This window comes from Homo sapiens, chromosome 12 (genome assembly GCF_000001405.40).
Source record: "Homo sapiens chromosome 12, GRCh38.p14 Primary Assembly".
NCBI lineage: Eukaryota > Metazoa > Chordata > Mammalia > Primates > Hominidae > Homo > Homo sapiens.
Window position 1 is genome coordinate 54,803,322 of NC_000012.12, and position 72,089 is coordinate 54,875,410.

Here is a 72,089-nt window from a genome sequence, read left to right on the forward strand (position 1 = left end):
TCTTCCACGGTAATCTGGGTGCCTAGTGTATTGTCGGTGTTCCATTTCTGTGTAAACGTCAGGCCTTACTCAGTCCATCTGTACTTGGTTTCCAGACTGCCCATCACTTTGGTGGCCACAGTGTTGGCAGAGTCTGAGCTTGTAAATTCCAATCCATTCTCAGATTTTGTTTTCAAATCAAGCTTTATTAAGCCAAATCCATAACCTTTGGTGAAGACATCCCTGGCAGATTTGCCAAGATTGGCATACGTGAGTGGCACAGCCATCTTCTGCTCAGAGGCGGTGGCGGCAGGCTCCGCAGCGGCTACCAATTGTAGATACTTCTGTTATTCAGAGTGGAACATTTAAGGATACATTTCCTTTCTCTAATCTGTATCAGAATATATATATATTCATTAATGGTATAATCTCAAAACATTAATAATATACCAAACTACATCATCCCTACCATGGATGGGCATAGAGGGGAAAAGCAGCAAGTTAATGAAAAAAGAAGACAGAAAACCTGTTAAATGATTACATTATCAAACTAATAATGCTTCATAGGCCACCTATTATGATGACAATTTCCATATAGATTCAATAATGCTATATAGAATAACTGATATTGATGTTTTTCAATTAGTTTTCTGACTTGAATTTGTGTTTTGTTTTTTATGTATTCTCATTCTTTTAAATCTTTCCATTACTGTGAAATGTGTCTCACATAAAGAAAAGTGTCATGAATATAAATTTATAGCTCAGTGTGTCTGTGGTGTTCAAACTGATTATTAAATGGGAGAGTACCAGCACACGAAACATCTCACTGATTTTTTTTTGTTTTTTTTTGTACATTTATATTCATATTAATAGCAGCTTTATTCATGATTGCCAAAACTTGGATGCAACCAAGATGTTCTTCAGTAAGTAGATAAATAAACTGTGGTACATCTAAACAATGGAACACTATTCAGTGCTAAAAAAAGAAACAATCTATCAAGCCCTGATAAGATGTGGGGGAAACTTTTAAACTGGGGTACATGTTCAGGTTTTTTATATAGGTAAATTACATATCATGAGGGTTTGGTGTACAGGTTATTTCATCACCCAGGTAATAAGCATGATACTCAATAGGTAGTTTTTCAATCCTCACCCTCTTCCCACCCTCCACCCTCAAGTAGGCCCCAGTGTCTATTTTTCCCTTTTTTGTGTCCATGTGTACTCAGTGTTCAGCTCCCACTTTTAAGTGAGAACATGTGGTATTTGGTTTTTTGTTCCCGTGTTATTTTGCTTAGGATAATGCCCTCCAGCTCCATCCATGGTCTGGCAAAGGACATGATCTCATTCTTTTTATGGCTGCATATTTTTCTCTGGTATATATGTACCACATTTTCTTTATGCACTCTACCATTGATGGGGATTTAGGTTGATTCCATGTCTTTGCTACTGTGAATAGTGCTGTGATGAATGTACATGTGCATGTGTCTTTATGGAAGAACAATTTATATTCCTTTGGGTATATAACCAATAATAAGATTGCTGGGTCAAATGGTAATTCTGTTTTAAGTTCTTTGAGGAGTCACCACACTGTTTTCCACAGTAGTTGAACTAATTTACACTGTCAGCAGCACTGTGTAAGTGTTCCCTTTTCTCTGCAACCTCACCAGTATCTGTTATATTTAGACTTTTTAATATTAGCCATTCTTGCTGGTGTGAGATGGTATCTCATGGTGGTTTTGATTGCATTTCTCTAATGATTAGTGATGTTGAGCATGTTTTCATATGCTTGTTTGTCACATGTATGTCTGCTTTTAAAAAGTGTCTGTTTATGTCCTTCCTTTGCCCACTTTTAAATGGGTTTATTTGTTTTTTGCTTGTAAGTTTAAGTTCCTTATAAGTTCTGGATATTGAACCTTTGTTGGATGCTTAGTTTGAACGTATTTTCTACCATTCTGTAGGTTGTTTGTTTACTCAATTGATAGCTTCTTTTGATGTGCAGAAGCTCTGAGATTTAATTAGATCCAATTTGTCAGTTTTTGTTTTTGCTGCAATTGCTTTTGGTGTCTACGTCATGAAATCTTTGCCAGGGCTGATGTCCAGAATGGTATTTCCTAGGTTATCTTCCAAGGTTTTTATAGTTTTAGGTTGTACATTTAAGTCTTTAATCGATCTGGAGTTGATTTTTGTATGTGATGTAAACTAGGGGTCCAGTTTCAATCTTCCGCATATGGCTAGACATTTACTGCAGCACAGTTTATTGAATGAGGAGTTGTTTATCCATTGCTTGTTTTTGTCAGCTTTGTCAAAGATCAGATGGTTATAGGTGTGCGACCTCATTTCTCGGTTCTTTATTCTGTTCCGTTGGCCTATGTGTCTGTTTTTGTACCAGTACTGTGCTGTTTTGGTTACTGTAGCCCTGTATTATCGCTTGAAGTCCGGTAGCATGATGCCTCCTGCTTTGTTCTGTTTGGTTAGGATTGCTTTGGCTATTTGGACTCTTTTTTTGGCTCCATATGAATTTTAAAGTAGTATTTTCTAGTTCTGTGAAGAATGTCATTGGCAATTTGATAGGAATAGTTTTGAATCTGTAAATTGCTTTGGGTGGTATGGCCATTTTAATGATATTGGTTCTTCCTATCTGTGAGCATGCAATGTTTTTCTATTTGTTTGTGTCATCTCTGATTTATCTGAACAGTGTTTTGTAATTCTAACTGTAGAGATCTTTCATCTCCTTGGTTAGCTGTATTCTTAGGTATTGTATTCTTTTTCTGGCAATTGTGAATGAGATTGCATTTCTGATTTGGCTGTTGGCTTGGATGTTGTTGATGTATAGGAATGCTACTGATTTTTAGACATTGATTTTGTATCCTGAAACTGTGCTGAAGTTGTTTATCAGATCAAGGAGCTTTTGGGCAGAGACTATGGGGTTTTCCAGATGAAGAATCATGTAATCTGCAAACAGGTATAGTTTGACTTTCTATCTTCCCATTTGGATGCTTTTTCTTTCTTTCTTTTGCCTGATTGTTCTCACCAGGACTTCCAATACTATACTGAATGTGAGTGGTGAGAGAGGACATCCTTCTCTTGTGCCAGTTTTCAAGGGAAAGGCTTCCAGCTTTTACCCATTCAGTATGATGTTGGTTGTGGCTTTGTCAGAAAAGGCTCTTATATTTTGAAGTATTTTCCTTCAATGTCTAGTTTATTGAGGGTTTTTAACATGAAGGGATGTTGAATTTTATCAAAAGACTTTTTTTTGCATCTATTGAGATAATCATGCTTTTTATTTTATTATTTGTTTATTCTAATTTTAATTTTAATTAATTAATTTAGTTTTAAATTATACTTTATGTTCTGGGATACAAGTGCAGAATGCGCAGGTTTGTTACATAGGTATACACGTGCCATGGTGGTTTGTTGCACCCATCAAACCGTCACCTACATTAGGTATTTCTCCTAAGGCTATCCCTCCCCTAGCACCCCAGGCCCTGACAGGTCCTGGTGTGTGATATTCCCCTCCCTGTGCCTGTGTGTTCTCATTGTTGAACTCCCACTTATGAGTGAGAACATGCAGTGTTTTGTTTTCTGTTCTTGTGTTAATTTGCTGAGAATGATGGTTTCCAGTCTCATCCATGTCCCCGCAAAGAACTTGACCTCATCCTTTTTTGTGGCTGCATAGTATTCCATGGTGTATATGTGCCACATTTTCTTTATCCAGTCTATCATTGATGGGGATTTGGGTTGGTTCCAAGTCTTTGCTATTGTGAATAGTGTTGCAATAAACATACGTTGTGCATGTGTCTTTATACTAGAATGATTTACAATCCTTTGGGTATATACCCAGTAATGGGATTGCTGGGTCAAATGGTATTTTTGGTTTTAGATCCTTGAGGAATTGCCACACTGTATTCCACAATGGTTGAACTAATTTACACTCCCATCAAGAGTATAAAAGTGTTCCTATTTCTCCACATTCTCTCCAGCATCTGTTGTTTCCTGTCTTTTTAATAATTGCCATTCTAACTGGTGTGAGATGCTATCTCATTGTGGTTTTGATTTCCATTTCTCTAATGACCAATGATGATGAGCTTTTTTCATACGTTTGTTGGCCACATAAATGTCTTCTTTTGAAAAGTGTCTGTTTATATCCTTTGCCCACTTTTGGATGGGGTTGTTTTTTTCTTGTAAATTTATTTAAGTTCTTTGTAGATCCTGGATATTAGCCCTTTGTCAGATGGATAGATTGCAGAAATTTTCTCACATTTTGTAGGTTACCTGTTCACTGTGATGATAGTTTCTTTTGCTGTGCAGAAGCTCTTTCGTTTAATTAGATCCCATTTGTCAATTTGGGCTTTTGTTGCCGTTGCTTTTGGTGTTTTAGTCATGAAGTCTTTGCCCATGCCTATATCCTGAATGGTATTGCCAAGGTTTTCTTCTAGGGTTTTTATGGTTTGGGGTTTTACATTTAAGTCTTTAATCCATCTTGAGTTAATTTTTGTATAAGGTGTAAGGAAGGGGTCCAGTTTCAATTTTCTGCATATGGCTAGCTAGTTTTCTCAACACCGTTTATTAAATAGGGAATCCTTTCCCCATTGCTTGTTTGTTTGTTTATTTTGAGATGGAGTCTCACTCTATCCCCCAGGCTGGAGTGCAGTGGTGCGATCTCAGCTTACTGCAAGTTCCGCCTCCTTGGTTCATGCCATTCTCCTGCCTCAACCTCCCGAGTAGCTGGGACTACAGGTGCCTGCCACCATGCCTGGCTAATTTTTTGTATTTTTAGTAGAGACGGGGTTTCACCATGTTAGCCAGGATGGTCTCAATCTCCTGACATTGTGATCTGCCCACCTTGGCCTCCCAAAGTGCTGGGATTACAGGCATGAGCCACCGTGCTCGGCCCACCATTGCTTGTTTTTGACAGGTTTGTCAAAGATTGGATGGCTGTAGATGTGTGGTGTTATTTCTGAGGCCTCTGTTCTGTTCCATTGGTCTATATGTCTGTTTTGGTACCAGTACCATGCTGTCTTGGTTTCTGTAGGCTTGATAGTTTCTTTTGATAGTATAGTTTGAAGTCAGGTAGCTGATGCCTCCAGCTTTGTTCTTTTTGCATAGGATTGTCTTGGCTATGTGGTCTCTTTCTTGGTTCCATATGAAATTTAAAATAGTTTTTTTCTAATTCTGTGAAGAAAGTCAATGGTAGCTTGATGAGGATAGCATTGAATCTATAAATTACTTTGAAAAGTGTGGCCATTTTCATGATATTGATTCTTCCTATCCATGAGGATGGAATGTTTTTCCTTTTGTTTGTGTTCTCTCTTATTTCCTTGAGCAGTGGATTGTAGTTCTCCTTGAAGAGGTCCTTCACATTCCTTGTAAGTTGTTTTCTTGGGTATTTTATTCTCTTTGTAGCAATTGTGAATGGGAGTTCACTCATGATTTGGTTCTATGTTTGTCTATTATTGGTGTATAGAAATGCTTTTGATTTTTGCACATTGATTTTATATCCTGACACTTTGCTGTAGTTTCTTATCAGCTTAAGGAGATTTTGGGCTGAGACAATGGGGTTTTCTAAATATACAATCATGTCATCTGCAAACAGAGACAATTTGACTTCCTCTCTTCCTATTTGAATATCCTATATTTTTTTCTCTTGCCTGATTGCCCTGGCCAGAACTTCCAATACTATGTTGAACAAGAGTGATGAGAGAGGGAATCCTTGTCTTGTGCTGGTTTTCAAAAGGAATGCTTCCAGCTTTTGCCCATTCAGTAGGATATGGGCTACGTTTGTCATAAATAGCTCTTATAATTTTGAGATACGTTCCATCAATACCTAGTTTATTGAGAGTTTTTAGCATGAAGGGCTGTTGAATTTTGTCAAAGGCATTTTCTGCATCTATTGATATAATCATGTGGTTCTTGTCATTGGTTCCGTTTATTTGATGGATTACATTTATTGATTTGCGTATGTTGAACCAGCCTTGCATCCCAGGGATGAAGCTGACTTGGTCATAGGGGATAAGCTTTTTGATTTGCTGCTGGATTTGGTTTGCCAGTATTTCACTCAGGATTTTTGCACTGATGTTCATCAGGGATATTGGTCATAAATTTTCTTTTTTTTTGTTGCGTCTCTGCCAGGTTTTGGTATCAGAAGGATGCTGGCTTCATAAAATGAGTTAGGGAGGATTCCCTGTTTTTTCTATTGTTTGGAATAGTTTCAGAAGGAATGGCACCAGCTCCTCTCTGTACCTCTGGTAGAATTTGGCTGGAAATCCATCCGGTCCTGGACTTATTTTTCTTGGTAGGCTATTAATTACTGCCTCAACTTCAGAACTTGTTATTGGTCTATTCAGGGATTCGACTTCTTCCTGGTTTAGACTTGGGAGGGTGTATGTTTCCAGGAATTTATCCATTTCTTCTAGATTTTCCAGTTTATTTGCATAGAGGTGTTTATAGTAATCTCTGATGGTGGTTTGTATTTCTGTGGGATTAGTGGTGATATCCCGTTTATCATTTTTTATTGCATCTATTTGATTCTTCTGTTTTTCCTTCTTTATTAGTCTTGCTAGCAGTCTATCTATTTTGTTGGTCTCTTCAAAAAACTAGCTCCTGGATTCATTGATTTTTTTGAAGGGTTTTTCATGTCTCTATCTTCTTCAGTTCTGCTCTGATCTTAGTTATTTCTTGCCTTCTGCTAGCTTTTGAATTTGTTTGCTCTTGCTTCTCTAGTTCTTTTAATTGTGATGTTAGGGTGTTGATTTTAAATCTTTCCTGCTTTCTCTTGTGGGCATTTAGTGCTATAAATTTTCCTCTACGCACTGCTTTAAATGTGTCCCAGAGATTCTGGCATGTTGTGTCTTTGTTCTCATTGGTTTCAAAGAACTTCTTGATTTCTGCCTTAATTTTATTATTTACCCAGTAGTCATTCAGGAGCAGGTTGTTCAGTTTCCATGTAGTTGTGCGGTTTTTAATGAGTTTCTTAATCCTGAGTTCTAATTTGATGGCACTGTGGTCTGAGAGACTGTTTGTTATGATTTCCATTCTTTTGCATTTGCTAAGTGTTTTACTTCCAATTATGTGGTCAATTTTAGAATAAGTGTGATGTGGTGCTGAGAAGAATGTATATTCTGTTGATTTGGGGTGGAAATTTATGTAGATGTCTATTAGGTCTGGTTTGTCCAGAGCTGAGTTCAAGTCCTGAATGTCCTTGTGAATTTTCTATCTCGTTGATCTGTCTAATATTGACAGTGGGGCATTAAAGTCTCCCACTGTTATTCTGTGAGCGTCTAAGTCTGTTTGTAGATCTCTAAGAACTTGGTTTATGAATCTGGGTGCTCCTGTATTGGGTGCATATACATTTAGGATAGTTAGTTCTTCTTGTTGCATTGATCCCTTTACCATCATTAATGGCCTTCTTTGTCTCTTTTGATCTTTGTTGGTTTAAAGTCTGTTTTATAAAAGACTAGGATTGCAACCCCTGCTTTTTTTTGCTTTCCATTGCTTGGTAAATCTTCCTCCCTCCCTTTATTGTGAGTCTATGTGTGTCTTTGCACATGAGATTGGTCTCCTGAATACAGCACACCGATGGGTCTTGATTGTTTATCCAATTTGCCCGTCTGTGTCTTTTAATTGGGGTATTAAGCCCATTTACATTTAAGGGCTTACACATAATACTGTTATGTGTAAATTTGACCCTGTCATTATGATGCTAGCGGGTTATTTTGCCTGTTAGTTGATGCAGTTTATTCATAGTGTCAATGGCCTTTACAATTTGGCATGTTTTTGCAGTGGCTGGTAGAGGTTGTTCCTTTCCACATTTAGTGCTTTCTTTAGGAGCTCTTATAAGGCAGGCCTGATGGTGACAAAATCTCTCAGCATTTGCTTGTCTGTAAAGGATTTTATTTCTCCTTTGCTTATGAAGCTTAGTTTGGCTGGATATGAAATTCTGGGTTGAAAATTCTTCTCTTTAAGAATGTTGAATATTGGCCCCTACTCTCTTCTAGCTTATAGGGCTTCTGCAGAGAGATCTGCTGTTAGTCTGATGAGCTTCCTTTGTGGGTAACCCACCTCTTCTCTCTGGCTGCCCTTAAAACTTTTTCCTTCATTTCAACCCTGGTGAATCTGATGATTATGTGTCTTTGGGTTGCTCTTCTTGAGGAGTATCTTTGTGGTGTTCTCTGTATTTCCTGAATTTGAATGTTGGCCTGTCTTTCTAAGTTGGAGAAGTTCTCCTGGATAATATCCTGAAGTTTGTTTTCCAACCTGGTTCCATTCTCCCCATCACTTTCAGGTACACCAATCAAATGTAGATGTGGTCTTTTCACACTGTCCCATATTTCTTGGAGTCTTTCTTTGTCCTTTTCATTACTTTTTCTCTTACGTTGTCTTCTTGCTTTATTTCATTAAGTTGATCTTCAATCTCTAATATCCTTTCTTCTGCTTGATCGATTTGGCTATTGATACTTGTGTATGCTTCACAAAGTTCTCATGCTGTGCTTTCCAGCTGCATCAAGTCATTTATGTTCTTCTGCATACTGGTTATTCTAGTTAGCAATTCATCTAACCTTTTTTCAAGGTTCTTAGCTTCCTTGCATTGGGTTGGAACAGGCTTCTTTAGCTCAGAGGAATTTGTTATTACCCACCTTCTGAAGCCTACTTCTGTCAATTCGTCAAGTCCATTTTCCGTTTAATTTTGTTCCCTTGGTGACGAGGAGCTGTGATCCTTTGAAGAAGAGGCTTTCTGGTTTTTGGAATTTTCAACATTTTTACACTGGTTTCTCCCCATATTCATGGATTTATCTACCCTTGGTCTTTGATGTTGGTGACCTTCAGACAGGGTCTCTGATTGGACGTCCTTTTTGTGATGTTGATTCTATTCATTTCTGTTTGTTAGCTTTCCTTCTACTAGTCAGGCCTCTCTGCTGCAGGTCTGCTGGAGTTTGCTGGAGGTCCACTCTAGACCCTGTTTGCCTGGGTACCACCAGCAGAGGCTGCAGAAGAGCAAATATTTCTGCCTGTTCTTTCCTCTGGAAGCTTCATCCCAGAGGGGCATCTGCCAGATGTCAGCCAGAGCTCTCCTGTATGAGGTGTCTGTCAACCCCTGCTGGGAGGTGTCTCCCAGTCAGGATACACTGGGGTCAGGGACCCACTAGAGGAGGCAGTCTGACCCTTAGCAGAGCTTGAACATTGTGCTGGGAGGTCTGATGCTCTCTTCAGAGCCATCAGGCAGGGATATTTAAGATGGGGGTTTTATCTATAAGTCCCTGATGGGGGCTGCTTTCTTTTTTTTATTATTATATTTTAAGTTTTAGGGTACAAGTGCACACCGTGCAGGTTAGTTACATATGTATACATGTGCCATGTTGGTGTGCTGCACCAAGGAACCCGTCGTTTAACATTAGGTATATCTCCAGATGCTATCCCTCCCCGCTCCCGCCACCCCACAACAGGCCCCGGTGTGTGATGTTCCCCTTCCTGTGTCCATGTGTTCTCATTGTTCAATTCCCACCTGTGAGTGAGAACATGTGGTGTTTGGTTTTTTGTCCTTGTGATAGTTTGCTGAGAATGATGATTTCCAGCTTCATCCATGTCCCTACAAACGACATGAACTCATCATTTTTTATGGCTGCATAGTACTCCATGGTGTATATGTGCCACATTTTCATAATCTAGTCTATCATTGTTGGACATTTGGGTTGGTTCCAAGTCTTTGCTATTGTGAATACTGCCACAATAAACATACGTGTGCATGTGTCTTTATAGTAGCATGATTTATAATCCTTTGGATATATACCCAGTAATGGGATGACTAGGTCAAATGGTATTTTTAGTTCTAGATCCCTGAGGAATCGCCACACTGACTTCCACAATGGTTGAACTAGTTTACAGTCCCACCAACAGTGTAAAAGTCTTCCTATTTCTCCACATCCTCTCCAGCACCTATCGTTTCCTGACTTTTTAATGATCGCCATTCTAACTGGTGTGAGATGGTATCTCATTGTGGTTTTGATATGCATTTCTCTGATGGCCAGTGATAATGAGCATTTTTTCATGTGTCTGTTGGCTGCATAAATGTCTTCTTTTGAGAAGTGTCTGTTCATATGCTTTGCCCACTTTTTGATGGGGTTGTTTGTTTTTTCTTGTAAATTTGTTGGAGTCCATTGTAGATTCTGGATATTAGCCCCTTGTCAGATGAGTAGATTGCAAAAATTTTCTCCCATTCTGTATGTTGCCTGTTCACTCTGATGGTAGTTTCTTTTGTTGTGCAGAAGCTCTTTAGTTTAATTAGATCCCGTTTGTCAATTTTGGCTTTTGTTGCCATTGCTTTTGGTGTTTTAGACATGAAGTCCTTGCCCATGCCTATGTCCTGAATGATATTGCCTAGGTTCTCTTCTCAGGCTTTTATGGTTTTAGGTCTAACATTTAAGTCTTTAATCCATCTTGAATAAATTTTTGAATAAGGTGTAACGAAGGGATCCAATTTCAGCTTTCTACATATGGCTAGCCAGTTTTCCCAGCACCATTTATTAAACAGGGAATCCTTTCCCTATTTCTAGTTTGTGTCAGGTTTGTCAAAGATCAGATGGTTGTAGATATGCGGTATTATTTCTGAGGGCTCTGTTCTGTTCCATTGATCTATATCTCTGTTTTGGTACCAGTACCATGCTGTTTTGGTTGCTGTAGCCTTGTAGTATAGTTTGAAGTCAGGTAGCGTGATGCCTCCAGCTTTGTTCTTTTGGCTTAGGATTGACTTGGCAATGTGGGCTCTTTTTTGCTTCCATATGAACTTTAAAGTAGTTTTTTCCAGTTCTGTGAAGAAAGTCATTGGTAGCTTGATGGGGATGGCATTGAATCTGTAAATTACCTTGGGCACTATGGCCATTTTCATGATACTGATTCTTCTTACCCATGAGGATGGAATGTTCTTCCATTTGTTTGTATCCTCTTTTATTTCACTGAGCAGTGGTTTGTAGTTCTCCTTGAAGAGGTCCTTCACGTCTCTTGTAAGTTGGATTCCTAGATATTTTATTCTCTTTGAAGCAATTGTGAATGGAAGTTAACTCATGATTTGGTTCTCTGTTTGTCTGTTATTGGTGTATAAGAATGCTTGTGATTTTTGCGCATTGATTTTGTATCCTGAGACTTTGCTGAAGTTGCCTATCAGCTTAAGGAGATTTTGGGCTGAGACAATGGTTTTTCTAGATATACAATCATGTCATCCGCAAACAGGGAGAATTTGACTTCCTCTTTTCCTAATTGAATGTCCTTTATTTCCTTCTCCTGCCTGATTGCCCTGGCCAGAACTTCCAACACTATGTTGAATAGGAGTGGTGAGAGACGGCATCCCTGTCTTGTGCCAGTTTTCAGAGGGAATGCTTCCAGTTTTTGCCCATTCGGTATGATATTGGCTGTGGGTTTGTCATTGATAGCTCTTATTATTTTGAGATACATCCCATCAATACCTAATTTATTGAGAGTTTTTAGCATGAAGGGTTGTTGAATTTTGTCAAAGGCCTTTTCTGCATCTATTGAGATAATCATGTGGTTTTTGTCTTTGGTTCTGTTTATATGCTGGATTATGTTTATTGATTTGCGTATGTTGAACCAGCCTTGCATCCCAGGGATGAAGCCCACTTGATCATGTTGGATAAGCTTTTTGATGTGCTGCTGGATTTGGTTTGCCAGTATTTTATTGAGAATTTTTGCATCAATGTTCACCAGGGATATTGGTCTAAAATTCTCTTTTTTTGTTTTGTCTCTGCCAGGCTTTGGTATCAGGATGATGCTGGCCTCATAAAATGAGTTAGGGAGGATTCCCTGTTTTTCTGTTGATTGGAATAATTTCAGAAGGAATGGTACCAGCTCCTCCTCGTACCTCTGGGAGAATTCGGCTGTGAATCCATCTGTTCCTGGACTTTTTTTGGTTGGTAATCTATTAATTATTGCCTCAATTTCAGAGTCTGTTATTGGTGTATTCAGAGATTCAACTTCTTCCTGGTTTAGTCTTAGGAGGGTGTATGTGTCGAGGAATTTATCCATTTCTTCTAGATTTTCTAGTTTATTTGCATAGAGGTGTTTATAGTATTCTCTGATGGTAGTTTGTATTTCTGTGGGATCGGTGGTGATATCCCATTTTATCATTTTTTATTGCGTCTATTTGATTCTTCTCTCTTTTCTTCTTTATTAGTCTTGCTAGTGGTCTATCAATTTTGTTGATCTTTTCAAAAGCCAGCTCCTGGATTCATTCATTTTTTGAAGGGTTTTTTTGTGTCTCTATTTCCTTCAGTTCTGCTCTGATGTTAGTTATTTCTTGCCTTCTGCTAGCTTTTGAATGTGTTTCCTCTTGCTTCTCTAGTTCTTTTAATTGTGATGTTAGGGCGTCAATTTTAGATCTTTCCTGCTTTCTCTTGTGGGCATTTAGTGCTATAAATTTCCCTGTACACACTGCTTTGAATGTGTCCCAGAGATTCTGGTATGTTGTGCCTTTGTTCTCATTGGTTTCAAAGAACATCTTTATTTCTGCCTTCATTTTCTTATATACCCAGTAGTCATTCAGGAGCAGGTTGTTCTGTTTCCAAGTAGCTGAGCGGTTTTGAGTGAGTTTCTTAATCCTGAGTTCTAGTTTGATTGTGCTGTGGTCTGAGAGACAGTTTGTTATAATTTCTGTTCTTTTCCATGTGCTGAGGAATGCTTTACTTCCAACTATGTGGTCAATTTTGGAATAAGTGTGGTGTGGTGCTGAGAAGAATGTATATTCTGTTGATTTGGGTTGGAGAGTTCTGTAGATGTCTATTAGGTCTGCTTGGTGCAGAGCTGAGTTCAATTCCTGGATATCCTTGTTAACTTTCTGTCTCGTTGATCTGTCTAATGTTGACAGTGGGGTGTTAAAGTCTCCCATTATTATTGTGTGGGAGTCTAAGTCTCTTTGTAGGTCTCTAAGGACTTGCTTTATGAATCTGGGTGCTCCTGTATTGGGTGCATATATATTTAGGATAGTTAGCTCTTCTTGTTGAATTGATCCCTTTACCATTATGTAATGGCCTTCTTTGTCTCTTTTGATCTTTGTTGGTTGAAAGTCTGTTTTATCAGAGACTAGGATTGCAACCCCTGCCTTTTTTTGTTTTCCATTTGCTTGGTAGATCTTCCTCCATCCCTTTATTTTGAGCCCATGTGTGTCTCTGCACTTGAGATGGGTTTTCTGAATACAGCACACTGATGGGTCTTGACTCTTAATCCAATTTGCCAGTCTGTGTCTTTTAATTGGAGCATTTAGCCCATTTGCATTTAAGGTTAATATTGTTAGATGTGAATTTGATCCTGTCATTATGATTTTAGCTGGTTATTTTGCTCGTTAGTTGATGCAGTTTCTTCCTAGCCTTGATGGTCTTTACAATTTGGCATGTTTTTGCAGTGGCTGGTACCGGTTGTTCCTTTCCATGTTTAGTGCTTCCTTCAGGAGTTCTTTTACAGCAGGCCTGGTGGTGACAAAATCTCTCAGCATTTGCTTGTCTGTAAAGGATTTTATTTCTCCTTCACTTGTGAAGCTTAGTTTGGCTGGATATGAAATTCTGGATTGAAAATTGTTTTCTTTAAGAATGTTGAATATTGGCCCCCACTCTCTTCTGGCTTGTAGAGTTTCTGCTGAGAGATCCGCTGTTAGTCTGATGGGCTTCCCTTTGTGGGTAACCCGACCCTTCTCTCTGGCTGCCCTTAACATTTTTTCCTTCATTTCAACTTTGGTGAATCTGACAGTTATGTGTCTTGGAGTTGCTCTTCTCGAGGAGTATCTTTGTGGCATTCTCTGTATTTCCTGAATTTGAATGTTGGCCTGCCTTGCTAGATTGAGGAAGTTCTCCTGGATAATATCCTGCAGAGTGTTTTCCAACTTGGTTCCATTCTCCCCATCACTTTCAGGTACACCAATCAGACATAGATTTGGTCTTTTCCCATAGTCCCATATTTCTTGGAGGCTTTGCTCGTTTCTTTTCATTGTTTTTTTCTCTAAACTTCTTTTCTCACTTCATTTCATTCATTTGATCTTCCATCACTGATACCCTTTCTCTCAGTTGATCAAATCAGCTACTGAGGCTTCTGCATTCCTCACGTAGTTCTCATGCCTTGATTTTCAGCTCCATCAGCTCCTTTAAGGACTTCTCTGCATTGGTGATTCTAGTTAGCCATTCTTCTAATTTTTTTCAAGGTTTTTAACTTCTTTGCCATGGGTTCGAACTTCTTCCTTGAGCTCGGAGTAGTTTGATTGTCTGAAGCCTTCTCCATTCAGCTCATCAAAGTCATTCTCCATCAAGCTTTGTTTCATTGCTGGTGAGGATCTGCGTTCCTTTTGAGGAGGAGAGGCACTCGACTTTTAGAGTTTCCAGTTTTTCTGCTCTGTTTTTTCCCTATCTTTGTGGTTTTGTCTACCTTTGGTCTTTGATGATGGTGATGTACAGATGGGGTTTTGGTGTGGATGTCCTTTTTGTTTGTTAGTTTTCCTTCTAACTGTCAGGACCCTCAGCTGCAGGTCTGTGGGAGTTTGCTGGAGGTCCACTCCAGACCCTGTTTGCCTGGGTATCAGCAGTGGAGCCTGCAGAACAGCAGATATTGGTGAGCAGGAAATTTTGCTGCCTGATCATTCTTCTGGAAGTTTTGTCTCAGAGGAGTACCTTGCCATGTGAGGTGTCAGTCTGCCCTTACTGGGGGGTGCCTCCCAGTTAGGCTACTCGGGGGTCAGGGACCCACTTGAGGAGGCAGTCTGTCCGTTCTCAGATCTCCAGCTGCATGCTGGGAGAACCACTACTCTCTTCAAAGCTGTCAGACAGGGACATTTAAGTCTGCAGAGGATTCTGCTGCCTTTTGTTTGGCAATGCCCTGCCCCCAGAGGTGGACTCTAGAGAGGCATGCAGGCTTCCTTGAGCTGCAGTGGGCTCCACCCAGTTCTAGCTTCCAGGCCACTTTATTTACCTACTCAAGCCTGGGCAATGTTCGGTGCCCCTCCCCCAGCCTCGCTGCCGCCTTGCAATTTGGTCTCAGACTGCTATGCTAGCAATGAGCGAGGCTCCGTGGCCATATGACCCTCTGAGCCAGGTGCAGGATATAATCTCCTGGTGTGCCGTTTGCTAAGACTTTGGAAAAGCACAGTATTAGGCTAGGAGTGACCCGATTTTCCAGGTGCTGTCTGTCACCCCTTTCTTTGACTAAGAAAGGGAATTCCCTGACCCGTTGCACTTCCCAGTTGAGGCAATGCCTTGCCCTGCTTCGGCTCATGCTCGGTGGGCTGCACCTACTGTCCTGCACCCACTTTCCGACACTCCCCAGTGAGATGAACCGGGTACCTCAGTTGGAAATGCAGAAATCACCCATCTTCTGTGTTGCTCACGCTGGGAGCTGCAGACTGGATTAGTTCCTATTCAGCCATCTTGGCTCCACCCCTCCTTTTTTTTTTTTTTTTTTTTCCAGAGATGCCTTGCCCAGAGGGGAGGAATCTAGAGAGGCAGTCTGGCTGCAGCAGCCTTCCTGAGCTGTGGTGGGCTCTGCCCATTTCAAACTTCCTGAGCAGCCTTATTTACACTGTGATTATAAAACCACCTACTTAAGCCTCAGGAATGGTGGAGGCCCCTCCGCCCACCAAGCTCAAGGGTCCCATATCAACCTCAGACTGTTGTGCTGGTGGTGAGAATTTCAAGCCAGTGGATCTTAGTTTTCTGGGCTCTGTGGGAGTGGAACCCACCGAACCAGACCACTTGGCTCCCTGGTTTCAGCCTCCTTTCCAGGGGAGTAAATGATTCTGTCTCTCTGGTGTTCCAGGCACCACTGGGGTATGAAAAACAAACAAACAAACAAACAAACAAACAAAAATCTCCTGTAGCTAGCTTGGTGTCTGCCCAAATGGTCACCCAGTTTTGTGATTGAAACCCGGGGCCCTGTTGGTGTAGGCACCGGAGGGAATCTCCTGGTCTGTGGGTTGTGAAGACCACGGGAAAAGTGCAGTATCTGGGCTGGAATGTACCATTCCTCATGGCAAAGTCCCTAATGGCTTCCCTTGGCTAGGAGAGGGAAGTTCCCCAACCCCTTATGCTTCCTGTGTGAGGCAATGCCCCACCCTGCTTTGGCTCACTGTTTTTGGGCTGCACTCACTGTCCAACCAGTCCCAGTGAGATGAACTGGGTGCTTCAGTTGGAAATGCAGAATTCACCTGCCGTCTGCATTGATCTCACTGGGAGCTGCAGACTGGAGCTGTTCCTATTTGGCCATCTTGCCAGCAATCCCTGTCTTGCTTTCTTGTTCCCCTCCTTTGCCAAGTCCCTGTTCTCTACGTGGTCTCTACCACCCTCCAGCAGATGCAGGTTGCTCTGCGGGTTGTGGGCCAGAGAGGTCAGTTGCCTCACTCCAACATCTGTGGCCTGTTTCATTTCTGCCTTGGCCTGCTCCAGCCTTTGCTTCCATCTTGCAATTTCTTGGTCAGGCATCTCTGCAGGTCGCCAACAGTCAGTGCTGTCATTCAGATCATCACGGTTTGCCCCCGAAGATCTCCACTGTGCTGTGCAGCATGTGGGAATTGTTCTGCATCAGTCACTTGGGGAAGTTCAGGAGGCTGGCATTTTTATACTGTCTTCAGAAGCTCACTTATGCCCTGAAGGGAAGACCTGTTCATTTCATTTAGAAACCTCAAGCAGAGGGTTTGGAGCAATTGAGGACTGGCCTTGGCATGGTGGATGTGAGGCCATCACTGGCCTGGGATGCTGGCCCCATCTTGTCTTTGGCCTTTCCATGAACCTCACCCTGGGTTGAACCTCTTCCGGCCAGCTCTTCCTTTTTTATCACCATATGTTATCTCCTGCTCATAGAGGCCAACACAGCAGTGCATGCCTGGATCACCCAGAGTATATACAGGGTAACTGACTCTAGTCCCAGGATTCTGTACGTTACTAGTAGTACTGCCCAACTGCCCACACGTGGGCCAGCAGCAGCTGAGTATGTATTTCGTGGTGGGCAGCAGGCCCACCATGGCTCCTAAGGGCTTCACAGCTCTGGCTCCACTTGCCAGTGGCCTGTGGGCCACAAGTGACCACTCAGAACCATGTGGAGTGTTCTTTCTCTAACACAAACAAGGGCCCACAAAGCAGAGTAGACCATCTACTGAACTGGGAGGAGGGGAGCCACCTCATGTTCTAGAAAACTATGTCCCTGATTTTGCTGAGCAAATAGAAAGCAACATTACTTATGCTGCAGTGCCTTGAGGGAGTGGAAAGAGCTCATGGCAGCCCCTAGCTCAGGCTACTCCAGGCTCCCACCTCACACTACAGCACAGCTAGAGGTTCAAAGAAGGGCCATGCCATAGCCCCGGGTCCACAAATGATTCTCTTGGTGCAGTGTGGTGACCTGTCCCTGGTGAGGATCATTACCCTGATTTCACATTTCCTTCTGCTGCAGGGAAGCCTGCTTTTGGCTACAAAGAGTCTGTCTACCTTGCTAGATTTTGCTCCTTGAAGAAGGGGCTATGTTTTCTTCATCTCCATATCGCCAGTAGCTAGCCAATGCCCAGTATACACTAGAGGATCAGTAATTTTTTGTCTTGTTTTCTTTTTGACTCTGCTCTCACTTGGGACATGTCACTTCCCCTCTTGACCTCCATATGCAGATCTGTGAATATGAGTAAATGGGTAAAGGCCCCTCTAGCTTTAAAACCCTTCTGACATAGAGAGAACTCTGAACAGAACCAGAAGCTAAGGAATGATGAATAGAGCATTTTCCCTGGCATGATGGGTAGGCTCTACAGATCTGGCTATTAGGGTGGTATCTTGCCACTTGAATTTGACGTTGATTTTCAAATCACTCGCAAGAATGATCTTTAGAGTTGGTGGTTTTGTGTGTGTGTGTTTTTTTAGACTTTGTTGTTGACAACACCTTCTGGAAATCTTTTTCACAGAGAATATGGGGGCTTCTTTGGACAAATTGAGTGGATGCAGGGTCTATCTGCCTGACAGCTACTGTTTGGGCCACATCATGACTGCTGCATCCTGCTCCTCTACAGAGGTTTCTTCTACAATATAGTGTGTCTGGCCCTGTCATTTGTTACAGGTATAGAAACAACAACCGAGAACCTGAAACTGCTGGGATAAGTGCCTGCCACTGAATCCTGTCCCCTCACAGGCACATCTACAAGGTGCACCTGTGCTCTGGCCCAGGTGGTGGTGGTGAGGAGGTGGTGTCTGATTTCCAAGAAGACGGACCATAGGAACTTCCAGGATAATGTTGCCTTGGACACCACAGTCTGTGTGAACAGCAGGACCGAAGTTGTGAGAGTTGCCATGATGGTGAGGGCTGATAGCAGGACAGTCACATTAGAAAGGCAGCATCCTGGCCTTCCACGATAGGCTGAGTGACTTGGCCTCTGTCTCCCCATTGGACCTGCCATCTTATTGCCAGTTCCTGGAGGAGCACTGTGGGCTCCTCCCCAGGACCTGCTTCTTGGCTTCCCTTTGCCACGACTCCCTCTGAGCTGTGATGGCAGCCTCTCTGGCCCTGTGGGGGAGTGGGCACAGGGAGAGGAGGGGCAGCTGATGAGCTTGAGGCAAGTGGGTGGCCTGCTCTGGCTGTGGCACTTTCTTGGGCCAGCCCTGGCCTGGCTCCGGGGCTCTGCCTACTCCACCTCCAGGATCCTTAGGCTGCATCCTGCTGGCACGGCATCTTCCACCCACTCTCTGGATGTATTTTGCATGTGAGAAAACATGAGTTTTGGGGAGCCAGGGGTAGAGGGCTGAGGTGGGAGCCTGGAGTGGCCTGAGCTAGGGGCTGCCATAGCTCTCTCCACTCCCTCAAGGCGCTGCATAAGTAATGTCACTTTCTATTTGCTCAGCAAATAGAAACATAAGTTCAAAACTTATGTTGAAATTTAATCACTTTTGGGATAGTACTGCAAAGTGGGACTGTTAAGAGGGCTGTTAGGCCAAGAGGGCTCTGCCTTCATGAATGGATTAATGTCATGGTCATGAGAATGAGTTCATTATTACAAGAGTAAATGGTCATAAAAGTGAGTTTGCTTTCTCACTTGCTCCCTCTTTTGCCCTTCTGTCATTGTTCTTGGGAGCATGCAGCACAAAGGCCCTTACCAGAGGCTAGTGCCATGCTCTTGGACTTCCCAGCCTCTAGAACCACAAGACAAACAAATTTCCATTCATTATAAATTACTCAGTCTGTGGTATTCTGTTATAGCAACATTAAATGAACTAAGACAATAGCTATATTCTTAGTTTTCTGAGAATTTTTATCATGATTAGATACTGAATTTTGTCAAATGATTTTTGCTGCATGAATTGATGTGATCATGTGATTTTTATCACTTAGCCTGTTCATGTGAGGGATTACATTGATTGAATTTTGAATATTGCACTAGCCTTGCATACCTGGAATAAATACCACTTGGCATTGATATAGGAATTAAAAAGAAATTATTTAGGCAGATAGTGAGGGTAAGGAAGTCCTCGGTAAGGCTTTTCTTTTAGTGAAAAGCAGCCCCCAAATCATTTTCTTTTCTAACAAAGAACAGCCAGTAAAATTGAGCTACAGACATAGACAAGTAAGCTGGAAACTTGCACAGGTGAATGCTGGCAGTTGTGTCAATAAGAAAGGGGCTACCTGGGGGTTAGGCATGTTCAAAATGGTGGTTCCATCTTCCCTTTTCCTTGCCAACCATGTGTGCAGTCAGAAGCAGACAACATGGTGCTGACCAGGCAAAGATACCATTTGCATAATATTAGGGTGGGGTGGCCAGCTTCTCCTTGTGCTACGTAAATGTCACACCTGGTCCAACCAATCTTTGGGCCCTACATAAATCAGACACCACCTCCTCAAGCCAGTCTATAAAACCCTGTGCACTCCACTGTGGGCTGGAGGTCCCACTTGGGCACCCCTCTCTCTGGCAGAAGAGAGAGAGCTAATCTCCTTTCTCTTTCTTTTGCCTATTAAACCACTCTTAAACCCACTTCTTGTATGTCTGTGTACTCAATTTCCTTGGCATGAGATGATGAACCTCAGGTATTTACCCCAGATAAATGACACTGCTTCAGTATGATGTATGATTCTCTTTATATGGTTTGGATTTGATTTGCTAATACTTTGTTGATAACTGCATCATGAGAAATATTGATCTTTAGTTTTTACTTTTTTTAAATTATACTGCCTTTGTCTGGATTTACTATTGGAGTAATACTGGCTTCATAAAATGAGTTGGGAAGTGTTCCCACACCTCTTATATTCTGGAAGAGATTATGTAAAATTGTTGGTAATGTCTTTAAATGTTTGGTAGAATTCTCCAGGGAAACCATTTGGAAGTGGAGTCATCTTTAAAGGAGATTTTTATATTATGAATTCAATTTATTTAATTGTTATGGCCTTTTTCATATTACTTATTTCATATCAAGTTTGGGTAGTTTGTGTTTTTTAAGAGATTGGTCCAATTCTTCTTCTTCTTTTTTTTTATTATACTTTAAGTTTTAGGGTACATGTGCACAATGTGCAGGTTAGTTACGTATGTATACATGTGCCATGTTGGTGTGCTGCACCCAGTAACTCGTCATTTAACATTAGGTATATCTCCAAATGCTATCCCTTCCCCCTCCCCTGACCCCACAACAGGCCCCAGTGTGTGATGTTCCCCTTCCTGTGTCCATGTGTTCTCATTGTTCAATTCCCACCTATGAGTGAGAACAATTCTTCTAAATTGTCAAATTTATGAGCATAAGGCTGTTCATAGTATTCCCTTATTATCCTTTTTTTAATTTTCTATTTTATTGTATTTTATATACATATATGTATATATACTTTTAATCTCCCTTAAAATCTCTGCCCTTTAATTGGTATATTTGGACTATTTATGTTTATGGTAATTACAATTAAATCTGTCATTTTTTTTTTTTTTTTTTTTTTGAGATGGAGTCTCGTTCTGTTCCCAGGCTGGACTGCAGTGGCATCATGTCTGCTCACTGCAAGCTCTGCCCCTCGGGTTCATGCCATTCTCCTGCCTCAGCCTCCCGAGTAGCTGGGACTACAGGCACCTGCCACCAGGCCCAGCTAATTTTTTTGTATTTTTAGTAAAGACCGGGTTTCATCGTGCTAGCCAGGATGGTCTAGATCTCCTGACCTCGTGATCCACCTGCCTCGGCCTTCCAAAAATCTGTCATTTTATTATTTGTTTTCTATTTGTTTCCTCTGTTTCTTGTTCTTTTGTTTATCTCCTTTCTTTTCTGTAGGTTTCTTGAATACATTTTAGAATTTCATCTTGATTTATTTATTGCAGTTTCCAGTGTATCTCTTTGTAGGTTTCTTAGTGGTTGCTTTGGGTATTACAATGTGCATGTGTGACTTACCACAGTCTAATGGTATCAACATTTTAACACTTTGAGTGAAATGTGGAAATCTTATTTCCATTTAGGTCTCTTTACAACTTTTCTTGAGTATCACATGTTGTTATTTTTTTAGTCATCTAATATGATTTATAAAATTTATGCAGAGAAGGACGGTCTATTTTATGTACCCATATTTCTACTCTTACCATTGTCCTTCCTTCTTGATGCTCCAATATTTTTTCTTTTATCAATAGCTTTTTGTTTGAAGAAACTTCCTTGAAGATAGGTAAGTCTGCTAGTGACTTTTTAAAATTTTTGTTTATTTATTTTTTTAGTTTTTCTTTATCTGAGAATGTCTTCATTTCTCCTTTATTCCTGAAGAACTGTTTTGCTGGCTATGGAGCTTACAGTTGATGGTTCTTTTTTTTAGCACTTGAAAAATATGCCTCTTTCTGTTTTAGCCTTCGTAGTTTAGTTTCAGTTGAAAAATTATTTAGTATGTGTCTTGTTCCCTTATAGATAATGTGTCATTTCTCCCTACCTGCTTTCAAAATTTTCTTTATCAAATTTTGCTTTGTTTCCAAAAGTTTAATTAAAATGTACCTTGACCTGGATTTTTAAAAAGATTTATTGTATCTGGGGTTCACTCAGCTTCTTCAATCTCTAGGTTTATATCTTTACCCAATTTTAGGAAGTTTTGTCTTTATTTATTTGAATTTGCTTTAAGATCCACTTTCTTTCTCCTCTCCTTCTTAAACACCAATGATGTGAATATTGGCTCTTTAGTTATTACCCTATTCTCCCAGGCTTAGTTCTTTTATTTCAGTCTAATTTCTGTCTATTGTTCAGATTGGATAAATTCTGTTTATCTGTCCTGAAGTTCCCTGATTTCGTGCTCTGTCATCTCCTCTCTACTATTGAGCGCATACATTGAGTTTTTCATTTGTTATTGTATTTTCTAGTTCCATAATTTAAATTCAACAATTTTCTAATCTCATTTTATTGTGCTAATTTTTTTTTCTTCATTTGTGTCAGAAAAATTTGTAAGTATTTTTTGAAACATTTTAATGATGGCTTCTTTAATATCCTTGTCAGACAATTCCAACATCTGATTCCTTTCAGTATTGGCATCAATGAATTGTCTTTTCTCATTCAAGATATGATTGTCCTGGTTCTTGGTATCATGATGGTTTTTAATTGTATGCTAGATAGTTTTACTATTATGTTAGGAGACTCTGGATTGTATTTAAATGTTTTATTTTAGCAGATGGTCACTGTGTTTAGGTGTAGCACACAGAGTCTGTTTTACTTTTGTGAGTTGTGGTTCCAATTACATTGAATTTCCAAAGCCTTTGAAGAGCTGTTTTGGTTTTCTTGGTGTATTTGTTACTGCTGTGGCTCCCTCTGGTTCCTGCTGGCACTTTCTTAGGCCAGTCTGCCTGGTACCTGTAAGTTGGAGAAGGGGGTCTCTGGTCTGTGGGGACAAAGAAGCTTCCAGGCCACTTGTGGACAGATTCCCCTTGCTGTTGTCTCCCAAACACATGGTCTTTTGATAGCAGAGGGGAGTCTCAGGCCCAACAGAAACAAAAGTACAGGTGGGCCAGTTTCCCTCTTCCCTCTTCACTGTGAGGTACAAAGAGTTTTTTTTTTGTTTTTGTTTTTTTTTAGGTTGGGCTGCTGATTGTGGTGGAGTGTTTCTTGCTGCTGTTCCCTGGAAGTCAAGGGTCTCTTGGTTGAGCTGTGGATTCTTAGGCCCGAATGAAAAGGAGAGCACTTTTCCTGGCTACTGATTGTCAGTGGGGATTCCAACAAATTTTTATTGCCAGACTCAACTGGTATTTTGGGGGCTTGGACACTATCTGTTGCTAGGTTTGAGACTGGGAATCTTTAGACCTGGGTCACCCTTTTCTGTTGGAGGACAGGCGAAGGTCCTAAGATGCCTTGACACTATATTGCTTCTCCAGTCACGTGGTCTCTAACCTGTCTAACTTTCTCTTTTTTCCCATTTCAGAGTTGTTGTTTGGTGCCTCTTCTATTATTTCTAGGGGTTACAGTTGTATTTAGCAGGGAGGAGTAGAGAAGAACAATTGTACATCACATTGTCTGAACTGGAAACTTCTACACCATCTTTTAATCTTTCCATCTTTTTTGTTTGTCCTCAGAATGTGTTTATTGAGCACTGTATTATGCCCTGATATACATTAATTTAAAAAGAAATATATAACCTTTTCTGTCAATTCTAACTCCTTGCTGCCTCTTACATTCTGATGGTAGCCCTGTTTCTCATGGTAGAGATGAGGTTATCTAAGATGTGATGGTCAACCTGTATTCTTGAGTTTACAGATCATTCTCTCAGGATATCCATGTGCCCTGCTCAATTTATCTGATGGAGACCTGCTACCACCTCTTGATAATTCCAGTATCTGCAGTTGCCTGATGAATTCTGTGAAAACAAGAAGAGGCTTGTTCAGTGTTGCTCCAAAGGGCAGATACCCACCCAGCGAGTGGGTATCCTTGTCAGACAATTCCAACATCTGATTTCTTTCAGTATTATAAAGTTTTTTTTTTTTTCTGAAAAAGAAGAACCTTTAAGCCACCAGAGTTATCCAGCTGCAGACAATGCTTTTTTGTAACAGGTAAAAAGTTATCCACCTCTTTAGGTGTCTCAGGAAATGTAGGGCAGCCGTTTCTCTGCCAAGCACAATATAGAAGACATTTTACCTTGGTGAGGCCTGCTTATGGTTATGATAAGGACATGTGCCATCTCACGGTTGGCTATCCTGATGTGTTGTAGCAACTGAAATGATTCTTTCTTTCCTCTTCCAGTGAAGGGCATGTTACTTATATCATGGTGCATAGCTCGATCTTAGCTATTGTAGAAAGACTACAAACACTGGAAGGGTTTTTTAATGTTCTCTTTCCTCTTCCTGGGATACAGTGCCTCTAGATACTACATGGTAAATTCCAGATTCTTCAAGTCTTTGTTCAAATGTCACCTGATCAGTAAGGTTTCCTTTAGCAACTCTAACAATTGTAACTCTGACTCCCCAGCAGTCATCACTCATTCTTCCAATCTCTTTTTTTCTATATTATTTTTCTCTTTATTCTTATTGCCACTGAATGTACTATGCACTATGCATGTTGTTTATAGTATTTCCTGCAATAGTATCTACATTTCATGAGGGCAGGAATTTTTCTGTTTTTTTTTTCATTATTGTTTTCCTATTGCCTAGCATCACAACTGGCACATGATAATGCTTCATAAATATTTGTTGAGAGAGTGAATTAAATGGTTGTGAACTAACAAATGTTAGTTAAGTATTGCCATCTTAACAATATGAAGTCTTTTGATCCATAAATGCAGGATGTTCTTCCAATTATTTGGGTCTTTTAAAATTTCTTTTAATTATGTTGTTTAGTTTTTAATGTACAAGTTTTGGACATTCTATTAGAGTTCTCCAGAGAGAATGAACCAATAGAAGATACAAATAGACATAACTATAGTTATAGATATAGATATGTGAGGGAATTTATTAGGAGAATTTTCTCGTGCAATTATGGAGGCTGAGAAGACCCATGATAGGCTGTCTGCAAGCTGGACATCCTAGGATGCTGGTAGCATGGCTCAGTCCAAGTCCAAAAGCCTAGAACCAGGGAAGCCAATGGTGTAATTTTCAGTTCATGGCCAAAGGCCTGAGAAACTGGAGGGCTGCTAGTCTAAGTTATGGAGTCCAAAGGCTGGAGAGGATGAAGTTGTAATGTCCAAGGGCAGGAGAAGAAAGATGTCTCAGGTCCAGCAGAGATAAAGAGAGACAGAGAGAGAGACAGAGAGAGAGAATGAGAGAGAAAATGAATTGATCTCCTCTCTGCCTTTTTGTTCTGTCAGGTCCCCCAGCCAGTTGGGTGGTACTCACCCACATTGAGGGTGGATCTTCCCCACTCAGTCCACTGACTTACACACGAATCTCCTCTGGAAGCATCCTCATAACACATCTAGAAATAGTGCTTTGCCAGCTATTTAGGCATTCCTTAACCCATTCAAGTTGACACCTAAAATTAACCATCACACACTTTTTCGGTTAAATTTATTCTTAAGTATTTCATTATTTTTGATGCTATTACAAATGAAATTATTTTCTTAATTTCACTTTTGGATTATACATTGCTGATGTTTACAAGTGCAATTGATTTATTAATATTTATTCTATTATCCTGAAACATTGCTGAACTAGTTCACTAGTTCTTTTTTTTTCTTTTTGAGATAGGGTCTCACTCTGTTGCCCAGACTGGAGCACACTGTCGTGATCCACCTCCTGAGTTCAAGCAATTCTCCTGCCTCAGCCTCCCCAGTAGCTGGGGTTACAGGTGTGTGCCACCACGCCTAACTAATTTTTGTATTTTTAGTACAGATAGGGTTTCACCATGTTGGCCAGGCTGGTCTTGAACTCCTGGCCTCAAGTGATCTGCCTGCCTTGGCCTCCCAAAGTGTTGGGATTACAGGTGTGAGCCATCATGCCTGGCTAGTTCTTAAGTTTTAATAGTTTTTCTTTTTAGTATACCCCTCAGTATTTTATATATACCAGGTCATATCACCTGCAAAGAGAGATAGTTTTACTTATTTCTTTCCAATCTTGATATTGAATCTTGCCTACCTTTTTCTTGTGTAATTGCCCTAGATAGACTTCCAAAACAATGAACAGAAGGGGTAAAAATAGACATTCTTGTTTTTTTCCTGATATTAAGGGGAAAGCATCCAGCTTTCACCATTATGATGTTACTTGTAGGTTTTTTTGTAGATGTCTTTTATCAGGTTGAGGAAATATCCTTCTATTTCTATCTTATTCGGTGTGTGTGTGTGTGTGTGTGTGTGTGTGTGTGTTTTAATCAAAAAAGGGCACGGGTTTTTTTCAAATGCTTTTTCTGTGGTTATTGAGATGATCATGTGGTTTTTGTCCATTATTCCTTTAAGATGGTGCCCTCCATTGATTGACTTTTTCATGTGTTGAAGAAGTCTTGCATTCTGGGATAAGTCTTATTTGGTCATTGTATATCTTCCTTTTTTTTTTTTCCCCAGCAGTTATGTGCTGGAAGGGGAAGTACTTTCCTTTTTATATGTTGTAAAATCCCATTGAGATGGAACGTACATTTATCATGATATTCCCCCCTTAAATAAAGTCTACTTTAACAAGTGCCATAAATATTTTCTTCTTTAAACAGCTATGGTGCCTGTGACTTGCGTAGAGTCAGAGTCGTCATCATTGTACCCCGACCTCTCATCCAGGGCCTTACATGTGTTCCTTTGAACCCTTTGTCTTCAATCCCCAGGGACTGGTCAGGAATCCGTTGGTGAGTCAGATTCCTGAACCATTGCTCTAGATGACAGTTCACTGAAGCTAAGGACAGATTTTGATTCTTAAGATTCTGAGTATACTGAAAAATCTGGATTAGAGTCTCAGAATAACAGAAGCTGAATTTGAGGCCCACGTTTCTTTGTTTGCAAGAAGTTGGGCTATGAGCAGCTGTTTATAAGAAACTAGGTTAGTCCCAGGTAAAAGGAGGTGGGTTAGAGCCCTAGACTTCTTTGTTTGAAAGATACCTGCTGGACTAGCAGTCTTTCTTCCTGTCTCTCTCTGTCTGGAGGGAGGATTGATCCCTGACTTCCTGGGTTGGTAGTTTTTCTTCCTGGCTCTCAGTCTTGAGTGGGAAATTTTTCTTGGCTCTTTGTGAGGCCTCTCCATTCTCTCTATTTTATCCTGTTTCTCTCATGGAAAATTCTCAGTTGGCTGAAACTCCCTTCTTGAACTCCTACTGACTATATGCTCTACCAATCTGTCCACCTCCTTCCTGTTGGCATAAATTTGCAGAGAATAATTTGGAACTTCATTGTCCTCTTTGGGAAACTTATGATCTCCCCAAACTGGCTTCTGTAAGGCCTCTCCCTTCCCATTCCTCCTTTGTTCTTTAACCACTTTTGATCTTCCCTTCAGCGACCTTGAAGCCTTTGATATATCCCCCTTTTAACTCTACCACCTTCATCCCTCTGTTCATTCTGCCAGGCTTTTCATTTCCCACTTCAACCTCTCAGCTCCCAACAGTCACTTGAACTATAGACCCCTTGGCCTCCATTGGGGGCTCTCCTTAAGAGACTGAGGGATCCCTGAGGGATCCCCAAAAGCAATGATTAGAGGCTGAAAACAGAAAAAAAACTTTGGAAACAGACTGGATGTTTTGTACACTCAGGTGAGTGTTGGATACACACAAACAGCTTCATAATAATTCACCAAAATTTTAGCCCACAACTTCCCTAAGATGACAAAGAAAGTCTTAAAAATGTCTGCTACAAATGTTGGTGAACAGATATCCTTAATTTGTCCTATTTGCCAGAAACGTGATTTGGATAAAAATATAAAGTAGAAGAAAGGTGAGAGGCAATTATTTTATATAAACCAGAGAGTTTTGTATTACTAACTTATGGCTAAACTTTGAAAATGAAAGCACTAAGATCTCTACAGTCTGTATATTTCTGTATGTGTATATGCATGTATGTTATGTTTATGTGATATTTTTCTACTCCCAAATGGTATTATCAAATTAATTTATGCAATTTCTTAGAGGAATTCTATGCAAATTGACTTAGAGATAAATGAGTGCTTATATAAATTAAATATTCCTAAAACTCACAGAAATTTAGAAACTCAAATGTCTTTCAAGTTCATGTGACTTGGGTAAGTTTTTGGTAAATAAGATTAGTTTAATATTGTTAGTTTAGTAAAAACAGCTGTGTTCTGGGTAATCAGCATTAAGTATAATAGAAACATACATTTATATTCTACTTGGGTTTAATAGTCATATAAGGTTAAAATAGTTAAGGGGGAAATAACTTGAGATGATGACTAACTTTGCTTAATGTTACAATAAGTCTACCTGAAAAATAGTTTCTTTTTGGTAACTTGAAACCTTAAGTTATACTAAGTTAAATGATGCATATTCATTGAATATCTAGATTATTTCCAAATAAGATAAAATACTGAAACAATTACTGAGCATAAGTTTAAGTTTATATATTTTTGGCATCTTGCTTTTATACAGTATAAAGAGACTAAATATATTTGAGTCTGTTAATTTTTGTCACATTGAAAAATTATACTATGAGGAAGCATATGCCTCTAAAATTGTGAAATGGTATATTCATCACTTTTGCAAGCTTGCTACAGAATGCTGCCATGTAACAAAGACATTTCACAATTATCTACCTCCTAATTTTCTCTATAAAAGAAACCTTACTAATGGTTAAACATTACAATTAATATGTGAAAATAATTAGGAAAACAATTCTTCATCAAAAGTTTTCAGGGAAAATAGGATATATCTTTGATAGGAAATATACGAGTATGAAGGATGTGTTTTTGTTAAGGGAAAAAGAGAGTAATTTTATCCTAAAGTTAGATGACTAGTTGTTCCAGAATGAGGAATAAGAAAAATATAGAGCAAAAACTAAAGGATATAGGAAGTTGCAGAAGGCTTGTGGAAAATGAAATTTATGTGTAGTCAAGCTGGCTAAGATTTGAATTCCTTTGTTTACACATTTAAAAATATGAGCCTTAACATCAAAAGTACACTAATGCAAAGCTAGAATATGGCTTTCTTTCTGTTAAAAAGACAAATTTTGGGTGGGGGGATTATTGGTTTGCTCTTAATAAGAGATTGTGAAAGGCTTTTCTTTAACTTTTGCATAATCTGCCTGGGAAACCAATGTTTTGTGTCTTTTCTGAATAATTTCCTCTGTTTTATGTTGTCTTTATCATGTCTTTGATTACTTAAGAGTCTTCACAATATTAAAAGAGCTAAGGGTTTTGTTTACAACTATGTAAGCTTCTGTATTTGCCTTTAAAATCTTTTATTGTCACTTTGGTTAAACGGATAACTGTTGTTTCATGGTGGCCTGTGATCCTACTTACTCGTCTATTTAAACCTTTTGACATTTTTGACAATCTCTAACAATCGGATGCTTTATGAGGTCTTTTTGACCTAAAACTGACTGAGACATCACAGACGGCCCCTGGAAAATACCCAAGAGAATTTTTCTTTCATTTTGCAAAGGAATCTGGTAAAAATAATTTATATTATTTGATATGTTAAGCTGAATGGAAATGTGTCAAATAAGAAGTGATGCTTAACCTTCCCTAGGTTACATTTGTATAGGTAAAATGCTATTTTCAAGAAATCATATAAAATTTCTAGAAATTTTGTATGTCCTGGTATAAAGTGATCAGCTATAATTTGAGTTATTATTTTAAACTTTGTATGTCACAAAATAACCAAGCTTCCTTATTAAATGAATTATCATCAGATCTTTAACCTGGATTTATATTATGTTTTTCTTTTTAAATTCCTGTACCAGTACAGCACTATTCGTTACTGTAACTTTATATTAATTTTTGATATCTAGAAGAGTAAGAGTTGCTCATTTGACTTTCCTTAGAGCTGTCCTGTCCATTCTAGGTCCTTTTTCCTTGGCTTTTTATGTATGTTTTAATAAAGCATATTCTGTTGTGCATGCATTCATATTTACCTACACACACACATCCAACCTTTTGAAATTTTGTTGAGTTTTGCATCGAATATATAGAATTATATGAGGAGAACTGGAATTTTCTAATCTATGCAAATGTTTTATTTCTCAGTTTATTTTTCCTTTTATTTAGTTTCAATAATATTTTCTAGTTTTTTGTATAGATGAGATCCACATATCTTTACAGTTATATACACCTTTCCAATACTTGGTATTTTCAGTTCATAAAATTTCAACCCATCTGATGATGCCTAGTGCTATCTAATTGTTTTAATTTTTTTCCTTATGTCAAACAAATTAGAGCACATTTTCATAAATTTATTGGTCATAAAGATATCCCCTTTTCTGAAGTCTTATTCAAAACTTTTCCCCAATGGTTATATTGGATTATCTTTTTCTAAGGAATTTATACACCATGGAATACTATGCAGCCATAAAAAATGATGAGTTCATGTCCTTTATAGGGACATGGATGAAGCTGGAAACCATCATTCTCAGCAAACTATTGCAAGGACAAAAAACCAAACACCGCATGTTCTCACTCATAGAGGGGAATTGAACAATGAGAACACATGAACACAGGAAGGGGAACATCACACTCTGGGGACTGTTGTGGGGTTGGGGGAGGGGGGAGGGATAGCATTAGGAAATATACCTAATGCTAAATGATGAGTTAATGGGTGCAGCACACCAACATGGCACATGTATACATATGTAACAAACCCGCACATTGTGCACATGTACCCTAAAACTTAAAGTATAATAAAAAAAAGTCTACTTAACAGTCGTTTGTTAATTACATGCATTATAACTATACCCTCTGAATGCGTGGCTTGAATAGTGATTTGGATGTAAGAGCTTTTATATTCATTGTAGTTTAATTCATTAACCTATCTCTTCAGGGTTAGTGCTTTGATTTTGTTCTATATAAGACATATTTGCGTGAACTTCATGAACTTATTTTTCTATATTCTCTTTTAGAAGGTTTACTGTTACACTTATTATTTAGATATATTCTCTACATAATAAACTATTTGGAATTTATTTTAGTGTATTGAGTGAAGTTGAGTATTTTTTGCCTTTTATATGAATCTTGAATTTACCTATCAGCATTTTTAAACTACCTTTTCTTCACTTTATTTTAAAATTCAATCAGTCACTGTATATTTGTGAATTACCTTCTGGTCTCTCTCTTCTTTTCATCGTCTAATTGTAAATCCTCATCACAAGCCATACTCTTTCACTGGTGCAATTTTATTGTATTTTATTTTTAAAATTTATCTTTAAAGTTTTGTATATTTAAGGTAAACAATGTAATGTTTTGATATACACAGTGAAGTTGTTACCACAATCCAACTAATTAGCATAACATTCTCTTTACATAGTTACTATTTTTTGTGGTGAGAATACTTAAAATCCACTCTCTTAGCAAATTTTAAGTATAGAATACAGTATCATTAATCATAATGAACTAACTGTGTATCTCTAGAATTTATTCATCCTACATGATTGAAATTTTATATACTAAAAATAAATATATATATTTTTTATTTCAATAATTTTGGGGGTAAAAGTGGTTTTTGGTTATATGGATGAATTGTAGAGTGGAGAAGTCTGAGATTTTAGTGCACCTGTCACCCGAGCAGTGTACATTGTATCCAATATGTAGGTTTTTATTCCTCACCTTCCTTCCACTCTCCTCCATTCTGAGTTTCCAATATCCATTATGCCACTCTGTATGCCTTTGCATACAGATAGTTTAGCTTCCAGTTATAAGTGAGAACATACGGTATTTTGTTTTCCATTCCTGAGTTACTTCACTTAGAATAATGGCTTCCAGCTCCATCCAAGTTGCTAGTTGCTGCAAAAAACACTATTTCATTCTCTTTTATGGCTGAGTAGTATTCCATGGTGTACATATACCACCTTTTCTTTATTCACTCATTCGTTGATGGGCACTTATATTGGCTCCATATTTTTGCAATGTTGAATTCTGCTATGATAAACATATACACGTATGTGTCTTTTTGATATAATGACTTATTTTCCTTTAGGTAGATAGCCAGTAGTGGGATTGCTGGATCAAACAGTAGATCTACTTTTTGTTCTTTGAGAACTCTCCATACTGTTTTCCATAGAGGTTGTACTAATTTACATTCCCATCAGCAGTGTGTAAGCATCCCCTTTTCACCACCTCTACACCAACATCTACTGTTTTTTTGACTTTTTAATAATGGCCATTTTGGCTGGGTTAAGATGGTGTCTCATTGTAGTTTTAATTTGCATTTCCCTGATGATTAGCAATGTTGAGTATTTTTTTCATATATTTATTGGCCATTTGTATATCTTCTTTTGAGAAGTGTCTATTCGTGTCACGTGTCCACTTTTTGATGGGATTGTTTTTTTTTTTTTTCTGGCTGATTTGTTTGAGCTCCTTGTCTTGTTCCAGGTCTTCGTGGGAATGCTTTCAACTTTTCCCCGTTCAGTATGATGCTGACTGTGGATTTGTCATATATGGCTTTTATTATTTTGAAGTATGTTCTTTCTATGTCTAGTTTGTTGAGGGTTTCTACCATAAAGGGGCAATGGATTTGATTGAATGCTTTTTCTGTGTCCGTTGAGATGATCATGTGATTTTTGTTTTAAATTCTGCCTATTTATAAATTCTGCCACATTTATTAATTTGCATATGTGGAACCATCCCTGCATCCCTGGGATGAAACCCGCTTGATCATGATGAATTATCTTTTTGACGAGCTGTTGGATTTGGGTTGCTATTATTTTGTTGAGGACTTTTGCATCTGTGTTCATCAGGAATATTGGTCTGTAGTTTTCTTTTTTTGTTGTTATGTCCTCTTCATGCTTTGGTATCAGGGCATACTGGTTTCACAGAATGAGTTAGGGAGGATTGCCTCTTTCTCAACCTTTTGGAATAGTTTCAGTAAGATTGCTGTCAATTTTTCTTTGAAGGTCTGGTAGACTTTGGCTGTGAATCTACCTGGCTGTGGGCTTTTTTGTAGTTGTTGCTGGCAACTTTTAAATTACTAATTCAGTCTAATTGCTTGTTTGTTATTGGTTTGTTCAGGATTTCTATTTCTTCCTGATTCAAATTAGGAGGGTTGTATGTTTCTAGAAATTTATTCATTTCCTCTAGATTTTCTAGTTGTGTACATAGAGGTGTTATAGTAATCTTGAATTATCTTTTGTATTTCTGTGTTATTGGTTGTAATGTCTCAATTTTCATGTCTGAGCTTATTTGAATCTTCTCTCTTTTCTTGGTTAATCTAGCTAATGGTTTTCCAATTGTGTTTATCTTGTCAAAGAAACAACTTTTTGTTTCATTGATCTTTTTTGTATTTGTTTCAATTTCATTCAGTTCTGTTCTGATCTTTATTATTTCTTTTCTTCTGCTAGTTTTGGGTTTGGTTTGTCTTTGTTTCTTTAGTTTCTTGCAGTGTGATGTTAGGTTGTCAACTTGTGATCTTTTGAACTTTTTAATGTAGGCATTTAGAATTGTAAACTTTCCTCTTAGCACTGCTTTTGCTATATGCCAGAGGTTTTGATAACTTGTGCAACTATTATCATTCATTTTGAAGAATTTTTGAATTTTCATCTTGATTTCATTGTTAACCTCAAAATCATTCAGGAGCAAATTATTTAATTTCCATGTATTTGTATAGTTTTGAGGGTTCTTTTTGGAGTTTATTTTTAGTTTAATTCCACTGTGGTCTGAGAAAACACTTGATATAATTTCAATTTTTTAAAATATATTGACTTGTTTTATCTCTTATTATATGGTCTATCTTGGAGAATATTTCATGCACTGAGGAGAAGAATGTATATTCTGCAGTTCTTGAGTAGAATGTTCTGTAAATATTTGTCAGGTCAATTTTTTCTAGAGTGCAGTTTAAGTCCAGTGTTTCTTTGTTGACTTTCTGCCTCAATGGTCTATCTAGTGCTGTCAGTAGAGAGTTGAAGTCCCCAACTACTATTGTGCTGCTGTCTATTTCTTTTATTAGGTTTAGTAGTAATTGTTTTATGAATCTAGGAGCTCCAGAGTTAGGTGCAATATATTGAGGATTGTAATGTTTTCTTGTTGGATTGATCCTTTTCCCATTATATAATGACTTTTTTTGGGTTTTTATGTTTTTACTGTTGTTGCTTTAAAACCTGTTTTATCTGATATAAGAATAGCTACTCCTGCTTGCTTTTGGTTTCCATTTGTGTGGAATATCGTTTTCCACCCCTTTACCTCAAGTCTATAAGAATCCTTATGGGCTGGGTGTGGTGGCTCATGCCTGTAATCCCAGTACTTTGGGAGGCCAAGGCAGGCAGACCACAAGGTCAGGAGATTGAGACCATCCTGACTAACATGGAGAAAACCTGTCTCTACTAAAAAAAAATACAAAAAATTAGCCGGGCGTGGTGGTGGGTGCCCGTAGTCCCAGCTACTCGGGAGGCTGAGGCAGGAGAATGGCGTGAACCCAGGAGGCGGAGCTTGCAGTGAGCTGAGATCATGCCACTGCACTCCAGCCTGGGTGACAGAGTGAGACTCCGTCTCCAAAAAAACAAAAACAAAAACAAAAAAAATCAATGCTTATATTTTAGGTGAATCTCTTGAAAACAGAAGATATTTGGTTTGTGATTTTTTAATACGTTCTGCCAATTTGTATCTTTTAAGTGGAGCATTTAGACCATTTACATTCAGTTACATTCATATACATATTTAACATTGAGACATGAAGTAGTAGTTTCAGTCATCATATTGATTGTTACCTTGATACTTTGCTATCTTCATTGCATTATTGTTTTATAGGCTCTGTGAGTTTTATGCTTCAAGTGGTTCTATTCTGGTGCATATCCATCTTTTGTTTCAGGATTGGGAACTCCTTTTAGCATTTCTTGTAGGACTGGTCTGGTAGTGACAAACTCCCTCAGCATTTGCTTGTCTGAAAAAGACTATTTCTCTCCATTTATAAAACTTAGTTTTGCTTGATACAGAATTCTTTGCTAACAGTTATATCATTTAAGGAGGCTAGAGATAGGACCCTAATCCTTTCTGGTTTGTAAGGATTCTGCTGAGAAGTCTGCTGTTAGTTTGATATGTTTTCCTTTATGGGTTATCTGATGCTTTTGTCTCACTGCTCTTAGAATATCTTCCTTCACATTGACTTTAGATGGCCTGATGACTATATGTCTTGGTAATGTCTTTTTGTCATGAATCCCACAGGTGTTCTTTGAGCTTCTTATATTTGTGTGTCTAAATCTTTAGCAAGGCCAGGGAAGCTTTCCTCAATTATTCTCTCAAATAAGTTTTTGAAACTTTTTGCTTTTTCTTCTCCCTCAGGAGCACAAATGATTCTTAGGTTTGGCTGTTTTACATAATCCCATATTTCTTGGAGCTCTTGTTCATTTCTTTTATTTTTTTTCTTTATTTTTTCTGATTGAGTTAATTCAAAAGGCTTGTCTTTGAGTTCCAAAATTCTTCTTGGTCTAGTCTATTGTTAAAACTTTCCATTGCACTTTGTAATTCCCTAAATGTGTCTTTCATTTCCAGAAGTTCTGATTCGTTTTTCTTTAAGATATCTATCTCTTTAGAAAATTTTTCATTATTATCCTGAATTGTTTTTTAAATTTCTTTATGTTGGGTTTCACCTTTCTCTTGTAACTCCTTGAGTGGCTTCATAATCAACATTTTGAATTCTTTATCTGGCATCTCAAAGATTTCATATTGGTTTGGATTCATTGCTGGAGAGGTAATGTGATCTTCTGGATGGGTTATAGAACACTGTTTTGTCATATTGCCAGAATTATTTTTCTAGTTCCTTCTCACTTGGGTAGACTATTTCTCCTAATTATTTTTAAATTTATTTTTAATTTTAGTATGTTTTCTTAAATTTTTTTCTCATTGAGGATGTGACCTTATCATTATAGTTTATTAGAACTTAATTTGGCTCTGGGTGCTTTCAAATATGAAGACTCTGTAGGAATTCCTTGGTTATAGAGAGTCTTTGTATAGTGGCTTACTCAGCTACTGGTTGTAGTACAATATGCTTGGTGTGTGAGCAGGTGGGATTGGAATGGTGGGGGTGTCTTGAAGCTTATCTCATTCTCCAGTGGCACACACTTATTTATTTATTAATTTTCTCCCTCAGTATTTTATTTACTGGATTGAACAGTTCAGGCTTCTGGCCAGTATGGGAGGTGACCATGGGTATCAACTGGCAGTGACTAAAGCAGGTGGGTAAATGCGACATCCAATTGTGGACAGAGATCCCAGCCTTGACAGAGGCAGCTGGGGGAGGTCTCAGTGAAATGCACTGAGGTCTTTTCATTGGGGTAGGGAGGGAGCAACCTCATCCTCCTGTCAAGTCGCAGGAAAATGATTTGCCTCCCAGTCACACTGCTGACCAGTGTTTCAGCTATTTAGATCAGACAGGTACCTCTTTTCTTCTTCAGGAATGCTGATGTTCCATGTAGAAAGGGATTGTGACTACTCCTTGTGGAAGCCTGAACCTGGAGGGCACTCCTTGTGTGGGGATGTAGTCACCCTGAAGTGTTCCAGAAAGGCTGTGTACAGGTGCACCCATGCTCATCTCCCATAGGAGAAGTTCCAACTGTGTCACCTGTGGTGGGCAAACACTCCTTGAGCACCAGGGCTGCCTGACTGTTGTGGCGGAGCTGCAGACTTTCTGTGCTAAGCCCTGCACTGCACCTGTGCCTTTGCTTAGAGTCGCTTTTCACAAGCAGAAAGTTCTGGGACTCAAGGCCTGCTGTCTGGATTCTTTTGTCCCACCTGGTATTCCCTTGATGTGAATTCCCCCTGCCCCTGGAAGTAAGAGTCCCTGAGGGTCAGACTACTGTGAATGCTACTGCTCCTCTGGCTCTTGCTGCCCAGTGGGGTAGCCACACTCCAGGCTGGTGCTAAGGAATGTCTGCAAGGAATCCAGTGATGTGATATGTCCTCAAGTCTCCCAGAAGCAGGTACCAGGACCAGTTCTGATGGCGATGGCACAAGAGTGATGTAGAGTCTGTGAAATTCCTTGGTTATAGATAGCCTTAGTGTGTTGGCTTTCTCAAATACCAGCTGCAGTAGTAATAAACTGGTCATGTGCACAGACTCAGGACCTCCTGCTCAGCCAGAGTGATGCAGACAATGGTAATAGCTGATGATATGAATAAGTTTCCTTCCAGAATGCTGTATTATTCTGCCTGCAGATGCTGTAATGGACTGTGTCAGTTGGCCTCTAGCCAGGAGGTGGCACTTGCAAAAGAGCTCAGCTGTGGTGGTAGCAGTGGGATTGGTGTTTTCCTTATATTACCCAAGGGAGGTACTCTAGTGCCTCAGGCAATGAGCGGGGTCATAAAGTTTCCGCAAGTTTCTGTCCTTTGCATTAAGCTACCAGGGCAGGTGGAGGGGAAAAGCCAGGTTATGGCTGGGTCAGGCAAGTCCCACACTCTGGCTATCCATATGTGGGTATAAGCAGTGACTCCAGTGGGGATTGGAGGGCAGTTCTCTGGCTGCTGGCATAATGTTCCAGGGAGGAGCACAGCTGCCTCTGCCACACAAAAGAATCCACATGGGGAGTGGGGAGTAGCAGGTGGCAGTAAACCCCACCCAGCTCCCACGCATTTGGCAAAGCAGGCCTCATACCTGCAGTATTCCACTAGTAGCAGCTAGCAAGCTTCCAGGTAGTCTGTGCTCAGAACTCAAAACTGCCCCATGCCATAAACCCTCCCCAGGGATGAAACTGTATAATTTGACCAGTAGCTCCCCTTTTCTCTCACTCCTGTGTCCCTGGTATCCACCATTCTACTCTCTGCCTCTATGAGTTCAATTATTTTTAAGCTTCTACATGTAAGTGAGATCATGTAATATTTGTCTTTCTGTGCCTGGTTTATTTCACTAAGCATAATGTCCTCCAGGTTCATCCATGTTGCCATAAAATGGAAGGGCTTCCTTCTTCTTTTAGCCTAAATAATACATACATGTATATGTAGTTATCTATCTGTCTCAGAATTTCTTTATTCATTTATTAACCGACACTTAGATTGTTTTTCATGTCATGGCTGTTGTAGAACGATGCTGCAATCAACACATGAAGGGGCACAGATATCTCTATAAGATGCTGATTTCCTTTGAGTATATACATAGATGTATTGCTGGGTCATATGGTAGTTATTTTTTTTAAGTTTTTGAGAAACCTCCATACAGTTTTCCATAATGGTTGTACCAATTTTCACTCCTACAAACAGTATACAAATGTTCCTTTTCCTCCACATCCTCACCAACCCTGCCGTACTTTGTCTTTTCAATAATAGCCATTCCACTAGGTGGGAGGTGATATCACATTGTGGTTTTGATTTGCATTTTTCTGAAATGAATGATGTTGAACACCTTTTCAAATCCTTGTTGGCTATGTGTATGTGTTCTTTGGGAAAATGTCTATTCAGATTCTTTGTCTACTTTGTAATTAGCTTACTATTAGTATTTTTAGTTGTTGATTTTGAATATTAACCCTTTATCAGATATCTGATTTACAAGTCCTTAAGTTTCATTTCATTTTGTCGATTGTTTCCTTTGCTGTGCAGAAGCTTTTTGGTTTGATGTAGTCCCATTTATTTTTGCTTTTGTTGCCTGTGCTTTTGGTATCATACCCAAAAAATTATCACCATAATCAACATTCAGGAGGCATTCTCTTATGTTTTCTTCTTGGAGTTTTACAGTTACAGGCCTTAATAATTCTATACAAGTATTAGAGCAATTTCTGTAATTTTTCTTCAAGATTATCTTGACTCTATGTGGCTTTGAATTTTAATATAGAAAAGAATCAACTAATTAGTTTCCAAAAACAAATTCCCTACAATTTATGCAATTGCCTTCAATCTATAAATTACTTTGGAGAGAACAACATCTTTATAATATTGAGTTTTCCTGTTCATTTGTATTTTATCCCTCCATTTATTTTGGATAGTTCCTGCAGAGATGCTTTGAACATCTGTATTTATTACTATTTACTTGGTTACATTGCTGTTTCTATAAATTACATCGTTAAAAATTCTAGTTGTTTGCTGCATATATATATATATAAATACAATTTAGTTTTGTATATTGACCTTGTAGATAGAAAATGGCTACAGTTAATTTTATTTTTATTTTTAAAATTTATTCATTTTTAATTGACAAAAATTGTTTATGTTTATCATGTACAACATGTTTTGAAATTTATACTGGGGGATTGCTAAATCAAGTTAATTAGCATATGCATTACCTCACATACTTATCTTTTTTTGTAATGAGAACCCTTAAAATATACTCTCAGGCCTTTCTGTGCCTGGTTCATCCATGTTGCCATAAATACACAAATACGTACATTGTTATAGTCACCATTTTGTACAGTAGATCCTTGAACTTATTCTTCCTGTCTAACTGAAACTTTGTATCTTTTGACCAACATCTTATAGTTGATTTTAAATTCTCATTGTTTTTCTGTAGATTGTTTTAGACGTTCTATGAATACAATTGCTTCAACTATAAGTAATTATCTTTTCATAATTTCTTTCTATTCATCTTTTCTTTTTTTCTACTTCCTGCCTGATTGCCCTGTTTGAATCTCTAGCACATTATCAATATACAGTCATGCACCATGCAACAGTGCTTTGGTCAGCAACAGATTACATACAGGATGGTGGCCCCATAAGATTATAATACCATGTTTTTACTGTATCTTTTCTATGTTTAGATACGTTTAGACACATAAATATTCCCGCTGTGTTACAATAACTTACAGTATTCAGTGTAGAAACATGCTGTACAGGTTTGCAGCCTAGGAGCAATAGGCTATACTATATAGCTTAGGTATGTACTAGGTTATAACATCTACGTTTGTGTAAGTACACCCTGGGATGTTTGTGCAATGATGAAATCACCTAATCACCTAATGATGTATTTCTCAGGATGTATTCCCATCATTAAATGATGCAGGACTGTAAATGGTATCTATTGTTGTCCCAGGAGAATGCTTTTGATGCTTCAGTCTTTGGTATGATGTTTGCTGTTAATTAAGACAATACTTTTCTATTTATATTTTTGTAAGAGCTTTAAAATAATGAATGGGTATTGAATTTTATCAAATGTTTTTCTGCATCAGTTAAGATAATCCTATGATTTTTAAAAATTCTGTTAATTAGATGACTAACTTTGAAAGACAGAATATTGGGGCCCCAAAGATGGTCCACATTTTAATGCCTGAAACCTGCATTTATGTTAGATGGTATGGAAAGGTGTGATTAAGGTCGCAGATGAAGTTAAAGTTGTTAATTAGCTGAACATATAATGAGCAAGTTATCCTGGATTATTCAGGTAGGCACAGTGTAATCGCAAGGGTCTTTTAAATGTGGAAGAGGGAGACAGGAAAGTCAGGGTCAGTGTCATACAGAATGAGACAAACTCAAATAATCATTGCTGCCTCTGAGCTTAGAAAGGGCCCACAAGGCAAGTAATGTGAGCAGCCTCCAGAAACTGTAGAAGGAAAGAAAATGGATTCTTCTATAGAGACTTCAGAAAGAATGCAACCCTTGATTTTGGCCTAGTGAGACCCATTTCAGACTTCTGGACTGACTCCAGAACTGTAAGATAATACATTTATGTTTTTTGAAGGCACTAAGTTGGTGGTAATTTGTTATGCAGAAATACGAAAGTAATACACTGACATTCATTGATTTTCAAATATTGATCCTATCTTGCATTCTTGAAATAAATTGAATTAGGTAATGTCTTAACCTTTTTGTTTATCACTAGATTTGGTAATTTATTGTTTATAAATTTTGCTTTTATGGTCATGGTAATGAATGTTTTGTAAATTTTCTTTCTTATATTTTTGAGGCTTTGGCATCAAGGATATACTGGTGTCATCAAATTATATTAGAAGTCTTCCATCATTTTTTCAACATTTGGGAAGCATTTTGATAAGATGAATGTTTTTTCCTTTTCAAATTTTAGGTAGAAAGTCTTGATGAAGCTACCTGGGGCCCCAGATTTTTTTTATTGGGGGATAATGTATTATGAATTTAATTTATTTAATAGATCTATGGTAATGCAAATTAAGGTTTCTGTTAGATAGATTTTTTTTGATGCCCTAAGAGGTTGCTGAGGAACAATGCCCTTATGATTCCTAGGAGCTTCATGCTTAACAGGGATGAACCATGACACACATTTATAAAATCCTAAGACAGCCTAAGGATCTGGCTGAAAGGTGACACTGAATTTCTGAGACTTTAGCACAACATCTTTATAAATCTCATCTCTCTCTAACTTGTGATGTGCACCTAAAAGAGAAACTGATGACACTTTTGACATTTTGTCAGGAAATCTCCTTAACTAGATCTAGCAGTTCATTAGGTATATTTTTATGTCTTACCTTTCTTTAGGCAAGAGTTTTGCCAATTTCTCCCAGCCGTTAATAACATCTTACTCAATTTCCTTTAAGCCCTCAACAACAAGCTTTAGTCTTGTCAGGTGTTGGACTATTTTCTCCACATATCTTTTACATCTTCTTTCTTGCAATTTGTCCAAAGCCAAAGCTACATGTTTTATGTTTTTGTTATTACAGCATCCCAATTTTGATGCCAAATTTTATTTTGATCACTTATTTCTGCAGAAAAAAACCACTGCAAAATATCATGACACTACACAAAAACTATTTTAATAGACTCACAGACACTGTGGGTGAAGAAGCTGGGTAAGGCACTGAAGGAATGTCTTATCTCTTCTTGACTATGTATGAGGCACACTTGGGGACTAATTAAATGGCTGGAGGTAGAAATCATTTGGAGGATCCTTCAGACATATTTCTTGCACTTGGTCTCAGATGACATTAAGGTTGAGCTCAGCTGGGACTGTCGGCCAGAATGCCCACACATGGCCTTTCTTTGCAGCTTGAACTACCTCAGTATGATGGCCTCAAGGTAGTTAACACAATGGAGATGGTTCATCTTCTTAGATACTTTCATTGGGTATACTTTGTTACTGAGCAATGAGCTCTCTGCCCAATGCATATAGCAGTCAATGCTATAGCACCAGCTTTTGAGAAAAGGAGGGCCTTTATAGTGAGTTGACTGGCAAGGAGACAGGAGGTAACACTCAAATTTGTCTCCCCGAGCTGTGGTCTTGGGGCAGGTTTTACAGGCAGAGAATAACAATGAGAGAGATAGGAAAATGCAACAAGATGTGATCTGATTGGTTAATGCAAAGAGGTGGCGACGGTTTCCTGTCTCTTAAGTCTGTTCTGCAACAAAACAAGGCACCCTTCACTTCATAATTTGGTCCCCATTCTCAAACCAAGTACTTAGATTCTGCTTGTGGTTGACTTTTTTGTTCCAGCTGACTCTGGGGTTACCAGTAGGGTACACTTGGTTCATCTGGGCATGCTCAGGTTATGTGACCTGCAACTTGAGGGCCACTGCACCCAAAAACAACTCATGATTTGGTTACATTTTGTTACTGACAAAGTGAACTGGACTGGACTGGTTCTGCTGTTATAATTTCTGTACTGCTAAATATTTAGTGTATGTTTTAGCCAAAATTTTCTTACATACCTACAGTACAGTTTTCAATTTTAGTAAATTTAACATGGGTGCAATGTGTTCTTTCTCCTCTAAAAGTGTTTCTGATGTTATTTTTGATCCAGTGAGTTTCCTTATAAAACTGTTTTTCTCCAGTACACAATCAGGTTCAAGATCATATACTGCATTTAATTGCCTCATCTCTTTTGTTTCCTTTATTCTGCAAAAAAAACTTGTAGCTTTTTTTATGTTTTAAGACATTGACAAATTCACCACTCAGTAAAACCTTGCACTTGTCCTTCGAGCCCATATGTGATCCAGTTTTTCCGGTACACTGGGCGAGAACTTGAGATACAGAAAATGGTCACACTGGCCCTCTATGCTTGCCATAGGCGGAGGGTCCATTGAGCTGGTTAACACAAGCCGTCTGCAGATGGCAAAACTGAAAAAGCACACTGTAACACACACCCTCTTGGGCTTCAGGAGTCACAGACACCCATCCCTAGATGCTGCCATGGGGCTAGATCCCAAAAGTGCTCCCCATGGCCTCTGCACCTGCCCGTCTGCATGTTCCTCCTAGGGGTCTGACTACTGGGGCAACTGAAGGAGCGAGCCACATCCCTGTGGCATGACCTGCGAAGGGGATCAGGGAACCCTCCCATTTCAATAATAGTTGAAAATATCATTCTTCTGATTGTTTCACTTCATGGGAGAGTATTTTGTGGTTTGTTCCCAGGTTTCCAGCTTGGGGCAGCCCTTCAACATTAGTGGGAAAAAGATAGGGCAATGATAGGAAATGAGTATATAGCAGTGAGTGGGATGAGCCATGACTGGGGAAACAATGAGAAGTAGGAGAAAGACTGGAAGTTCTTTTACTTAACTACAAAGAGCCAGTGGTAGAGAGAATTTGTGTTTAGGAAAGATCTTTCCTGGTGGTAAAATAATGAATCAGGACACACAGAGCTCTGGAAAGAACTTCCCTTGCTTTTCATCATAGGAAGTGCCTGTGAGGTTTATTAGGGTAACTGAATAATGACTATGCTCACTTGTGTGGGTAACTTGTACTTTCAGCTTTAGGTGTATGCTGTTTTTCCTGTGTAACTGTTTATTTCCAGATTTCTGGGACTATAGGATCTTCCAGGCAATAAAACATTCCTGTACCTAAACACTATTTGAGTTTTATTTAGTTAATTCTGTTTATGGTTTTCCTGCCTGCCTACCCTTTCACAGCCTGAGGTTCTGCCTTCCAAGATGTCATCCACATCCTGCTTAGTCCTTTTCATAGACCTACGCTCCCTCCTCAATACTTTATGAAAAGCCATCCATTTTCATCTCATGCTTATCATATGAATTTGTCTTGCTTCTTTCAGCCTGTCTGCCTTCCTTCCTTCCTTCTTTCTTTTCCTCTAGTTAACTCTCATGTATCAAGAAGTAACCGAGTGCCGGGCACTCTTCTAAGTATTGTGAAATAGTGTTGAGCAATGAACCTATTTTTCTCTCTGTCTCTTAGAGTTCATTTACTGAGAGGGAGGCAGAAAACTGACAAGCAAAGAGCAAAGAAAGGCCGGGCACAGTGGCTCACGCCTGTAATCCCAGCACTTTGGGAGGATGAGGCAGGTGGATCGTCTGAGGTCAGGAGTTCAAGACCAGCCTGACCAACATGGTGAAACTCCGTCTCTACTAAAGATACAAAATTAGCCTGTCATGGCGGTGCATGCCTGTAATCCCAGCTACTTGGGAGGCTAAGGCAGGAGAATTGCTTGAACCCAGGAGGCAGAGGTTGAAGTGAGCCAAGATCACGCCATTGCACTCCAGCATGGGCATCAAGAGTGAAACTCCATTTCAACAAAACAAAACAACAAAACAAAACACAAAAAGCAAAGAAAGAAAGAGACAAGCAAATATCAGGCAATAATGGGTATTATGATAAGAATAGAATCAAATGAGGTAGTGATAATTTTGGGGATTACTTTAGTTTGGAAGCCATCGAAGGTGGCCTGAAGATGTATTTAATTTGAGATTGAATGGCAATAAAGTATGACAGAAGTTACGGGTCATGCATTGAAGAAACATGCTGTGTCTATAGATCATGCTTGGGGCACACATTCAGATTTCTAATGCTAGACAGTCACTGCACAGCCCTGTGTATGCCCCAGCTCCCTTGGCATGATCACAGGATGAGATCTTACCTTTGGTACTAACAGCAAATCCTGTTTCATCTCCCATCATCCTAGGACTTCCCTTCATCTCAATTCTTTTTTTTTTTTTTTTTTAATAAATGCAGTATCTGAACCCATCGTTAGTCTGTGTCTAGTTAATTCTTGTTTGTTGAAACTCAGCTGTGTGCCCTTGATGATCCCAGGCCACAGCTGCTGCAGGTTCTTCCAATTTCTCTGTGGTATATGGTGAGGAGTGAGGAGTCTGGTTTTGGACCAAGTTCCTGATGCTCCCTGAAGACCTCTCTTCAGGTTGGGGCTTCTGTGCTGCTTTCTCTAAAAGCCTGTCTCCCTTTGTGATATGCTCTACATTAGAGTGTGCAGTAATGATTAGGGCAGGTTTGTGATCCTTGAGTAAATTTGGGGATTAATAATAGATATGATTTTTGTGTGGAAGAATATTAAGTTATCACAGTTATAAGATGACCCAGCTGTGTGTTTTTCAAATTGTTTAATGTAGAAATTATAATGAAAACGGCAGTTCCACTTAATTTAAAAGCTCTAATCGTATATTGTGAATAAAATTAAAATGTATTAGATTGGAAAACTTTTTTATTTTTATAAAAGATAATAAGTTAATATTTCGTATATACTCAGAATCCTTAAAGGGATAAACACAGGAAATGCAATAGATAAAAAGATTAGAATATGTAAATCATGGAAGAGGAAATTCAAGTTGTCAGTAAGCCCAAACTTACTGCATTCAGGGAAATGCAAGTTAACATAACAAATATTGCTTCTGGCATAACAGTCCAGCAAAATTCAACTGAGATAACCTTTACTACTTGCAGAAATGGTCATAAAAATATGCTCTGATATTTGTTCTTGTTATTTTAATTTTTAGAACTCTTTGAGAAAGCTGTTGGTAATACATATTAAATTAAGTGTATACATATATTGTGAGTCAAAAACCTCTGAACATTTATCAAATAGAGACTTTGTACATAAGGGTACATTAAAAAGTATATCAGTGGCTTCATGATTTGATAATAGCAAAAGAATACAAATGACCTGAATTCCTGTAAGCAGGTAATGCTAGAGTAAATTATGATATAATCAAGCTACTGAAAGGAAAGATACAGATATATAGGGACTGAGTTAGAGTTCTAAGAAGTAGTGTTGAGTGCAAAAAGAAGAAAGAATGGTTTATAATTTAAGGCCATTTTGTACAGCATTTTAAAAGAATTTGTGTACAAACACAAATATATGGTCACTTGCATCTACATATATTTGCCTATTATAATAGGAATATGGGGAAATTTATTTAACATTTGCTTTTTGGTATTGATGATAGCAGTGTATGAAATATTAGCCATAAAGGAGTAGGAATAAATAACTACATATAAGTTCATATATGCATAAAATTTTCACAAATATATAATTACCAAGTAAAAATGGCAGTTATCTCATTGTTTTGGCCCATCTAGAGACTTTTACTTTCTTATGTATACTTCTATTTTAATTTTTATAAAAAATACAAAAATAATCTTGTAATGGGAAAGAGCAGTAGTAAAAAGTTTTGGAGCTATGTCATCCATTGAATTTCACTCTTAAAATTACATATCCACTAGTATATAGTGTATACATATATAGAGAGATAAAGTTTGGTTATACATACAATATATGATTTTATATAGAATATATTGCATAATATTTGACAGATGTTACAAAATGTAGATATTAGAAAGATCTCAGTTTAATTTTAATATAACATGCCCTATATATAATGCTGTTCATTTTAATGAACAAATTTGGTGTTAGATCTGAGTATATTTTATATACTCACATATGATACTTTATGCTTGAATTTTAGATCCCTCTTAAAGTGATAATATTAAAAACCTACAATTTGAAGCATTATAATATTATCAAAATCCAATAACTTCAGAAAAATAAAGCCTCAAAACTGTTGTAGGCCCCACGGGGCTCCCCTACACCCTGAGCCTTCATGTCCTCTGCACACTCAGGCCACTGGTTGCAGATTGTCTGCTTTCCCAGCAACTGCAGACCAGCTTCAGCTTGGGCAAACCAGCACTGTTCTCTGCCACCCAGAGGGCTGCTTCTCCAATGAGTTCTGAATATCAGCTTCAGGGAGGAGGGCTCTTTATTGTTGTCCTTCCTTGGATAGTCTCCCTCAACCCTAGGGTTTCATAGAACTTCCTTATAACTACTCATTTTTTTTTATTATTACACTTTAAGTTTTGGGTACATGTGCACAACGTGCAGGTTTGTTACATATGTATACATGTGCCATGTTGGGGTGCTGCACCCATTAACTCGTCATTTACATTAGGTATATCTCCTAATGCTATCCCTCCCCCCTCCCCCCACCCCACCACAGGCCCCGGTGTGTGATGTTCCCCTTCCTGTGTCCACGTGTTCTCATTGTTCAGTTGCCACCTATGAGTGAGAACACACGGTGTTTGGTTTTTTGTCCTTGCGATGGTTGGCTGAGAATGATGGTTTCCAGCTTCATCCATGTCCCTACAAAGGACATGAACTCATCATTTTTTATGGCTACATAGTATTCCATGGTGTATATGTGCCACATTTTCTTAATCCAGTCTATCATTGTTGTACATTTGGGTTGGTTCCAAGTCTTTGCTATTGTGAATAGTGCTGCAATAAACATACGTGTGCATGTGTCTTTTTAGCAGCATGATTTATAATCCTTTGGGTATATGCCCAGTAATGGGATGGCTGGGTCAAATGGTATTTCTAGTTCTAGATCCTTGAGGAATTGCCACACTGACTTCCACAAGGGTTGAACTAGTTTACAGTCCCAACAACAGTGTAAAAGTGTTCCTATTTCTCCACATCCTCTCCAGTACCTGTTGTTTCCTGACTTTTTAATGATTGCCATTCTAACTGGTGTGAGATGGTATCTCACTGTGGTTTTGATTTGCATTTCTCTGATGGCCAGTGATGGTGAGCATTTTTTCATGCGTTTTTTGGCTGCATAAATGTCTTCTTTTGAGAAGTGTCTGTTCATATCCTTTACCCACTTGTTGATGGGGTTGTTTGTTTTTTTCTTGTAAATTTGTTTGAATTCATTGTAGATTCTGGATATTAGCCCTTTGTCAGATGGAGAGATTGCAAAAATTTTCTCCTATTCTGTAGGTTGCCTGTTCACTCTGATGGTAGTTTCTTTTGCTGTGCAGAAGCTCTTTAGTTTAATTACAACCCATTTGTCAATTTTGGTTTTGTTGCCATTGCTTTTGGTGTTTTAGACATGAAGTCCTTGCCCATGCCTATGTCCTGAATGGTATTGCCTAGGTTTTCTTCTAGGATTTTTATGGTTTTAGGTCTAACATGTAAGTCTTTAAATCATCTTAAATTAATCTCTGGGATGCAAGGCTGGTTAACATATGCAAATCAATACACGTAATCCAGCATATAAACAGAACCAAAGACAAAAACCACATGATTATCTCAATAGATGCAGAAAAGGCCTTTGACAAAATTCAACAACCCTTCGTGCTAAAAACTCTCAATAAATTAGGTATTGATGGGACGTATCTCAAAATAATTAGAGCTATCTACGACAAACCCACAGCCAATATCATACTGAATGGGCAAAAACTGGAAGCATTCCCTTTGAAAACTGGCACAAGACAGGGATGCCCTCTCTCACCACTCCTATTCAACGTAGTGTTGGAAGTTCTGGCCAGGGCGATCAGGCAGGAGAAGGAAATAAAGGGTATTCAATTAGGAAAAGAGGAAGTCAAATTGTCCTTGTTTGCAGATGACATGATTGTATATCTAGAAAACCCCATCGTCTCAGCCCCAAATCTCCTTAAGCTGATAAGCAACTTCAGCAAAGTCTCAGGATACAAAAATCAATGTGCAAAAATCACAAGCATTCTTATACACCAATAACAGACAGAGAGCCAAATCATGACTGAACTCCCATTCCCAATTGCTTCAAAGAGAATAAAATACCTAGGAATCCAACTTACAAGGGATGTGAAGGACCTCTCCAAAGAGAACTACAAATCACTGCTCAATGAAATAAAAGAGGATACAAACAAATGGAAGAACATTCCATGCTCATGGGTTGGAAGAATCAATATTGTGAAAATGGCCATACTGCCCAAGGTAATTTATAGATTCAATGCCATCCCCATCAAGCTACCAATGACTTTCTTCACAGAATTGGAAAAAACTACTTTAAAGTTCATATGGAAGCAAAAAAGAGCCCACATTGCCAAGTCAATCCTAAGCCAAAAGAACAAAGCTGGAGGCATCACACTACCTGACTTCAAACTATACTACAAGGCTACAATAACCAAAACAGCATGGTACTGGTACCAAAACAGAGTTATAGACCAATGGAACAGAACAGAGCCCTCAGAAATAATGCCACACATCTACAACCATCTGATCTTTGAGAAACCTGACGAAAACAAGCAATGGGGAAAGGATTCCCTATTTAATAAATGGTGCTGGGAAATCTGGCTAGCCATATGTAGAAAGCTGAAACTGGATCCCTTCCTTACACCTTATACAAAAATTCATTCAAGATGAAAAACTACTCATATATCAAACTTTAGAAATTCTTTGTATCACACTTTTCCTGTTTAATCCACTGTGCAGTTTTGATCTCTTAAGGGGACCCTAACTGATACATATGTTTAATCTTTTTTTCTTAGCAAGCCAGTCATTGTCTTAAGTCTGTGTGGTGGGTCTCTGCCTCTGTGGAGGGACACAGTGGGCTCTCAATAAGTAACCGTCTCCTAGAAGACCCTTCAATTTGTGTCAGTGTTGTTGGGAGGCCTTACAAAGGTGACTGTAGGGCTTATTCCCTACGGGGTATAATCAGATAGTATCTGTCTTTTAAGTCTTCCTTCCTTCTTTATCTCTTTTAAATATTTCTCTTTCACTTTTCCTTCAGAATATGTGTTTTTTTCTTAGCGTTATTTATGCTAATCTCTCACCATATTATGACAACTCTGTGCCTCATGGAAGATATGAGTTTACCCAGGACAAGGACACTGACTTGTCTTTCCGAGGTTGAAGACCACTCCCTCAAGAATTTCCTCTGCCTTTCTTCATTCACCTGATGGGGACCTCTTAGCATGTTTTGGGGAGTAGACTGGTTGCTGTTATCAGACAGACTCTCCAATAAAAGGAGAAATAGATGTTCAGTGCTCTTCCAGATTACAGAGATCCTTCCAATGAGGGTATGACCCAAAAAGGCATACTTTGTATGAAGAAGAAGAACTTTAAAGCAAGGGAAATCTTTAAAATGTAGAGAATTCCCTATGATTCTGGGTATTCCAAATGTTCATCACCCCTCTTTGAGGCCTCAGTTGGGTCCAGCACTTGATTGTGCTGTAAATGTGGATTGTTTTCCTCCCTTGCTGTCTTTACTTAGCAGCTTGGCTCCATTATGACAAAGGGCAAGTAGATTGATGGAACTTGGGGCAGTGCTGGGCCCTACTCAACAACTGCAGAGAAGTCTGGATGACCATATTCTACATGCACTCACCATTGCTTTCCTTCAGACTGACCATTTCCTTTCCGTTGCATTATCCAAATATACCACGTTGTTGATTCCTCAGCTCCTTAAGAGTCTGTTCAAATATCACCTATTCAGTAATGCCTTTTTTGGTCACCTTATATAAAATTGCTCCCCATTTTCCATCTCTAAACTCTCCTTTCTTCTTTCCTGCCTTCTTTTTTTATTAGGCCTTATCACCTCACACATAATACATTGTGTTTTCTCTTTCTTTACTTTTTTAGTGTATGAATTCCTGCAAAACCATGTATTAAATAAAATTTTTGTGTGCTTTGTTCGCTGTTATTTTTCTAACATCTAGCATTGTGTCTGGCATACAATAATGCTCAATGAATGTTTTTTGAATGAAAAAATTGATTAAATGGATGCATGAATTAACAAATGTTAGTTTATTCTGTATACTTACTCCTTGATTTTGAATTTTTATACAATGGTTGCTAAATCCAGTAAGGTCATAGTTCGTTCTTTAGATCATTCAGTGTTGGACTCACTCTGCACCAGTGTCAGATGACCTAATTACATGTTCAGGAGGGAGGCCATGACTCGAAGAATGCACAGCCTGAGTTACACCGGATGGTCTTTGGATCAGGCTGCTCTACCCTGATTATTCCCCTAGGGGGAGACAGAGGTCTAAGCACTCTGTAAGTGTATGACTCCTAGAATCTATGAAAAGAGCACTGCAGATTTCAGGAAGGCTGGTTATGGGGCATCTCCAACCTGTCATAGGAGCTGGTAATTATGGAGACACTATACCCTACATGTAAGAGGATGCCTGGAAGAGAAGTTGCCTGGAGCATATTTAACATGAGAGACTCGAATTGAAACCTGTTTAGCCAGAACCAATGATTTGAATTCACAACCTTTCCAAAGGGCCCCTGGCTGTGTTGTTGATTCTCCAGTGGTTTGTGTCCCAACGTTTCCTGGCATTACCTAACCTGGATTCTGGTTGACAGCTCCTGATTGGTGCCCTCTGCATATATATTGTCAGGATGTGGAATCCTGAAGTCAGCGCCTTGCCTTCTCTTAGGCTTTGAAGCATTTTTGTCTGTGCTCCCTGATCTTCAGGTCACCACCATGAAGTTCTTAGCAGTCCTGGTACTCTTGGGAGTTTCCATCTTTCTGGTCTCTGCCCGTAAGTAAAGATTCTTACCTGAACATAAGTTTTGTGGGAATATACATAAAATATCTCCTCTAAAGATGTGGGCTTATGGTTGCTTAGAATGTGCTTTTTTACCTCTCCTAACTTGTTCTATCACCATTTTGACTGACCGTTCAAGATGGAGATGGTTATCCTTAGGCTCTTCTTAATTCAGTCAGATCTTACTTCAATAATACCTTGGAACCCAAGTTTATTGTTACTGTTAGTAAAATATGTTCAAGAAGGTAATCAGAGGTTTATTTCGGGAAAGGAAAAATGACCACATATTAGGTTTTTATTGGTTTTCATGGGTTTTATCTTATCTGTGCACTTGTTCTTCCTCAACTGGTACACCAAGGACTGAGGGTCTTCCATTGTAAAGTCTGGAATATTGTCCATATTCTCTCTTACCTCCATCCTCCAAACTGGTATTCAGCTAACATCTTAATTTTTCCTTCTTCTCTTTCAGAGAATCCGACAACAGCTGCTCCAGCTGACACGTATCCAGCTAGTGAGTCTGCACTTGAATGTCATCTCTTTCCAGCAATAACCATTTTTCACTTCCAGCCTCATGTCAAACAGCCAGTTTCCATGTGGATAGTCTTTGTTATAAGGAATCCTAAGCAAAAGTCTGTGAAAGCTATATTCCTGATTTTAAAATTCACCACAAACATAGTGAATCTGCTTATTTCTTATACATTCTTAGAATATATGAAATCTAGGCCATAGACTTATACAAATGTGGACTTATTATTCATTGTTTTCCAGCATAAGGCACAAGAGCATGAGGTCTGATGTTGTAGCCTGAGAATTTTTGAGAGATGCCTCTAATAAATGGAAGGACTGAATATATAGCCAGTGTCAAAAAGAGACCAGTGGGTCTCAGAATTTGAAGTGATATGAAAATAAGTCCATTTGGATCACAAGTGAGGGTGGTGTGTGGGATGTGGAGTGCAGGGGTCAGTTCTAAGCTTTACTCTTTGTAATGGTCTATATTCCTTATTCCCAGGCTGATGTTTGTTTCCCTTCTCTAACCTGAAAACGAAGGTGGTAGACCAAAGCCTTTAGTCATTCTTGGGCTTCTCCCAAAGTGTTCTTCACATTCTGTACTGTGTGTGTGTTGTGCCCATGCACAAGTTAAGGGGGTCTGTCTTTATCCTTCGCATCTTGGGAATTTGCATCCTTTGGTCACAAGGGCATTAGCTTTAGTCAGACCTCACATATATTTTTCCTGCCATGTGAGGCCCCATTTAAAAAATATTTTCTCTCTTAAATAAAGCCTGAGACAGCATGGATAGAGTGTGGGTTTGGAGGTGGAGCTACTTATTTGCTGAGGTGAGTCTAACTCACAAATGTGGGGCCTGACTCTTGATCCTTATCAATAGCTCTTGTGTAAGGTCTAGAGAGAGAGAGATAATTTTCAAAACTCTTACCCAGTCCCCTTTGTACATATAGTAATTAATGGGGAATTTTTTTACTATCAGAAGTGTATTAATTTCTCCTGTTATATCTAATGTGGCTCTCACAATTACCTCTCTAATAAACAGAGTCCAAGCTGCCACAGAGGGTGAGACAAATATGGCTCTTTTCATTCTAGAACCTGATAGAAGATATCTTACTGCACTCTAAGACAGGAGATATGACTCTAAGATGAGATACGTCTTCTTAGTCTGCCTCCTCCTTCCCTCTAGAGTTCATCCCTTTACTCATCCTCATTCATGCTACATTGGAATGTATGCTGTCTTAGGTTATTCTGTGGGACGGCTTCAGAATGTCAGGCTACTAGAGATTTCCTTATTGCTTCTGAGCAGTAGTCCCTGTGAATAGGAACACTCGTGGCCTTGGTCTTTTGTGCTCATACCTGGGACAAAGTACTTGCTTGTCTCTTTAATCAGTGTCATTGCCCTTGGAGGGAAACCCCAAATTCTTTCTGTCCCAGCAAAGACAAGACAGGGAAGGATGAAGCACAAGGAAAGTAGGCAGGTAGGCTAAAGGTAAGACAGAACTGATGACAGATTTGCAGAGATGAATTCAGGATGAGGAATGTATGTCTACCCCTGGGTGGGATAAATTTTGTTCCAGAAGGAGTCAGTCTCACCTAGAGCTTTTCCTTCTAATTTCAGCTGGTCCTGCTGATGATGAAGCCCCTGATGCTGAAACCACTGCTGCTGCAACCACTGCAACCACTGCTGCTCCTACCACTGCAACCACCGCTGCTTCTACCACTGCTCGTAAAGACATTCCAGGTAGCAAGACTCCTCCATCTGTGTGCTTCCTTTATGTGGCTCCTTGATTCCTTGGGTTCTCTATTCTCACAGAGACTCTATTTTTGAGGTCAGGGAGACCTCTTCTTTACATTGTTCTCTAAATCCTTGTAGTTTCTAAGTCAAGTCAACAGATAAATATCAGAGGAGTCAGGAGGTTACCTGACTCCTAGGTTACCAATATTACCTGAATGGATCTTGAAATATTGACATTTATTAAGGAAAACTCTTCCTTAGTAGAAACATCATTGGAAAGACCAAAATAAGTGTCTCCATGAAGCTAGGTAACTGCTTATTATTATTATTTTTTTAAATCAGGTAGTGTGTGTGTGTGTGTGTGTGTGTGTGTGTGTGTGTGTTTAAATCAGGCAATTTAAAAATCAGGTAATCAAGTAAAATCTTTGTTTCCTTTAGAGAATTTTCCCAAAATAGAAAATAGCTTAACAATGAATGATTTTACAATCTTTCTTGAGGCAGATTATTTTGAGTGCCATTCAGGGTATTTCTGGGGTTTTGGACATTCACTGAGGATCAATGTACATTCCTCCTATTCTGGGTTCACTTTTTCTTGACCTTTAACTTTCACATAGTATTGATTACAACATTTATTCAATCGGAACATATGCCAGGAACTGTGTCATAAAATTTACATATGTATTATAATTTAAATATCACAGTCATTCTATGAAGTAAACATTTTAAAGATGAGGAAATGGAAGAGTTGCAATGAGAAACTTTCCTTTGAGCACACAGGCAGAAAGAAAAAGGAAATTGCACTCAAACAAATGGAGAGTTACAATGAGAAACTTTCCTTTGAGCACACGGGCAGAAAGAAAAAGGATTCAAATTACACCCATACAATCAAAGTCCCTAAGAAATTTTCTTCAGATATTGCTTTATACTTTTTCATGTCTGAATCAGTGCTTGGAACTCTGTCAATAATCTGTAAAGTAGACTGTGAGTGAGAAAATGGCTTTTCTCTCTTACCAGAAGAAGGCTGGATCTCTGTGCCATATTATAGGAAAACTCATACGTATTGACTTTCTTCTAGTTCTCTCTAAAGTTCCAACCTACCTGGGCTTCCGTCTAAGGCTATATTTCCAAAATCTTTAAGGACAGAAATTGGTTGTTTATCTTCCCGTAATAACAATCCCATGTTCCTTTCGAATCCCCTGAGTTTAGTTGACATTTGACACTTGTTAGTTCCTTCAGATTCTGAAGAATAAATCCACATTCTTCATCCTTTGTCGAAGCCCCTTGACAATATTTTTTTCTCTTGCAGTTTTACCCAAATGGGTTGGGGATCTCCCGAATGGTAGAGTGTGTCCCTGAGATGGAATCAGCTTGAGTCTTCTGCAATTGGTCACAACTATTCATGCTTCCTGTGATTTCATCCAACTACTTACCTTGCCTACGATATCCCCTTTATCTCTAATCAGTTTATTTTCTTTCAAATAAAAAATAACTATGAGCAACATAAAAATGGTATTTCTTATGGGCTATGGGGCGGTTGTCCATTGTTTAGACAATCCAAGTGACAGACACTTCAGATTTTACCTAATACTTCCTTGTGCTCCTACTAATAACTAGACTTCCTATTTATTTCAGTTTCTTTTTTAAATAAGACACTAGTTTTGGGCATAATACTAAAGACTAGAGATTTCTCTAATATGGATAGACTAATCAATACTTACTAGGTACAAATGTTCAGTTTGATTCTGCCAAACTCTCCTATCAACTGACAGAATTTTTTTCTTACCTGTAATGACTTAGCATGTGTGGTAAGAAAGAAGAAAGGAACTCCTGGCATCTGGGTACTGGTTTGACACAGCCAAGTTTCAGAGTTGTTAGAAGGTGACTGGATGCTCACAGTTAGGCAATGGTGTTTTCCTGTTGGACACAATCTCACAAAATACCAGCATCAGACAAGGCCATTCAGTGACTGATGAATTGAGAGTAAAAAGAAAAACCAATGCATATTTTTTTAAGCACAGACAAAACCGGAGTTAGTGTGCAAACCATAGAATACTAAACATTCCTCTCTCTCATTCAGTGGTTCCTGCTTCATTATGAATTATAGGTTAAGCTTCACTGTAGTCTGCCCTCCTTTTAGATACTGTTTATCAACACACCTAATCTTAGCATTATTTGTGTTTGCTGACAGCATCCAATCCAGAGGTTAGCCTCACTTCCCTGATCACTCCCTCAAATCTCCTGACTCAAGCCCAAATCCTAAAATACTCTTTTCTAACACCCTGACAATAAGACACCTCTCTCAGTTCCCCATGGTGTGTGCTGTCTCCCATTGAAACAAGTAAGAAATCCAACTTTTTCAATCCAGATGTGCTCCTGGTTGTCACTGGCTAGAGGACTTTGACGCCTGAATGCATAATTGGGATGACTATTATATATGAATAAGACATGGTATATTGGTTTTTTTCACTGACTTGGTTATGATCAGATTCATCACTGGAACCTTGGACATCTCACTTAGGACTCTAATTGTGTACCTTTGAAGGCTTCGTCTTCACTCCTGACTGATTGATCACGGATCCATTGGTGGGTCAGACTCTTGAAGCATTACTCTGGATGATGTTGATAATCAGTAAGGACAGACTGTTATTAAGATTCTGTGTGTATTCTAGAAGCTGGGTTAGAGTCGCAGATGGAGGCAGCGTTAGGATTCTGTGCTTTCTGTTTGTAAGAAGCTAGGTTAGAGTCCCAGGAAAGCAGAAGTTATGTCAGAGGCTCAGGTTTCATTGTTTCAAATACCTGTGGGGCTGGAGGTCTTTCTTACTGCTTCTTTGTTTGGAGTAAGGATGATTCTTTTCCTGACTCCTGGCTCTGACCCTGGCCATGGGCTGGAAAATTCTTCTTAGCTCATTTGTTTCAAGGGAGGATGCAGTCCGTGACTCCTGGGCTGAACATTTTTTTTCCCCCGGTTCTTTGTGAGGTCTCTTTGTTTTCTCTATTTGATCCTGTCTCTCTCATGGGAACTTTTTAATTGACTAAAATCCCCTCCTTGAACTCCTGCAGACTTTATGCTTCTCTGAATCTGTCTACCTCCTTTCATTTGGCATGATTTTGCTGAGGTTAATTTAGAACTTCATTGACCTCTTTGGGAAACTTATGATCTCCCCAAACTGGCTTCTCTAAGACTTCTCCTTTTCCATCAGTTCCTCTCTTCCTTCTTCTTACCACCTTGAATCTTCCCTTCAGCACCTTTGAATCCTTTGATATGTCTCCCTTTAAACCCTACCGTTTCTACTCCTCTGTTCACTTCTGCTGGACTTTTTGCTTCATACTTCAATCCCTCAGCTCCTTATAATCACTTGAACTCTAAACCTTCTGCTACCATTGGGGGCTTTTAAGGGACTCAGCTTCCCCCAGTAGCAACTACCTGAGGCTTAAGATGTAAAAGGCTAATTGGAAACACACTGGATATTTTATTATCCATTTAGACGGGTATTGAAGCTCTCCAAACAGATGCTTGATGTCTCCTTAGTCCCTGGACTAGAATCTAGTCCCAGCCTCCATTAAATTGTCCATCAGAGCAATGAAAATCTTAAAGATGTTTCAACAAATAATACTTATTTCAACAAATAATGGTAAGAACTTTAGCCTTATGTTGAACAGGCAAATTTACCATGTTCCATTTTTGCTAGAAACGCAATTAGGATAAACATTTAAAATGGTAAAAAGATGAGATTCAACTGTTTTATACAAAGCAGTGTTTTATATTATTGACTCATAACTAATCTTTAAAATGAAAGCTATAGAATATCTGTTTTCATCAGTAAGCATGCATGTTTATGCATATTTATGTATGTTTATGTATGTATGTTATGTATATGTGACATTTTTCTATTGCTGGATTACCAAATTAATGTAGAAACTCTCTTAAAGAACTTGTATTCAATTGGCTTAGAGATTGGTCAGTGCTTATATATATTAAATATTCCCCAAACTCCCAGATATATAAGGACTAACCCAAATATCTTTCAAGTTCTGGTGACTTAGGTGCATTTTTGGTAAATAAGATTATTTTAATATTGTTGGTTCAATAAAAACAGCTACATTTTCTGACTGATTAGCATTAAGTATATGAACATACATTTTTATTCTTCTTGAGCTTACTAGTCAAACTAATACTATATATACTCGATGTTTAAGATTATAACATTTACAAATTCAATCTAAGGACAAATGTACAAGCAAAGATCCAGTAAAAATGAAATACGATTATCTCATGGTGTGTGCAACGGATTGGCTCCAAGACACTTCCCATCCACTCGCCACCTGCGAATACTGTATTTTCAATCCGACTTTGGTTGAAAAACATCTGTGTGTAAGTGGACCTTCACAGTTCAAACCTGTGTTGTTCCAGGGCCAACTGTTCTTGATATCTATTACTTAATATATCAAGGACAGTAGTAAAGAGAAAACAAATCCCATGTACTTAGCTTTTTAGGTTTTTGCTTTTGTAATGCATGCTTAACATGTATGTGTTGTAAAAATAATTTAACAGATACTAATTTGTGAATGATGACTAGTTTTATTTGGTGTTACAGTATGTCTGCCTAAAAAGAGTTTCAAAACTTAAGTGACTAGCAACCTAAGAGCTATGCTAAGTGAGGTAATACATATTCATTAATAATTTCTTTTTTAGACTAGAAATGTATTGCAATTTATTTAAACTTTTTGTGTGTATAGATGTAAATAGTTGCCAATATTTCCCGTTATAAACAGTGATATGATGAATATTCTTGTACAAGAGTGATTTTACACATGAGCAAATAAAGCTGTAGGATAAAATCCTAGGAATAGAATTGCTAAAGTATAGATAGATTTTAAATAATCATATGTGTTGTCAAATTACTTACCACAAAGATTGTATTAGGATGAACCTGAAGAAATTGCTGTTTTATTTCTTAATGCATTATAATAGTATATCTTTATGGGGCACAATTTGATGTTTTGATACATATATACATGTTGTCTAATGATCAAATCAGGACAATTTGTGCATTCGTCACCTCATGCCTTTATTTTTTCTCCCAGGTGATAACATTGAAAAGCCTCTCTTCCTGCTATTTTGCAATATACAATATCTAACTGTTAACCATAGTTACTCTTCTGAGCAATAGAACACCAGAACTTATTCTTATCTAATTGCAACTTTGTAGTCATTTACCAACCCCTTCCCTCATTGTACTTCCCCCTCCTCTCCTCAGTCTAGTAACCACTGTTCTTGTAACTTCTAGGATATCAACTTAAGAAAATTGGATTCCACAGATGACTGAGCTCATGTGGTATTTGTCTTCCTGTGTCTGGCTTATTTCACTTAACATAATGTCATCCATGTTCATCCATGTTTTGCAGATGACAGGATTTCATTCTTTTTTATGGGTAAATACTATTCCATTGTGTATATATACCACAAATTTTGAAATCCATTCATCCATTGTTGGACACTTAGGTTGATTCCATATCTTGACTACTGTGAATACTACTACAATAAACATGGGAGTTCACGTATTTCTTTGACATACTGACTTCATTTCCTTTGGCTACATACTCAGTAGTGAGATTGCTAGATTACATGGCAGGTCTATTTTTAACTTTTTGAGGAAACGCCACACTGTTTTTACACAATGGTTGTGCTAATTTACAATCTCACCAACAGTGTGCAAGTCTTCCCTTTTCTTCACATCCTTGTGAACACTTGTTTTCTTTTGTCTTTTTGATACTAGCCATTGTAGTTGGTGTGAGATAATATCTTGTGATTTTGATTTGCATTTCCCTGATGATTAGTGATGTTGAACATTTAAAAAACATATTTGTTGGCCATTTTTGAGGTGTAGGCAACAGTGGATGTAGTATGTGGGAACACTGAACTCATTGTGCTAGTGTTTCTCAGAGCTAAAGGAATCCAGAGAATTCTGTATGCTGTATCCAAGTTGGTGGATGAAGCTCAGGCCATGGAATACCTTTTCATAGGCTGTAGAAAGATTCAGTTAGACATTTTTCAGTTCAAAGAAATTCCACTGAGGTATTGTATGGTGGAGAAAAGTAGAAAGAAGAAGAAAAAAAGCTTACTAGGCTCTTTAGTTCTGTCTCCGTTTGATCTAGGCATAATACTCCTATCAAGGTTTATGTGATCATACAAGAAGTCAAGGAGACCCTCCTAAAAAGTAAGGGATTGACCATTGCCTGAGTTCCCATTTCAAGCTGTCTATAATTTCAGTGGTAAGTTAAGAAAATCGTAGGAAATCAGACCATGGCAGGACAAAGTTTGGACATTCACCAGAAAACATGGTAGTATCTGGTATGACACGAGAATAGGAGTGGTCTTTAGGGAGAATATTTTAAGGTATGTGCACCATGAATTTCCAGAGAGTGTCCTCTGTAGAATTAGATACAAGTTATTCTCACACCTACGGCCAACTGATTTTCAACAAAGGTGCCAAGAACAGCACCTTGGGGAAAAGACAGTCTCTTCAATAAGTGATACTGAGAAAACTGTATGGCCACATATAGATGAATGAGACTAGACCCCTACTTCTCACCATATACAGAAGTAAGCTAAAAATGGCTCAAAGACTGAAATATAAAACCTGAAACTATAAAAATACTAAATGAAAACAGAAGAGAAGTCCCTCAAAACTGAGCTGGGCAAGTATGTTTTAAACAAGAACTCAAAAACACAGGCAACAAAGCAGGAATAAATAAATGGGATTACATTAAAAAATATTTGCAAAGCAGAAGAAAAAATTAACAGAGACAACTCATAGAATGAGAGAAAATATTTGCAAACTATGCATCTGACAGGGGGTTAAGATCCAGAATATATAAGGAACTTAACAGCAAAGAAAACCAAGTAACCCAATTTTAAAATGAGAAAAAGACCTCAATAGACATTTCTCAAAAGCAGTTGATATTGGATCTGTCCTTTTCTCCTATCTTAGAATTCTACCTTAGGATTTCAAAGTTCAAGGTCTGAGAGATGCCTTATAGCGATCTTCTCTTCCCCTCTCAACTCCAATGCCCCTGTCTTTCAAGCACTAACAGTTCCTAGTACCTTTCAGAATCACACTTACTCCTTAGCAATTTTTTTTTTCCCAGTGAGAAAAACCACATACATTTAAATTCAGGTACAAAAACATTGTCAACAGCTGAGAAGCTGCATCTCCAGCTAACTTTCTTACATATTTTAAAAATCAAACTCTTTATATGAGTCATTTTCAAATAAACTCACTGGAAATACAGAGACTACAGTAATATGGTTTTCCTCATTTGCATACATAATTCATTACTAGGAAAATAAAATATTTAAAAGCATTAGCAGTAATTAAGAAAGTCCAAAATAAACGTACAGTTACAATTACTGGTTGTGGTTGAATGATCTTCCTTGGAGACCTATGCTGTTTATGAGTGGGAGAGACAGAGTCTGTTTAAATTAACTTTTGAGTTTCTCCAGAAAATTAACATATGGGGATTTTCTTAATGAAACCACATTCTTCATAAAACCACTCATTTTAATGCACTTATTTATTGATGAGCTGCTAGGATTGTACACACATCTTGCCTTTACTTTCCAAAACCTGGGTTGCAGTGACTTTGTCTTGTCTTTTTCCATATGCTAATTGAATTGCTAACTCAGCCATTTACATTGCTAATGTGCAAAGACATTAAGACAATAATAATAATTCTGCTACAGGTAGGAAATTCTTACTTTACATTCAGTACTCCCTGATGTCTTGTCAGACCACATTCTTATTTCCCATTTTCTACTGGAAATAAAATATAGATATTTGCAAATTTTGTAAGATCTAGTTTTCAGAGACTTCATGGTTAAACAGCATTTATTAAGAAGCTGCTTTCTCCACAGCCCTGAATTTAATGAATAGAAGAAAAGTCCCCTTAAACTTCTGGGAAGTAATTTTCTTCAAGTCTCATAAAGGAGTAAAAATTATTGTTTGTTCCAATAAGCAGGTGAAGGAATGAAATAAATTCGAGTGTAATCTTCTTGTATCAAATTGCTATGTTCAGATTGTTTCTTAGAAATGCTAGAAAGACTCAGATTGTCAAAGGCTAGGGATAAGAAAATATTGACTTGTGAGAATAAAAACCTTCTTTTTTTTCTTCTGACTTTTATTTTAGCTTTGAGGATACATGTGCAGGTTTGTTACATGGGTAAATTGTGTGTTGCAGATGTTTGGTGTACAGATCATTTTGTCACCCAGGTAATGAGCCTAGTATCCAATAGGTAGTTTTTCTTTCTTTTTGTTTCAAACAATTATTTGCATGCTTTATTACTTGGTTCAATTATATACATTATTATACCAGTAATAGGGGTTTTCTGGGAATTTACCAAATATAAAACAAGCAGAGAAACAAACAAAAACAATCTTTAAATAAAAGTATTTCCTCCATGGAAAAAAAAAACAAGTATTCAAATTAATTTTGTCTCTAACTAATGAAAACCTTTCTGGAAGAGTCCTATCATTTTCTTTTTGGCACCAAATTTATTCATAATTAAAAGTTCTGACTTGTTGCTAATAAAAGATGTCAAAAATGATCTGAAGCACTGCTAAAATTAACCTTGAATTTTGACTGAAAGAAGAAAACCCAATAAATTGCAATTATGTCATTCCATTTAAGCCTTGACATGATGCTTTTAGATGCTTTAATTTAGACTTTTAGATGCTTTAATTTGAAGATGTATTTGAAGGATTTTCCACTTAGTTCTTGATATTTTAGGGGGAAGACTTACATGATAATTAGGATAAAGCTTCTTGTTTTATTCTTTGAATGGATCTCCAGCAATCAGGAAGGCAGCTAGAGTGGTGTATTAGTCTGTTCTCACAATGCTAATAAAGACATACCCAAGGGTGGGTAGTTTATAAAAGAAAGAGGTTTAATTGACTCACAGTTCCACATGGCTGGGGAAACCTCATAAATAGTGTTCATCCCCTGAAATGATCTCAGGTTGCAAAACACAGTAGTTTATACCCAACCCAATGTTTGTAGGTTGGAATGTGGTGATTGCGATGGAAAAAAACAGTGGGTTTAGGGATGCAGAGAGGGGAGCATTGGGCCCTAAATTCAAGATGTCCCTCCTCATTTGATATGGTTTGGCTGTGTTCCCACCCAAATCCCACAATGAATTGTAATAATTCCCATGTGTCAAGGGCAGGGCCAGGTGAAGATAATTGAATCACAGGAGCAGTTTCACCCACACTGTTCTCATGGTAGTGAATAAGTCGCATGAGATCCGATGGTTATAAAAATGGGAGTTCCCCTGCACAAGCTCTCTTGCCTGCCACGATGTAAGATGTGACTTTGCTCCTCCTTTGCCTTCTTTTTTATTTTATTTTATTTTTGAGAAGAAGTCTTGCTCTGTCACCCAGGCTGGAGTGCAGTGGCACAATCTCAGCTCACTGCAACCTCTGCCCTTGGGGTTCAAGCGATTCTCGTGCCTTAGCCTCCTGAATAGCTGGGATTACAGGCATGCAGCACCACGCCTGGCTAATTTTTGTATTTTTAGTAGAGACAGGGTTTTGCCATGTTGGACAGGCTGGTTTTGAACTCCTGACCTCAAGTGATCCACTCTCCTCAGCCTCCCAAAGGGCTGAGATTACAGGTGTGAGCCACCATGTCTGGACTCCTTTGCCTTCTGATAGGTAGTTTTTTGATTCTCATCCTCACCCTCAACCCTCGAGTAGGTCCCAGTGTCCATTGTTCCATTCTTTGTGTCCATGTGTACTAAATGTTTAGCTTCCATTTATAAGTGAAAACATGTGGTATTTGGTTTTCTGTTCTTGTATTAATCCATTTAGGATAATGGCCGCCAGCTCCATCCATGTTGCGGCAAACGACATGATTTTATTTTATTTTTTTAGGGCTGCATGGTATTCCATGGTGTATATGTACCACATTTTCTTAATCCAGTCCACAATTGATAGGCATCTAGGTTGATTCCATGTCTTTGCTATTATTGTTAATAGTGCTGGGATGAACATACACGTGCATGTGTCTTCATGGCGAACAGTTTATATTCATTTGGGTAAATAAAAAGTAATGGGATTGCTGGGTTGACTGGTAGCTCTGTTTTAAGTTCTTCGAGAAATTGCCAAACTGCTTTCCACAGTGGCTGAATTAATTTACACTCCTGCCAACATTGTATAAGTGTTCTCTTTTCTCTGCAACCTTACCAGCATCTGTTATTTTCCTGACTTTTTAATAATAGCCATTTTGACTGGTGTGAGATGGTATCTCATTGTGGTTTTGATTTGCATTGCTCTAATGATTAGAGATGCTGAGTATATTTTTGTAAATTTGTTAGCTGTGTGTATGTCTTCTAAGAAATGTCTGTTCATGTTCTTTGTCCATTTTTTAAATGGGGTTATTTGTTTTCTGCTTGTTGATTTGTTCAAGTTCCTTATAGATTTTGGACATTGGACCTTTGTCAGATGCATAGTTTGCAAATATCTTCTCTCAATCTGCAGGTTGTCTGTTTACTCAGTTGATAGTTTCTTTTACTGTGAAGAGATGCTCTTTTGTTTAATTAGGTCTCACTTGTTAATTTTTTGTTTTTGTTGCAATTGCTTTTGGAGTCTTCATAATGAAATCTTTGCCAGGGCTGATGTCCAGAATGGTATTTCCTAGGTTTTCTTCTAGGGTTTTTATAGTTTTAGGTTTTACATTTAAGTTTCTAATTCATCTTGAGTTGATTTTTGTATATGGTGAAAGGAAAGGGTCCAGTTTCAATCTTCTGCATATGGCTAGCATGTTATCTCAGCACCATTTATTGAATAGGGAATCCCTTCTCCATTGCTTATTTTGTTGGCTTTGTCAAAGATCAGATGGTTGGAGGTGTGCGGCATTATTTCTCTACCCTGTTCCATAGGTCTATATGTCTCTTTTTTGTATTGTTCTATGCCATTTGGTTACTGTAGCCTTGTGGTATAGTTTGAAGTCAGGTAGCATGATGCATCCAGTTTTGTTCTTTTTGCTTATGATTGCTTTGGCTATTTGGGCTCCTTTTTGGTTTTCATATTAATTTTAGAAAAGTTTTTTTCTAATTCTATGAAAAACGTCATTAGTTCCATAGAAATAGCCTTGAATCTGTAAATTGCTTTGGGTAGTATGGCCATTTTGCCAATGTTGATTCTTCCTATTCATGAGCATGGAATGTTTTTCTATTTGTTTGTGTTATCTCTGTTTTCTTTCAGCAGTGTTTTGTAATTCTCACTGTGGAGATCTTCACTTCCCTGGCTACCTGTGTTCCTGGGTATTTTTGTTCAACATTCCTTTGGTGGCTATTATGAATGGAATTGTGTTCTTGATTTGGCTCTCAGCTTGGATGTTGTTAGTGTATAGAAATGCTACCAGCTTTTAAAAATTGATTTTGTTTCCTGAAATTTTGTTAGAGTTGTTTATCAGATCTAGGAGCCTTTGGGAAGAGACATTTGGATTTTCTAGGTATAGAATCGTATCATCTGCAGAGATAGTTTGACTGCCTCTCTTCCTATTTAGATGCCTTCTTTTTTTTTCATTTGCTTGATTGTTCTGGCTAGGACTTCCTAAAATCCTTCAAGTTGGGAAGATTCAAGACTTACCAGATTTATGTCTTTTTTGGAGGTGATGATAGGATGGTCCTCTAAAGAAGAAAAGAAGAAATTTATAGTTTTACAGTGTAACATATTTGGGAAACAGTGAGGGAAACATTAGGAGTATATGGTCTCTTCCCCAATGAATAGCCCCTTGCTGAAAAATAACTTGTATCAGTAGTTGTGGAGCAAGAGTAGGTTTACCTCAACCCAAACTTTGGTTCTTAAAATGTTTAATGTTATAGGCGTTTTACTCACATCAAGAAAATAATGACAAAAAAAAAAAGAAAATAATGACTACTTCCCTTCCTTACAAGGTATATTGAGATTGAGTACAATGGAATCTGTGCTACCCAGTATGCACAGTCATATGGAGAAATAAAGGACTTAACATCGGACTGACTGATGTGTAGACTTTATTTCTCTCAATCTAATCTGCTCTAGCTCTGTAGACAAGTGTCTGACCTATACTTTCCTTCCTATGCCATCAGGAAGGATTCAAATGCCCAGTTAAATTCAGTCCTCACAAAGGAAGTTTATTTGGATGGCTAACAATCCTTCTCCATTTAGACTCAATATAAGAAGGCTAAACTTGGATCTAAATTGTAAATCTGTCTTTGGCTTGAGGGTGGGCACAACACAAAGTATGTGGTTAGAGAGAATAATGAGACCAGTAACTGAAAGACATAATTAACATCAATCCACCCTCCTTCAATTAATTAAGTCTCCTTCAAATATGCTTGATTAAAAATTTTAAAATTCAATTTTGGGGTACTATTTGGACATATGGCTATTTACTAGGAGATTGTCATGCCCATTGATATCAGGAATGGCAAGGACTTCATGATAAAGTGTGGCAGGACAGCTCTACTGCTGAGGAAAAGGATAGAAACTGGGTTCCAGGCCCAGCTCACAGATTTGTTAACACTAGAGAAATACAGGTACTAGGAAGAAACTTTAGCTCTCATGTGCAATAGGATGGTTCAACCCGATAAGAATTGTTTGCAGAGAAACAACCATTTGAAGAACCAACAACTCAACCTGAGAGCTGAAGGCTAGAACACAGGTGTTTGGATTTGCGGTGAGCCCTACTTTTTGTCACCTGCTGGTCAGACTTCAACTTCGGTGGCTAGTCACTACCAAGCTGTGACTCCTTTAACTAAAATATTTGTGTGACAGCAGTCATATTAAACCTTTTTTTGAGGATATGACTTCTAGTGGAGAAATTACATGAGCTTGATATATCTTTTTTTCCACTGAGTTCTTTCTCCTCACCTGTCTTTAGTAAGCTTGTTATACTAATTAAGCCCTTTGACACCTTTCGCTTGCACCATTCACTAAGCATATAAGTATTCTCATATTTTTCCATTCTTAAAATAATTATTTTCTCTACATTTCACCTCATCTATCTACCAAATCATTTATTCTTTTTCCATTTGTAATAAACCTTTCACAGCGGTGAAGGAGTGTGGATGTGCTAAGTTGGCAATATTCAGTCAATAATTATAATAAGGATTGAAGAAGTCTTGGAAGTTTTATTATCTGGTGGGTGAAGTGAGAGTGAATGTCAGTTCATCTTCCTTAACAATTTCTGTCCCAATAACCTTAATGGAGTTGACTTGAATCAGAGAATTTGTAGTCTCACAGTTTGTGGAATACTGAAACACTGATATAGAAACTCCTGAAAGCAGCAGGATAAATATTTGAACAGAAGAGTGCTCATGTGAAGTTTGATCCAGCATGCCACTCAACATCAGGCTGCTCAGGAAATTAAGCAGTGCCTTACTGATATGAGCCAAAAAGTAACCAGTCATTTGCGTATGAAGGACAATAAAAAATAATCAAGTTATACTGTATGTATCCTACATTTTCAAAGTGTGGATTGCAACTTGGAGCCACTATTTCTTTTGTCCTCTTTCCCCCATCTCTGTTATGGACATGATAGTCTGTGGGAAAGATACATACACATACAAACATACATTCACACATCCTGAGATAGATGTGCTTGGTTTTTGGAATTTTATCCCAGTAAGAGAGGAAAACAGCAGATATTTTGTCTACACTTTGGCATTTTAAAGAGTGCTAAGGATTTTTCTAATTCTAAAGCTCTACCTTGTATATAAAGATAATTTTTTTTCCCTGTAGACCAGGAGTCAGCAAACTTTAAATGAGCAGACAGACTTTATGGGGGCATATATTCTGTCGGAACTAGTCAACATCGCTATTGTAGTGCAGCTGTAGACAATAGGTAAACAGATGGGTGTGACTACGTTCCAATGAAGCTTCCTTTACAAACAGGTGGTGGCCCAATAGTCCTGTGACTCATCTTTTGATGATTCCCTTAGACTCAAGCTGAACAGTTTTCCATTTTAGAATACTTGACTATGTGCTAGTTTAGTATATCTTCCGTTTATCTCTAAGCCAGTCTTTCTAACCTTAGGCCAAACTCTTGAATTTATTTAATTACGTTAATGATGGTTAAGAAGATGATGACATCTACTAGTTATGGAGATCCAGAAATATTTTAGGTTCTTTTTATATGTATAGTCAATTATCAATATTTGCAGGAGTTATGTTCTAAAAAGTCTCCACAAACTCTGAATTTGTGCCTAATGAACCATTGTTCTTAGCATAGTAAAGGGTTATATTCCTGAAAGCCTCTGGCACATTTTTGTCAACTGATCAAAGCAAAACTTTATTAAAATAATGTGTGTTTCTGTTTTAAAGTTATTCTATTTAATATATATTCTGATTTATTAACATTGAACTCATGTCCAACAGCGTTATAATTCATGTCTCAATGATGTTTATCTAACCCACATATTTTTTCCCTATGGCACATCACAGTGTTTTTGTACTTTGGAACACTGGACAGCACTTCAGTACTATGCTTGCAAGACATTTTAAACAGTGAAATCATCAAGAAAATTAATAAAAATATGAAAACATGGCACTGAGTAGATCACTCACTAACAAAACTTTACAGTATGAGAACTGAAACAAGGAGGCAGAGCATTGCCTTGTTCATCCTCAGCTGGAAACATGCACATCGGTGACAAAGTTTTCACCAGCTCTGCATGTCCATAAAGGACCATGAAAGTACACTGAGTATTGACTTTGGGCTTAGAAATAAGCTTTAGCAAGTAGACAGATGTGCAGATATGCAACCTATGAATAATGAGGATTGACTCTAACTTTAATAGATTATTTAAAATATGATATTTTATTAATATTCCCATTTTACAATTGGGGAACTAGAAGGTTAATCCTTAAATAAATTTTACAAAGTTACACAGTTAGTAAATGGAGAACCCTGTATTTTAGCTTTTGTTATACGATCTTAAGCAAATGATTTAATTTTGTTACGCAGAAACTGTGTGTTACATTAGGAATGTTAAAATAAATTTATAATTATTTACTTGGAAATATCCACCTTGATCCTCACTAGATTTCAGGTTGTATGAGTTTTGGCTATCTGTAAATGCAGGTCTCTTTGCTATGCTTTCTCATATGCTGTTTGTTGAAAGTGTGGCAATGGCATTGAAAGTGAATAGAGTGGGACAAACACATCATTGCATTATTTAAAGAAATTTAAGCATAAAAGAGGGGATATTGAGGGCAATTCTTAAACTGTTAATAATGCTAACAATAGTAACATTTAATAACATCATAGGCATATGCTAAATCCTTTCCATAGGTTATCTCATTGTTTTCCTCTCAGACCGTATGGTTTACAAGTATTATCATTCTTATTTTATAGAAAAGAACACTATGACTCAATAAAGTTATGTCATGCAAAGATCACAACAGCTACTAGGAATCAAAGCTTGGTTTTAATCCAACTACTTATCCTGTTATATTATTTTTACTTTAGATTTAAATATATTTGGGAAATCTTTTGATTATTTATGAAAATTGAAAGATTCAGAGAGAAAGACACAAGTTGTCATGGAGACAAAAATCAAATTCAGATACCTTGTACTCTTTTTGGTCCTATACCATTGCATTCAGCTGTCTTCAAAGTTCCATAAAAGTTAAGAAATGGCAATATGAGTTCTCAAGGTGTATGTGTGCATAATGCTCAAGCTCTCCTTGGTCTTAGGAAACTTTGTGCTCATGTAGTTGTGAGGGCATGAAACACTTTACACGGTCCCTAAAATTCCACATTCTTGACTTACTTATAGAGAACAAATATTTTCTGATGCATCTGTAAACTTTGTTTTGTCTTTATCTTTGTAAGTCTTTGAGTTCTGGAACCTACATCTCATTTTCATTTCCTACTCTATTCTGATCCATTTTCTTGAAGGATAGTCAATAGCCCCAAGAGGAAGGTTGCTTTATTTAATTGGGTTAATTTATTATTACTATTAATAAAATTAATATTGGTTTTGTCTGTTACATTAAGGATTTTCACAAATACTGGTGATGACAGTAGTAGAAGAGTAAGAAGTCAGAAGAACAAAAAATGTGACTCTAAGAACTTAAAATACAATCAGGAACACAAACATAAATATTTCTAGTAATTTCTAGTAATTTGCTGATAAATATTTTTAAAACATTTTTTAAAACATAAAGTCTTCTATTTATAGCATTTTTTGGTTTCTAGGGTACAATGTTTCTACCATGGCTAATTTATTTATTACCTTAAAGGTAAATGAATTAATCTAATCTCCTCACTGAAAAGGCAGTGGCTGAATGGATGAAAAATATAAGACTGAAAGTATAAGCTGTCTATAAGAAGCTCACTTTGAAATGAAGAATAGACATAGGCTAGAAGTAGGGGAGAATTTCTTTTTTTTTTTTTTTTTTTTTACAAATGCCAGCAAAAGACAATAGGATGACTATACTTATATCAGACAAAATAGACTTGAAGTTAAAATCTGACACACTAGACAAGGGCTCTGTACAGTGATAAGGCGGCCAATTAATCAAGAGGCTACTAAAATTGTAAATATATATACACCCAGCATATGCACAACTAAATATATAAGGCAAACATTGACAGAACTGTAGGGAGAAATAGATAACAATACAGTAATAGTAGAACTCTTCAATACCCTACTTTCAGTAGTAGATAGCAAATCCAGGCAAAAGACCAATAAGGAAACAGAGGACTTGAATAACACTGTAGACCAAATGGACTTAAAAGACATATACAGAGCATTCCACCTACCAGTAGAAGAATACAGATTCTTCTTAAGCATGTAGGTCTTTCTCCAGGATAGACCACATGTTAAGTTACAGATCTTAACAAATTTAAAAAGATTCAAATTTAACTAAAAATCATTTCTGACCACCATGAAATAAAACTAGAAAGCAACAGCAGAAAGAAACCTAAAAAATTTACAAATATGTGGAAATTAAATAACAAACTCTCGAACAACCACTGGGTCAAAGGAAAAAATAAAAAGAAATTAGAAATTACAAAAATGAAGTACAACATACTAAAACTTACAGAATGCACCAAAATAGTATTAAGAGGGAAGTTCATAGCAATAAATGCCTATATTAAAAAAAGAAAAATCTTAAAGAACCTAAATTTATACTTAAAGGGGCTATAAAAGAAGAATAAACTAAACCCAAGGTTAGCAGAGGAAAGAAAAAACAAAGATTAGAGAAGAAATAAATGAAAAATTTATTATAATGACATTAGAAAACCCTCAGTAAGACTAAGAGTTGGTTTTCTGAAAAGGTAAAAAAAAATCGACAAACTCTTAGCTAGACTTAGAAAAAAAGACAAAAGGCTCAAATAAATAATACCAAAAATGAAAGAAAATATGTTACTACTAATGCCACAGAAATGAAAATGATCATAAGACACAACTATGAAAAATTATACACCAGTAAACTATAACCTAAAATAAATGGATAAATTCCTACACATATACAATCTATCAACATTAAATAATACAGAAATAGAATGTTTACAACAGGCTTATAATTTGCATAAAGATTGATTCAGTAATTTAAAAATTCCCAACAAAGAAAAGCTTAGGACCAGACGGTTTCATGGGTGAATTCTACCAAATATTTAAAGAATTAACCCTAATATTTCTCAAGCTCTTCCTAAAATATTGAAGAGAAGAAGGCTGTTAAACTGTTCCTGTTTACAGACAATATAACCTGATTTGTAGAAAACCCTAAAGACTCCACCAAAAAGCTGTTAGAACTAACAAACACATTCAGTAAAGTTGTAGGACATGAAAACAACATGTAAAAATCAGTTGCAATTCTATAAACTAACAACAAAATCTCTGAAAAAAAATTAGGAAAACAACCCCATTTGCGATAGCACCAAAAAGAATAAATACTTAGAAATGAACTGCACTAAGAAGGTAAAAGACTCTTATACTGAAACAATAATAATGGATAAAAGAAATTAAAGCCTCAAATAATAGAAAGATATCCTGTGTTTATGAATTGGAAGACTTAATGTTATTAAAGTCTTTACTATTCAAAGTGATCTACAGATTCAGTGCAATCCTTGTCAAAATGTCAATGGCGTTTTGGATTAAAATGGAAAAAACAATTGTAAGATTTAGGCAAATCCACAAAACACCATGAACAACCAAATCAATCCTGAGAAAGAACAAAGCTGGAAACATCATACTTCCTGATTAAAATATTTTAGAAAGCTACAGTAATTAAAACAGTACGATGTTGCTATAAAGACAGACATATAGACCAATGAAACAGAACAGACAGCCCAGAAATAAATCCATACATATATGGTCAGCTGATCTCCAATAAGGATGCTAAGATAAATAATGGAAAAATGATAGTCTCTTCAACAATTGGTGTAGGAAAAGTGGAAATCCACTTAAAAAGAATAAAATTTGACCCTTATCCTGCATCAGACAGAAGAACAATCCTAAAATAAATTAA

At 37.9% G+C, this 72,089-nt stretch overlaps 1 protein-coding gene and 1 pseudogene across 2 annotated transcripts, besides 1 other annotated feature; one reads left to right on the top strand and one right to left on the bottom strand.

Annotated features, from left to right (window-relative positions):
• Positions 1 to 302, bottom strand: part of VDAC1P5 (voltage dependent anion channel 1 pseudogene 5) — a 1,739-nt pseudogene extending 1,437 nt beyond the window's left edge.
• Positions 27,360 to 55,066, top strand: MUCL1 (mucin like 1). Of its 2 annotated transcripts, XM_047428272.1 has the most exons (5): positions 27,360 to 27,554; positions 51,141 to 51,319; positions 51,795 to 51,836; positions 53,449 to 53,571; positions 54,872 to 55,066. In XM_047428272.1, exons 2-5 carry the CDS (start codon positions 51,262 to 51,264, stop codon positions 54,919 to 54,921), a joined length of 273 nt encoding a protein of 90 aa, XP_047284228.1. In that variant the 5' UTR covers positions 27,360 to 27,554; positions 51,141 to 51,261; the 3' UTR covers positions 54,922 to 55,066. The 2 variants fall into 2 exon arrangements, with proteins under 2 accessions (XP_047284228.1, NP_477521.1); NM_058173.3 differs by lacking the exon at positions 27,360 to 27,554 and having other exon boundaries at positions 51,195 to 51,319.
• Positions 49,394 to 49,563: an enhancer, noted in NCBI's record as "experimental_29528 CRE fragment used in MPRA reporter constructs". NCBI's record gives its function as "activates a minimal promoter by MPRAs in K562 erythroleukemia cells, with activity observed for both the introgressed and non-introgressed 12:55246584 variant alleles {active_cell/tissue: K562}" and the evidence as "EXISTENCE:reporter gene assay evidence [ECO:0000049][PMID:34662402]".
• Positions 55,067 to 72,089: the final 17,023 nt, after the last annotated feature.

Bases quoted from the DNA above. Each gene is read 5' to 3' on its own strand.
- MUCL1 (XM_047428272.1), top strand. From the start codon at position 51,262: ATGAAGTTCTTAGCAGTCCTGGTACTCTTGGGAGTTTCCATCTTTCTG. The intron at 51,320-51,794 runs GTAAGTAAAGAT...CTTCTCTTTCAG, and splicing joins CATCTTTCTGGTCTCTGCCC to AGAATCCGACAACAGCTGCT. The intron at 53,572-54,871 runs GTAGCAAGACTC...TTTCTCTTGCAG, and splicing joins TGCTCGTAAAGACATTCCAG to TTTTACCCAAATGGGTTGGG.